Source organism: Lactuca virosa, chromosome 9 (assembly GCF_052849685.1).
Source record: "Lactuca virosa cultivar CGN04683 chromosome 9, Lactuca_virosa_CGN04683_v6, whole genome shotgun sequence".
In the NCBI taxonomy this organism is placed as follows: domain Eukaryota; kingdom Viridiplantae; phylum Streptophyta; class Magnoliopsida; order Asterales; family Asteraceae; genus Lactuca; species Lactuca virosa.
In genome coordinates, this window is record NC_136434.1 from 51,050,270 (window position 1) to 51,122,358 (window position 72,089).

Genomic DNA, 72,089 nt, shown 5'->3' on the forward strand with positions numbered 1-72,089 from the left:
AAAAGAAACATTATACACATATATGATTTTCTCTAATTTTGAATAAAATATGTAAATTTTAAACCGTGACTGTCGTGTAACTTAAACGTTGAAATATTAAATTGAGTTGTGAATTAGTGTCTGAAATGATGAATTATATTGTGAATTCGAATTTTTTTAACCAGATCTGATTTTTGAGGGAATGATGTTGGCGGTGTTGGCACAGATGGTTGGTGGTCGAGATGGTTGATTGCAGTGTATGATAGTTGGCGGCGTTAAGGCTAGTGGTGGTGGTAGAGTAAGGATATGTTATTCTTCTCACTCATCTTTGTCTTCTTCGCAGATTTCAGATAAGTTATCCACTTTTATGATTCATGCATATGTTTTTTTTACTATATTAAGCTGTGATTTTTTTTAACAATTTTGTGTTTGCTTCTTAAATATGTGAAGAAAGAAGCATTATACACAATATTAAGTTTTGAATTTACTGCATTTTGCTGTGATTTTTTTATTAATTTTGTGTTAAAATATGAATGATTTATGTATGAATTTTTGTATAAATATTCTTGTGAATATATATTTTTTTTGTGTTGTATACTTATGTAAGAATGTTTTAGTTTTTATAACTATTTTGTATTAAATTCAAAATAAGTAAATTAACAGGTTTATTAAACTATGATTGTAGTATTTAACATGTTATTGCATTACTTTATATGCAGATATGATTTGCAAGGAAGAATGGTTGCGATGCTGGCACAGGTGGTTCGTGGCGGCGTGTGTTGGTGGTGGTGGTGGTAGAGTTTGGGTTTGACAATTCTCTGAATTTGTGAATTAGTGTAAAGTTGATTGTATTAAGTTGTGAATTTTGTGTATTAAACTGTAAATGGATTGTATAAATTTGTATTTTATATAAATTTTGTGTTAAAATATGAATGAATGCCTGAATGAAAATATTAAACTTTAAAAATTTACGGTTTTACCCTTTTCTTACCAAAAAGACAAAAATTTGGATTTTAACATATTTAGTAGTATTCATAATACATATTTACTTATGAAATGAGGGTTCTTATGGTTCTTAATCTTTTATGGTTCTCATTTGAACCACTCCCTCTATCTATATATATATATATATATATATATATATATATATATATATATATATATATATATATATATATATTAACACCTTTGCATTACTATATGTATCTTCAATTTTATATTCTCCACTAAGTATTGAAACTTGTATGTTTAAAAGGCCATTTGGTTTCGTTAACCTCCACCAAAAACTCAATATTGTTTGTGTGTTTTTCAATTGGCACCATAAAATTTATTTTCTTGAGAGACTGTTTCACCATCTTGTTATTCCTATCATTTGGCATTGTTATCTTTGTTATTTATGTCGTGTTTAATATACTGTAAACAGTTTTTGTTAACTAATAATCGTACAATCCTTCTACAGCTCTTGTTTCAAGGCAATTTGTCGACATGTCTAAAATAAGAATTGAGGGACTTCTTACAGCTTTTCCTAAATTGATTGGAAGTGGGAAAAAACACACTTATGTTGAGACTGAAAATGTACGCTATGTGTATCACCCAATGGAGGGTATATATCTGTTGCTTGTTACAAACAAGCAAAGCAATATTCTTAAGGATCTTGATACACTGAGGCTTCTCTCTAAAGTTGTATCCTTTCAGTTATAGTTTTCTTTTTTGTTTTACATGTAAAAATCTTACTATCTTGTTTAAAAGGGTTACAAAATCTTCCTTAACTCTGCATAGGTCCTTGAGTTTTCTGCCTCTTTAGATGAAGAAGGGATTTGCAAGCATCTATTTGACTTTTTTACCCTTCCTTTTGTATCTCTTCTACAACAATTTTGCATTATTTTTTCAGATAGAGAGGGGAAAACTGGAAAAGGGTGGCTATTCATCTCTTCAATCCATGAGTTCAACAGGGTCAATGGGTTCAATTGGAAGAATGGATAATTCATTTAGCAATGATATGGGCATTTCAAGTGGTAATACATTTGGAGGTGGATCTGGATTTGGATTAACCTCTGATGTGGACTCCTTCTCAAGTAAATCTAAAGGTTGGCAACTGTTTATATCAACCAATCAGATATAAAATTTCTTTTTGGTTATTTACATTTTTACCCTTTCAGGTCGTCCAACTGCTTCAGTTGCTGCTCCAGCTAAAGGCATGGGAATGAAATTTGGGAAATCCCAAAGAACAAACCAGTTCTTGGAATCACTGAAAGCTGAAGGAGACACATGGAACGTTCCATTTGGCATTTAGTTACTCTTCTAATATGGTGGGCACATTCAAGTTCATTTACCAGTTCTTTGTACTTTCATTTTTCAGCTTATACAACTTGATAAAAACTGTTCAATGCAAGAAACAACAACATGTGATATTTTTTAGAGTGGTTATATTCAATAAGAAGATTTGTACAAAACTTTTTATATGTTAATAACATGGAGATTACTTTTTATATGTTAATAACATGTGATATTTTTTAGAGTGATTATATTCAATAAGAAGATTTGTACAAAACTTTTTACTATTTATATCTACAGGAAGACTAAAGTATTGTTCTGTGATCAGGTTTTGACTCATCGTGTGGGGTCAATGTGTATGCTTTCATTAATATATTCTGAGATCTTGAAGATGCTTCGTATGTGGGGTCTTGTGAATTTTGATGTTGAAATATCTTCACCAAATGATTCTTATGGTTCTCCTAGAGGCTATCTCAAACAGAGAAGTACAGAGTCTGATCATCAACATATCATGACAACTGAATCACTGTTACTGAAGGTGGCTTCTGTCTTTTTTGTTGAGATATTCACTTGTAGGTTCATCTACTAATTTTCAGTTCTTTCTAATGTTCGTAACCACGTATATTAATGGTATAATATAGTGTATGGAACTCTGAATTTTTCACTGCTTTTTTTTAACTTATTTAGCATATTGGTTAAGTAGAAGAAAATCTGTAAATATATTTTTGATTTTATGCATATTAGAGTATTAGTACAGTAGTTTTTTTTATAGATTTGGGAAGTCAGCCATACTATATCTATTATTCATATAAGTTATTAATCTTTTATGTAGATTTTGAGAGACTTGAAGCATGATTTTTGGCCTTTTCAAGTTAACCAAAGTAAAAGCCCATTTCTAAGAGCAGTAGAGGCTGCTAACTGCTCTAATAGATCCGCATATATTGAAAAAAGCTCCCTTTTAACTCCTGTTACTCTTTCTCTTAGATAATAGATGAACAAATATTTCATCATGAATCCTCAACCATGTTTTTATATTTATTTAATTATTTTTGGTGTATTTACATTTTACAGTGGATTGGAGGTGTCTAAAAAGCTAAAAAAATCTTACATGCTTCTTGTTTTAATATTTTATACAAGTGTGGGCTGTATTGAAGCCTGGATTCTAGGCAAAAGGTATTTTACTAAAAGCTGAAAAATCTTACATGCTTCTTGTTTTAATATTTTATACAAGTATGGGTTGTATTGAAGCCTGGATTCTAGGTAAAAAGTATTTTACTACATGTGTATTAAATTTTAATATTTTATAACATAGATTGATGATGCTTGAAGCCTTTCTGAATACTAATGTGTTGATGATGAAAACAGGTATCATGTGGAAACAGAAGCATAACAATAAGAAGTAGAAACAAGAAGGTGTTCCTTAATAGCAATATAGTATTAGGTTATATAGTTAGGGAAAACCTCTTAATAACAATGTACAACCAGATCCCCTTAATACCAATTTATTACAATTTTTTGACATGATGTTATTGGATGAAATTGATTGTTTTGGTATATATTTGTTTTCATGTTTTTGTATTATGTGTAAATGAGTATTGTAAAGACGCGTCGTAAATGTATATCGTAAATGGTTGCTGAAGTTTATGACATGTATATTCGTGTCATCTTCATTTATGACAGGGGCTTTAATGATACATAATGCGTGTCCTAAACGCGCGTCGTAATGTTACGACACGCAAATGCGTGTCATCTTCCTTTATGACAGGGCCTTCCTTGACACGCAATGCATGTCGTACATGCACATCATAAATGTGTGTCGTAATTGTGCTTCGTAAATGCGTGTCGTAAATAGACGACACGCAAAAGCGTGTCGTCGTTCGTTATGACATGGCCTTCCTTGACACACATTTGCGTGTCGTCTGAGCGTTTTACGACACGCATTGCGTGTCGTAAAAGGCTGTTTTTGTAGTAGTGGCAATATATATCTTTCCAATTTCTCTTGCAAATATCCATATTTCTCTTCAATAATAAAAAAGCATAAGAATCATTTGACTTAGAAAAATAAAGCCATATTTTATTTCTTTGAGAAGATTGTGACGACATCATTTTTCATGAAACGACTATGACATAAAAGCATAAGAAATGACATGAAACAATACTACAAATTATTCTTCCATCACCACCACTTATCCCTTCTAGGTAGACAAGAAAAACGACAACATTCAAATATATTATTTATGGTTGATCTTCGTGAAAATCAATTTGAATAAAATTTGTTTCAATATAGTTTTTTTTCTTTATATTTTATAGAAGCTTGATAAAGATCAACAAAATGATTTTGAGAGCAGCATGTACGAGACCAATGACCAGTCATTCCACATCAGTGATAAATATTTTCAACTTTCTTTTTGTCTTGACCACTTTTATCATTAGGATGTGTGTTTTTGGTATTTTCCAACGTCTAGTGGTTACTTGCAATCTTGTTATTGTTGTTACCATAATTATGATGACCTCCACGACCTTGGTTACACCTATAACTATTATGATTATATGATATTGCATTCATTTTAGGGAATGGACTAGAACGGGTCGGGCGTGATTGATGATTTTTCATCAATAGTTCATTGTTTTATTCAACCACAAGAAGACATAATATTAATTCATAATATTTTTTTTTCTGTAGCATGGTTTTCCATACTGAAAATACTGATCAAAATAAAGACTTCTATGTTAAGGAATTGTTAGTTAAGAAATTCCATAAAATATGTAACGACCCAAATTTTATAAAGAAATTTTCATTTTAAAATAATCAACACAATTCCAGCATTAAGAAAATCCAGTCATAATTGTTTCAAAACATAGTTAAATACAACTTTTATTCCAAACATCAGAGTGTCCCGTGAAAAATGCCCGAAAGAGTGCACGCCGTGCCATCAAGCTTTGCCCTTGCCCTTGGGCTCAGAGGTACCTGAAACAAATCCACAATCTGTAAGCTAACGCTTAGTGAGTTCCCCAAAGCATACCCCAACACACAAGTCACATAACACATATATAACAACTGTAAAAGCTTCCTCTACCACATATCACATATCATCTTAGCTGTAAAGCTATCTCTACCATTAGCCATAAAGGCTATCTCTACCGTTAGCTATAAAAGCTATCTCTATCATTAGCCATAAATGTTATCTCTACCGTTAGCTATAAAGCTATCTTTACCATAGCCATATAGGTTATCTCTACCGCATATAACCACATAATCATGCCATATATCTCTACACAACAAGTATACCAACTATCACAAAATGGGTCGGCCTTGGTGCCTTAGACCCAATGGTATGGTAAGAAGACTCACCTCTCGAAGACTGAACTGGTAAGTTGAAGTCAAATATATCTCACACGTTGTTCCTTCTTAACTGCCTATAATCATCAAATGATTAACTTAGCACCATCTTATAAATACTCTCAGGTCAACCCTGGTCAAAGTCAAGGTCCATAGTCAAGGTCAACAGTCCATGTTGACTTCGACTCGTCGAGTATAACCAGCCACTCGTCGAGTTCCTTGCTTAACTCGTCAACTCGCCGAGTCATTTGGGTGACTCGTCGAGTTCCTTAATGTTCACGGCTTCAAACTCTCAACCGCAAACCCCTGGCCGAAAATCCTTTGGCTGTAAACTCCTTGGCCGCAAACTCCTTGGCCGACTCGTCGAGTCAATTAAAGGACTCGGCGAGTTCCTTTAGTCCTTCTCGTTTTCGGCCTTTTCCAGTGGGATCTAGAGTCCCAAACTTTAGATCTAGCCTTCCCTAGTGTAGATATCACGTAAAGTTGCAAACTTTACGTGCATGCAAGGTCTCACATGGCCCTAACACCAAAACTAGTCTTCATACAAGGTTTTAATGCATGGAAAGGGGTTAAGCTACATGAAGGAAGCAACTTTATGACATTGGGAACCTAAGGAGGTCCAGATCTGGAACCATATCCTTGTGATACGTCCAGATCCCAATTTGGACTCCAATTGCCCCAAAATGGGCATGTACTTGAAAGAGGAGAGATCTAAGAATCTATAGCTCAAGGTAACGACTTTTTAACTTAAAATGGTGACCAATACAGTGTAGATGTCGGATCCACTGATTCCCTTCTTTTTCCTTCTTCTAAATCCCTTCTTCAACACACCAAGTTTGCTAAACCAAGCTCTTCCTCTCACTCAAGGGGGTTTACAGCCGAAAACAGTTCTCTCTGGGATGATAAGGTGCTAGGGGAGGCCACAAGGGCAGATTATGACCCTTATATATGTTGCAATCCCCGAAATTAGGGTTTTCTCTTTACAGCTCCAACTGTCAGAGTCGGGCCTTCCGACTCGCCGAGTTGGTCCTGATCCGTGTCCAAGATTAAATGCCCCTACTCAACGAGTTGAACTCCTAACTCGTCGAGCCCATGCACAAACCCCCCCCCCCCCCGACATTAACTAAATCAATTAATACCTGAAACATGTGTTACAAGTCTCCCCCACTTGAACTAGACTTCGTCCTCGAAGTCTGCTGACCCAAACAATTTCGGGTAGTGCTCTCGCATCCCCTCTTCCGGCTCCCAAGTCCATTCGGAGCCCCTTCGGTGCTGTCATTGCACCTTTACCAGTCTTACTTCCTTATTCCGAAGAACCTTGGTCTTCCTATCAAGGATCGCAACGAGCTTCTCGATATAGTTCAGACTCTCATCCACCTGAATATCGCCCAATGAAATGACTGCGGACTCATCAGTGACACACTTCTGAAGCTGTGACACGTGGAAGGTGTTGTGAATCTGGCTAAGCTCCTCTGGCAGATCCAGGCGATATGCCACCTTGCCCACCCGGGCCATGATCCTGAACGGGCCTATGAACTGAGGCCCCAACTTTCCCCTCTTCCGAAACCTGATAATTCCTTTCCAGGGAGACACCTTCAGCAACACAAAATCCCCCACCTGGAACTCAAGATCCGATCGCCATCAGTCAACATAACTTTTCTGACGGCTCTGCGCGACCCGCAGCCGGTCGCGCACCTGCTGAATCAGTCTGGTTGTCTTGAGCACTACATCAGTGCTCCCCATGACCCGATTCCCAACCTCGTCCTAACACACCGGGGTCCTACACCGTCGGCCATATAACATCTCAAATGGAGCTCGGTCGATACTGGCATGATAGCTGTTATTGTACGAAAACTCTCAAATGGAGCTCGGTCGATACTGGCATGATAGTTCGGCCACATAACATCTCAAATGGAGCTCGGTCGATACTGGCATGATAGTTGTTATTGTACGAAAACTTTGCCAGTGGGAGGTACGTGTCCCAACTCCCTCCAAAATCCAGCACACATGCTCGAAGCATGTCCTCCAGTGTCTGGATTGTCCTCTTGCTCTGGCCGTCGGTCTGGGGGTGATACGTCGTACTAAAATGTAGCTGAGTACCCAGTTCCTCGTGGAACTTCTTCCAGAACCTGGATATGAACCGGACATCCCTGTCCGAGACTTCCGACACTGGCACCCCACCACTTCTCATACGTAAATATCCGCCAACTTCTCCGCGGATATACCCTCGGAAATCGGAATGAAGTGGGCACTGTTTGTCAGTCTGTCTACGATCACCCAAATGGCGTCCACGCCCCTAGCCGTCCTCGGTAACTTCGTGATGAAGTCGATAGTGATCTCTTCCCACTTCCACATGGAAATGGGTAGTGGCTGTACCTTTCCATGAGGCCACTGATGCTCAGCCTTGACCTTCCTGCAAGTCAAGCACCGCTCCACGAACCAAGCGATCTCCCGCTTCATCCAGGGCCACCAATAACCCAGTCTCAAGTCCCTATACATTTTCGTAGCTCCTGGATGTATAGAGAACTTGGACTTATGTGCCTCCTCTAATATCTTCTGTCTCACTCCCCCAGTCACCGGTACCCACACCCGGCCACACTGCGTCAAGAGGCCACGACTATCCTTCACAAACAAAGGATATTGTCCTCAGATTTTCTCTATCTTCCAATTCTCTTTCTTCACTCCCTTAACCTGGGCCTCTTTGATCATATCCAATAATGGAGAAATCACCGTCATCCTCATACAATGGTTCCCAATCGGGGACCCTGCTGTCTTGCGGCTCAAAGCATCGGCCACCACGTTGGCCTTCCCTGGATGGTATAGGATCTCACAATCATAATCCTTCAGCACATCCAGCCACCTCCTCTAACGCATGTTGAGGCTCTGCTGATCCATCAAATACTTCAAACTCTTGTGATCGGTATAAATGGTGCACCGCACCCCTATACAAATAGTGCCTCCAAATCTTGAGGGAAAACACCAATGCCCCCAATTCCAGGTTGTGAGTGGGGTAATTCGCCTCGTGGGGCTTCAATTGCCTCGAGGCGTAAGCTATTACGTGCCCCCTCTGCATCAGTACCGCACCCAACCCTGAAATCGATGTGTCGCAGTCCACCACCAAATCGTTTAACCCCTCTGTTAGTACCAGGATCGGAGCCTCGCATAACCTCCGTATCAGGGTCTCAAAAGCCGTCTGCTGATCCGTGCCCCACCGAAAGGTCACATTATTCTTGGTTAAGCGGGTCAATGGCACAACAATCTTGGAGAAATCCTGGATAAATCTCCGATAATAGCTCGCTAAACCCAAGAAGCTACGAATTTTTGATGCCTTCTTTGGTACTTCCCACCGCATCCCAGCCTCGACCTTGGCTGGATCGACCGAAATGCCCTCCTGATTGATGATATGCCCCAAAAACTGTACCTCCCGCAGCCAGAAATCACACTTGGAGAACTTTTCATAAAGCTTCTCCACCCTCAGGGTCTCCAGTACCTCCCTCAAATGCTGCTCATGCTGTTCCCTGGTCTTGGAATAGACCAGGATATCATCAATAAAAATAATCACCGACCGATCCAACATCGGTCGACACACTCTATTCATGAGGTCCATGAACGTAGTTGGGGCATTGGTGAGCCCAAACGACATCACCACAAACTCGTAATGCCCATACCAAGTCCTGAATGTCGTCTTCGGTATATCCTCATCTGGTGGTATCCCGACCGTAGATCAATCTTGGAAAACCAAGACGCACCCAGCAGCTGATCAAACAAATCATCGATCCTTGGCAACGGATAACGGTTCTTCACCGTTAGCTTGTTCAACTCCCTATAATCGATGCACATCCTGTGTGATCCATCCTTCTGTTTCACGAAAAGGATCGGTGCTCCCCATGGGGAGCTGCTTGGACGTATGAACCCTCGGTCTCAGGTGGTGCCAACCGATATGGTGCCTTTGCTATCGGAGCGGTACCAGGTACCAAGTGGATGCGAAACTCCACCTGCCTCTCCGGAGGCACTCCTGGTAACTCTTCGGGGAAAACATCCCGAAAGTCCTATACAACTGGCACACTGCCCACATCCGTCGCGGTCTCAACCCTTGTATCTGAGATATAAGCCAAAAATCATGTACATCCCTGCTGCAGAAATCTCCTAGCCCTCGCAGCCTAACAGAGAGTGGCCCCTGCGAGGCCCTATCACCATGTATCACCAGTTCTCCCCCATTGGGGTTCGAACCCTCACCAACTGATGCTCACAATCGATCATGGCCCCGTTGGCCCCCAGCCAATCCATCCCGACAATCACCTTCACCCCTCGCAACGGTATCGGGACTAGGTCAATACGAAACCTCTCACCAAGCACATTCAGGACACAATCCTGATACACCCTCGCAGCACTAACGGTGCGGTCATCTGTAATCTCTACCTCGAGTAGGGAATCCAGAGTTCCAGGCGCGTCCCGGAACTTCTTGCTAAGCGTAAGAGACACGAACGATCGGGTAGCACCCGAATCAAACAAAACATGTGCCGACATACCATTGACCAAAAAGGTCCCTATACAAGCATAATGTACACATAAATCATACAAATCATAAAGAGTAGAGAATAGTAGATACGTACCAGCCACAACGTCTGGCGCTGTCCGAGCCTCCTCGGTGGTCAACTGAAATGCGCGGCTCTTCACCGCTGGAGCATCCGCCTTGGCGGGGCGGCCATCGGTAATCCTCAATGTGGCGGGCGCAGGCGCCGCCACCGCTCCTCCCCCTCCCTGCAACCTCGGACAATTGACCCGCTTATGGCCGGTCTGGTTGCAGTGAAAAGAAATCCGGCTCCTCGTGGGGCAGTCTCTGCTCAAGTGGCCCTGCTGATCACATGCATAGCATCCCGAGCCTATGACACGACAATCTCCATTGTGCACCCTACTGCACTTGGCATGCCGGCCCCGACCCTGCTGACCCCTGCTGGAAGTATCGGAGGTCTTAGGCTTAATAGCCTAACCTACTGCTGTCTGGGCCTGCTCATGCTTCCGCTTCGTGCAGAAGTCCAATTCCATTTCCCATTCTCGGGCCTTCTCTACCATCTCATTCAGGGTTTTACACCTTGTAAAGCTCACAAACTTCCGGATATCATCCCTTAGCATGGAATGATATCTCATTATCCGTATGTCCTCATCTGTAGCGTACTAAGGGATCAAATCCCACCTTTGCCGCATCCAGGCAAGAACTCGTGCGCTGGGCATTCTCGATATCCGCCACCTAGCGTTGGCTAACCTAGCGTTCTCGATCACGCGCGTTGCACTCTCATCTTTTCTTTTCTTTAGAAGCTTTTTCATTTTATTTTTGAAAACAATGTTACCATTTCCTTAGTTTGAGTCCTGACACACCCAAAAGTGTGCCCGAATCCCTCAAACCAAGGCTCTGATACCAACTTGTAACGACCCAAATTTTACAAAGAAAATTTTCATTTTAAAATAATCAAACACAACTCCAACATTAAGAAAATCCAGTCATAATTGTTTCAAAACATAGTCAAATACAACTTTTATTCCAAACATCAGAGTGTCCCGTGAAAAACGCCCGAGAGAGTGCACGCCGCGCCATCAAGCTTTGCCCTTGCCCTTGGGCTCCGATGTACCTGAAACAAATCCACAATCTGTAAGCTAATGCTTAGTGAGTTCCCCAGAGCATACCCCAACACACAAGTCACATAACACATATATAACAGCTGTAAAAGCTTCCTCTACCACATATCACATATCATCTTAGCTGTAAAGCTATCTCTACCATTAGCCATAAAGGCTATCTCTAACGTTAGTAATAAAAGCTATCTCTACCATTAGCCATAAAGGCTATCTCTACCATTAGCTATAAAGCTATCTCTACCATAGCCATATAGGTTATCTCTACCGCATATAACCACATAATCATGCCACATATATCTACACAACCAGTATACCAACTATCACAAAATAGCTGATCTTGGTGCCTTAGACCCAATGGTATGGTAAGAAGACTCACCTCTCGAAGACTGAACTGGTAAGCTGAAGTCAAATATATCTCACATGCTGCTCCTTCTTAACTGCCTATAATCATCAAATGATTAACTTAGCACCATCTTATAAATACTCTCAGGTCAACCTTGGTCAAAGTCAAGGTCAACAGTCCATGTTGACTTGGAATCGTCGAGTATAACCAGCCACTCATCGAGTTCCTTGCTTAACTCGTCAACTCGCCGAGTCACTTAGGTGACTCGTCGAGTTCCTTAATGTTCACGGCTTCAAACTCTCAACCGCAAACCCCTGGCCGAAAATCCTTTGGCCGTAAACTCCTTGGCCGCAAACTCCTTGGCCGACTCGTCGAGTCAATTAAAGGACTCAGCGAGTTCCTTTAGTCCTTCTCATTTTCGGCTTTTTCCAGTGGGATCTAGAGTCCCAAACTTCAGATCTAGCCTTCCCTAGTGTAGATATCACGTAAAGTTGCAAACTTTACGTGCATGCAAGGTCTCACATGGCCCTAACACCAAAACTAGTCTTCATACAAGGTCTTAATGCATGGAAAGAGGTTAAGCTACATAAAGGAAACAACTTTATGACATTGGGAACCTAAGGAGGTCCAGATCTGGAACCATATCCTTGTGATACGTCCAGATCCCAATTTGGACTCCAATTGCCCAAAATGGTCATGTACTTGAAAGAGGAGAGATCTAAGAATCTATAGCTCAAGGTAACGACTTTTTACCTTAAAATGGTGACCAATACAGTGTAGATGTCGGATCCACTGATTCCCTTCTTTTTCCTTCTTCTAAATCCCTTCTTCAACACACCAAGTTTGCTAAACCAAGTTCTTCCTCTCACTCAAGGGGGTTTACAGCCGAAAACAGTTCTCTCTGGGATGATAAGGTGCTAGGGGAGGCCACAAGGGCAGATTATGACCCTTATATATGCTGCAATCCTCGAAATTAGGGTTTTCTCTTTACAGCTCCAACTGTCCGAGTCGGGCCTTCCGACTCGCCGAGTTGGTCCCGATCCGTGTCCAAGATTAAATGCCACTACTCGACGTGTTGAACTCCCAACTCGTCGAGCCCATGCACCAAACCCCCCGACATTAGCTAAATCATCTAATATCTGAAACAGGTGTTACAAAATAAGTTGTAAGCAATATACATGTGAACTTATAAAAAATACATACCTGAAAAATGACAAGAGCGATAAGGAGTTAGAGCTTTATGGTAGAGATGTGCTAATAACGTGTTATAAAATATGAAGCTAGTTAAAGAACAAATTAGAAAATAAGATTCTAAAGAACTTTATTTCATCACTTGTAAAAATAACCAACATTTACAATACATATTACTCACTATTTATACTAAACAAAGAAGATGAAAGGTGAGCTATGTTATGAATGCTTTTTAAAGTGGTATATAACTACACTCATAAAACTCATAATAATATTTGTTATAATGCTTACTGACGATAGAGAATTATGAGAGAAATGAAGAATCCAATGGTCATTCACAAATTAACATTTCATAATAATAATAATAATAATAATAATAATAATAATAATAATAATAATAACAATTTTGTACTCTTGTTATATATATATATATATATATATATATATATATATATATATATATAGGAGTAGGATCAAATGAGAACACCAAAAAGGTTGAGAACGCGAGAACAAAGTATATTCATTTGTGATTCCGTGTATTCATTTGTAGAGAAATGATAAATTTTTATGCCTTTAATTTCAATTGAAGAGAAAAAGCATATTCATGTTGATTGTGCGTAAAAATTTATCATTTTTCCACAAATGAATACATGGAATCACAAATGAATATACATGTTCTCGCGTTCTCAACCTTTTTGGTGTTCTCATTTGATCATTTCCCTATATATATATATATATATATATATATATATATATATATATATATATATATATATATATATATATATATATATATATATATATAAATGTAGGTTCATGCGAAAATGTATATATATTGCGAAAATGCAAGAACCAATCAGAATTGAATACATGGATATGATAATTAATATTATTCTCTAATAATTAAAGGGTGTAAACGTAAAAATAAAAATAAGTTCAAGTTTGTAATTATATATTTTTGATTTTATGCATCAGTTAATTAAGGATAATAGATTTTGAATTTTGAATTCAATTGGTAACTTCCTTATCCAATATAGTGGATCAAATTAGTTTTTCATGTATAAACCTGTATTGGACAGAACCGAGATAGACATCAGTTTTTTTTCTTCAAAGTCGATGATTGCGTTTAAAGCGATTTTGGATGCTCGTTCAAGTAGAAAAAAGATTAATTCGAAAATGAAAAAAAAGAAGATATTGTGTACGGAAGTAGAAGGAAACATGAATAGGAATTGGAACTGTGCTGATAATCCGATTGAAATTGAAGATGATGAAGATTGTGCAGTTGAAGATTTTATACAGGAAAAAAAATCGATGAAGGTTCATATGTTTATCCATATTGATTAAGATGTTTTATTTATGTTGTTTTATATTTTAATTTTGTTCCAGATATGAAGAATCAAATTGAGATACATTCCAGTAAATCATGGAAGATTAAAAAAGATCCAGAAGAATTGGCAGATGACGTTATTTCAAGTGATGATGTACTTAGCGAGGGGAAAAAATCAATGAAGGTATGTGTTTTTTTCATTCTCGTTTTTTCAGTAAATAATTCAATTGTTGTTGTTGTTGGTGTTTTTTTTTTGTATCAGATGTGAAGAAGGCAATTGAGATTCATTCTAGTAATTCTTTGAAGCTTAAGAAAGATAGAATTGATGATGTACTTAGCAAGGGGAAAAAATCAATGAAGGTATGTGTTTTTTTCATTGTCGTTTTTCCTGTAAATAATTCAATTGTTGTTGTTTTCTTATTTTTTGTTTTTTTTTGTATCAGATGTGAAGAATCCAATTAAGATTCATTCCAGTAATTCTTTGAAGCTTAAGAAAAAAAGACTATACGGTAATATACATTCAATAACATAATCAGGATTTTGTTATCTATTTATTACAATGGAGGAATGGTTGACTATGTTGATTTCTGCAACATAAATGCTTTCTCTTTTGAGGTTTTTCAGAAAATAATAACTTCTTTCGGTTATGATTTTAAAAAAACGTTCTACTACTCAATGGTATCTTATGCTACATTGGATGTTGCCTTAATCAAACTTCAAAATGATCTGGATGTTTCTGAGTTTCTTGAAAAAGTGAAAAATGATGGTCCCTTTTGTGTTCAAGAGATATATGTGGAACATTATGTAAAAACTGTTTCGATCTTTTTCCCATATACACTAAACATGGCCACAAACAGTTATTTGTGCACACTTTTGTACAAATTGGTTGTTTTCAATCCAAATGTTAATGTATGGGAAGCAAGACTCAACATGTTTGACAGATTCAAGTTATGGATTGATGTTCACAAAATCCAAGAAGCTTTGGAGTACACAAAGAATCAAGTGAAGCTCTTCAGGAACTAGAGAAAACAACAAGGTGGATGAAACAACAAGGGGGAAATCTGGGTTTTTGAATCAATATTATCATATGTCTGTTTTATGATGCTTGACGGTAGTTTTTTTAAGAATATTAGTGTGTTATATTTTGTTAATGTTTGAACTTTATGTCATTTGCTTATGTATGCTACTTTTGGAGATTAATATAATAGAAGATGGTTGGTAATGTTTATAAAGAAGCCTTGTTTAATATGTTTATTTTATATATGTTTATAGAAAAAGTAGTAGTATTTTGTTTGATATATTAAGTGTTTGAATATATGAATTTTAACCAAGTGTAATGCACCATTTTTGTCGTTGGAGTTAGAAAAAGAATGAAAATAATTCAACTTTGTATAACATAAAAGTATGATAAATATAAGGAAAAAAAAAATTATGTTGTAAGAGTTTTTACAACATAAAAGTATGATAAATTCTGAAAAAAATCAAGAGTTTTACCTTAACATAAAGAAATTCTGAAAAAAAAAAGTTGAAAAAAGTACATTGCCCTTTTTTTCCCTTGAAGTTAGAATAAAATGAAAAAAATACAACTCTGTATAATATAAAAGTATGATAAAAAAGGACGATTATGCCCTTTTACAAAAGTACATTGTTTTTTAGGACGATTACGCCCTTTTACCTTAATATAAACAATATCTGAAAATAACCACAAAAAAAGTGAAAAAAAACAAAAACAAAATAACGAAATTACATTGTCCTTCGTATAACATAAAAGTATGATGCAGGGTCAAAATGGACCAAATTGCCCATTATGTCATGTATTCTATTAAATTGATAGCAAATTGATGATGACGCCCTTTTAGAAAAGTATATTGCTTTTTAGGACGATTACACCCTTTTATCTTAAGATAAATAATTTCTGAAAAATGGAAAAAAAATGAAAAATGGAAAAAAAAAAGCATTGTACTTTTGTAAAAGGGCGTAATCGTCCTTTATTTATCATACATTTATGTTATACGAAGTTTTATTATTTTCATATTTTTCAATTTTTTTATTCATTTTTGTTTCTTGTTTTTATAACTCCAACGACAAAAAGAGCAATGAACTTTCGTTATTTAATTTTTGTTTTTTGTCAATTTTTTTTGGTTTTTTTTTTCAGAAATTGTTTTTGTTAAGGTAAATTTATAAAAATTCATTTAAATGCCAAAAAAGCAATGTACTTTTGTAAAAGGGTGTAATCGTCATTTATTTATCATACTTTTATGTTATACAACAATTTTTTTTTTCATTTTTTTCACTTTTTTTATTCAGTTTTTTATTATTTTTTTTTGTCAATTTGCTATAAAATTATTACAATACATGGAAAAAAGGACAATTTTATACATTTTTCCCCTTCATTATACCTTTATTTATCATACTTTTATGTTATTCAAAGTTGTATAATTTTCATTTCTTTCTAACTTCAAGGAAAAAAGCCAAATGTACTTTAGTTAGTCACTATTTTTTTATATTCATTTTTTTTGTCCATTTTGCATCTGATCATATTTTTATGTTGTAAAACTATTACAACATAAAGTTGAATTATTTTCATTCTTTTAAAACCCCAACGACAAAAAGGGCAATGTATTTTCGTTATTTAGTTTTTGTTTTTTTCATTTATGTATAAATCCCTTAAAATGCAAAATAGGCAATGTACTTTTGTAAACGGGCGAAATCATCAATTTTCTATATATTTAATAGAATACATGACAAAAGGGCAATTTGGTCTATTTTGCCCATGCATCATACTTTTATGTTGTAAAACTTTTACAAAGTTGAATTTTTTTCGTTCTTTTATAACTCTAATGAAGAAAAGGGCAATGTACTTTCAGATATTATTTATATTAAGGTAAAAGGGCGTAATCGTCCTAAAAAGCAATGTACTTTTGTAAAAGGGCGTAATCGTCCTTTATTTATCATACTTTTATATTATACAGAGTTGTATTTTTTTTCATTTTTTTCTAACTTCACGGAAAAAAAAGGGCAATATACTTTTTTTCAACTTTTTTTTTTGATTTTTTTAAGAATTTCTTTATGTTAAGGTAAATTTACAAATCTTCCTATCATTTTCTTTCATTTATGTATAAATCCCTTTAAATGAAAATAAAGCAATGTTACACAAAGCTGTATAATTTTCATTTCTTTCAAACTTCAAGGAAAAAAAGGCCAATGTACTTTCATTAATCTCTATTTTTTTATTCATTTTTGTTTTTTTGGTTATTTTGCACCTCATAAATTGATAGTAAATTGCCCTTTTTGTCGTTGGAGTTATAAAAACAAGAAAACAAAAATGAATAAAAAAAAGTGAAAAAATGAAAAATATAAAACTTTGTAAAACATAAATGTATGATAAATATAGGACGATTACGCCCTTTTACAAAAGTGCATTGCTTTTTTTTGTTTTTTTTCACTTTTTTTTGTTTTTTTTTTAAGAATCGTACTTTTGTCAATTTGCTATAAATTTAATAGAATACATGAAAAAAATTCCAATTTGGTCATTTTCCCTCTGCATCATACATTTATGTTCAAAAACGAATACAACTTCATCTCCATAACAAATTTCTAGGAAAAAAATGTATCCAAACTTATTATCAATAATATTTAATCATATAATAATACAATCATTAAATACTTGCATTTATCATAATCGATTCATGTAGTTCCTGTTATTCCAATTTCAGAATTATTGTAATCAGACTTATTTGAAACTGTATTTTTGGAACGTATTATTTTTTTTACGCTCTGTTATTCCAATTTCAAAGTATTGATTCATCAATATGTTCTTTAATTGAACATTCAATTCATATAAGTATGCAGTTTTTTTGCATTAAAACACCCTATTAATGTTTGATTTTGATTCACGGAAGATGAATTAAATTTAAATAAACTATCGGTTATCAAATATAATACACTCGGATTGAAAAGTTTTTTAATTGACATCGATACCCTTTATAAATATGTGAAATTTAATCATATAATACATTGAATACTTGCCTGCATCATCATCGTTTAATGTACATCCTGATTTTCCAATTCCATAATTTTGATAATCAGTTGTTGTCGATGTAAGATTATGTTCTTGCATATTCATCTTTTTACTTTAACTAATATTTTTGTAAGAGAAAACTATCGATTCATCAAGATTTTGATTAATTGAATAGTCTAATCATGAAGATGTTGGTTATTAGCCATCGTAACTGTTAATATGTTTGCAGCATCTTAATATGTAGTTATTAGTATGCAGATATTGAAAACGTGGATTGCAAAGTTATTTAATTGACATCTATAGCCTTTATAATTTAGTTAAATGATTTATTAAAAATAATAAAGATTAATGATGTGTCATCTTCTGATTGGTTCTCGAGTTTTCGCATCTTTTTTGCATTTTTGCAATAACCTTCCCCTATATATATATATATATATATATATATATATATATATATATATATATATATATATATATATATATATATATATATATATATATATATAGGGTGAGGTTCAATAGAGAACCATAATTAACCAAGGAACCAATCTTTTTTTCAACTTTTAGAACTTATTTTTTATCAAAAAAAACTAACAATACAGAAATTCATAACTTTTTATCCTTTTTCCAATGATATCAAATTCGATTTTTTTTTACGTCAAATTCACAATGTGAATCTTTGAAAATTCACAATGTGAATCCGGATTCACACGGTGAATCCGAAAAATATTTTTAACATTCACAATGTTAATATATGAATTTAGATATTTTTAGAATTTTTTTTCGATAAAGAATAAGTTCTAGAAATTGAAAAAAAGATTTTGTTCCTTAAAGAACCAATAATTATGATTCTTTATTGAACTTTTCCATATATATATATATATATATATATATATATATATATATATATATATATATATATATATGAACGACAAAAGCTTTTATTTAAAACCCTAGCGAGAAGCTAGAGGCAAAAACAGAACAAACAAGACATAGTTAATACAATACAAAAGGAAAGTTACACCAAACATGTCAATTCAAAGAATTCTCTTTCCTTCTATTCTTAATCCATAAGAAGGAATTCACATTAATCTCTTCTACCACTTGGGAGGGGGACAATGAAGCGTTATTGAAAACCTTGTTATTCTTAGTTTTCCATGTGAGCCAAAGAGAAGCCAAGAAAAGAGCATGGGCCATTTTGCTTTGCACCGGAGACAATGGCGAGGTTACATAGGTTGAAGGTAGGTCACTTGACCTACTTTTTTTTTTCTTTTATAATAGCTTATATATAATTAAAAAATGTGAACTATCTTAAAAAAATTAAGTGAACTATCTAATATTATTGGAAAAAGATATTCAGAATCAAAATTTTAAAGCCTATATTCTATACTTTGAAAGCCCAAAAAGTTTACATATAATATATAGCCCAATATAAAATTAAATTAAAAACAAAACGGGAAAATAAAACAAATCGTAGGGGGCAGTGGCTCAATACGAACTATTAGGGCAAGGGCAAGACTCCAATTCCATCGATTCATTAGTCGTCAAAGATCTAGAATTCATAATTCACAAATCACGATTCCATTGAATGTAAGTTTCTTTTTTCTTTATTTCTTTATTTATTATTTTTTAACTTATTGCTTCACTGGATCATTGTTCCTATATTCTAATATAATTGATATAAAATATTTATTAATAATAAATTATGAATATCAGAATATCGATTCTAGAGTAGGGTTTTCTTTTTTCTCGCTAATAGTGATATTGAAGGGTGATTTTTGACTTGTTCAATGATTCAACAACATAAATTTTGATTGTTCCATGATTGTTTATTATGTGTTTTTTATTTGTTTCAATACGAATTGATTATTTAATCGTAGTTCATTTGTCTGATTATTTGATATTTTGAGTGTGGTTTGTAAATTAAAAATTGTGAAATAAGAAATCTCATAACTAACGAAGTAAGAAATATCACATCAAAAACAAAATCATCGTTTCATCGATAATACCTTATTTTTTTGTTTTGATTGTTGATTTTTGACTTGCTGCTTGTTTCAGAAATTAGGAAAAAAAATGTCTTTATTCAAGTTTTTTAAAAGAATGATTAAAAAATAATAGAAAAAAATAATGAGGAACATAACCATATAAGAGTTGATTTAAGTTCACCATGTGAAATTATGAAAATCTATATCAATATATAAAACCACATGCCGGTACAATTATAATACATTCAAATCTTTTTTTGCTTATACGATTTGACCCGATCCGGACGCACAAGTATTTTTTTTTAATGGTTTCATTTAAAAAGTGAACCATGTGATTTTACGTTCTAGACTCGACTGGAGATTGACAACTGCAAGTCTTCAATGTGTAGTCAAAAGAAGATATTCCAAATTAGTGATAAGGGACAAATCTATATCACACCAAGTACCAATAAGATTCCAAACCTCCCGAACTCAGACACAATTTATTAAATTCTCATCTACAAGATTGCAAAAATTGCAAAAGACTAAAATCCACAACTACCCCTCTTTTAAAGATTCCCATCTTGAATGGTTAACGGTTTAGAACTGCCTTCCACCCGAAAAATTGATTTTGATAGGGATCCACTTATTCCAAAAATGTCTAGACCATAGGCCTTTTCCATAACGAAGATGATTTTACATGAGGCCCAATTTACAAAACTTGGCTTGTCAATGATTACAAGTTACAAGTCCAAGGGCACAACTTTGAGTCCATTCATGTACTTTCAAATTTCAAACCGTTATCATTCCACGCTCACGCAAACATATTGATTTGCTTTAGTTCGCTCGAGAGTCGAGGGTTTTCAAGCGTTTAATCAATGGCGGATGTTCAGGAAGTCGATTCAGCCTTCTTTACGCCAAAAACGAAAAAGAGAACAGTCGTTGAGGCTTTGGATGATGACGATGACACGCCTTTGAGACCTATCTTCTGTTTAAAGAGGAAATCCGCCATTAAAGAGTTCGACGATAAAGAAGACTGTTTCATTCTTGATTTCAATCCAGAAGAAGATTCCGTCGATCTCTCAAAGAAGGATGTCGAAAATGGTCACCAAAACAACCCCCATGATTCTCCCGATGTTTCCCTAATCCATGAAAAGGGACAGGTCTTTTCTTAAACCCTTAATTCGATACATGAAATTGATGCTCGTGGTCTGTTCTATTGCATAAGTGGCTTCGATTTTAATGAGCATTTGAGTCTTCTGATGTAGGTGGCGTGTAGAGATTATCCCCATTCCAGACATTTATGTGTAAAGCATCCATTTACGAAGACACCTCATGAAAGCTGCTGTAAACTGGTAATTTCAATCCCCATTTGTGATATTACAATCTGTAAGTTTGGACCGAAATTAGACTCTTAATTTGGACCCTTTTTAAGTAACTATTTTTTCTATTTGCTCTATCTGTTTGCAGTGCTACTGTTTTGTGTGCGATGTCCCTGCACCTTGCATGTATTGGACTGGTTCAAATGGCCATTGTCATGCTATTGACAATGAAGGTTGGAAGTCTATGAAGGATGTCTTTAGGAGAAAATCCATGAAGACTCACTTATTCTAAATGCTTTTTTTATCTCAAGGTTTTGTGTTTATATGCTTATTGGCCAACCAAATCCCAATTGGCCCTTTTCTAAATAGTGTAAAAAGGTTTTGAATTTGGATAATGAGCAAGTTATGGTATTTGAAATGGATCATGGGGCAGTTTGTGCTAACCATTTTTTGTGGTGTTTCTTATCTTTGTAATTGAGATTATGGAAGTAGGTTACATTCATATAGTATGTGCAGATTGTGTTTGGGGTTTTTGACAAAGTTATACTTAGTTGAAGGTGATCATTATTGAAACTTCATTCATCTATGCCATTAGGTCGTTTTCTTTTGTTTGCTTTGATTGGGGATGGAGGGTATCTCTTTGGTTGATGTTTTGAATCATTTTGTTATATAGAAGTTTTTGTCCAGAGATTGATTTGTTCTTGATTGGTTACTTGTTACCAATAGTGGTAATCAAAGGTGGAATGCAGGATTAGACTTGCAATTTGGTCTATGTAGGAGCATGTTTTTCCTTTAAGAATTTTGAAATTTAAGCATATGAAGATGATCTCTTTGAAGGTTTTTGCTTCTAAATATCAGGATTTCTGAAATGTTGATAGTGCACTAACAAAGATTTTTCCTTAGAACAATGTTCAATAGTACGAAAACAAACATTTAGAAATTTTTTTTTACAAAAAAATTATTCTTCCAACAACCTTAAAGTTCGGCCCCGATGTTAACATGATAGTCGGGGCCTACAAAGACCTTCATCTCCATTAAAATTAAAAAATTCTCATAATAACTGTTTAAGACTTGAATTCTTGATATTTTATGCAAATATAACAATAAAAAATGGACTGTGCCATAGGGTGGTTTCTTTGATTATAAAGTATCAATCCTAGTAAACATGGAATGTGGCATAGGGTGGATTCTTACTTTTTTAAGGGCTATTTGATAACCTTTTAATAGAAACATACAAAGTACACCTCTGAATCAGTGGGTATTTAACGTGTTTGATACTAAATCAATAGCCTCCAAATGGTTAAGAAACCTATTTTCAATAAACCATTAAAATGTTAAAATGATTCTAACTTCAGTTGAATCAACTAGTGAATCAGAAATGTAATGAAACAAACAAGCATGTATTTTCAGTTTTTAGTATCTATCTTTTAGGCCCAATAATAACAAGCCCAATACAAAAGGAACCCTAGTCTTCTAAAGAGTAAAAATCGCATCTCTCTATAACCATATCTATCAGAGATTTATCCACAACGGTGTTCTTGCTCTACTTCAACATCAACCAACAGCCAACCAACGTTATCGATTAAACATGCCGGGCCCCGTCGTCGAAGAAATTGAATCTGAGAAGAAGGTCGAGGTGCTTTCACGTTCTTAATTCTCTCTATCTATTTATATATAATCAAGATTCAATTTTTCAACCTTGTTACTGACTTGTAGCTGGATTCTTACAGCAGGAGGTGAGTCCCGTGGTTGAGGGTGTAGTTGAGGATGTTAAGGAGGAAGACGACCACAACGATGAAGACGCCGACGATTCCGACGACGACGATGATGACAAGGAAGACGGTGCTCAATGTACTTATCTATCTAACCTTTTCAAGAGTTTTCATAATTCTTATACGTGATTCTTTGCTTCAAAGATTTATGCTTTTGTGGTTTTCATCATAAAATTTTCTTGCTTCTTGATGTGGTTAATACATAATAGTCGTGAATGGATAACTGCCTGTTCCGTTTGTTTCTGAACCATGCTGTCTAATAGGGTTTTTGTCTTTGGTTAAATTTGCTGAAGTCTTAGCATCTTAGGGTTCGTTTTCGAGGTTCAATTTGATATTCTGGTATTTCTATTATAGATACACTCGCTTAAATTGGTCTCAGTTCCAAGAATTTGCACACTCGGATTAGAATTAAGTGCAATCAATTGATATTTTAGTGAATATAAAATCGATGATTAGGGTCTGCTTGCAATGAACAAGAACAATGAATTAGAATAGATCATTCCTTTCCATTGTTATGTTTGGTTGGTTTGGAATGGATGAAATGACATGTTTGTTGTGTTACTTAGAAAACTAAATAAAGTTAATTTGATAAATGAAGAAAAAAAATAAACTTTATTAAAAAAAAGGATATATCTTTAGATAAATAGCATATGAACACATTTTCTCTGTCATTTAAAATGTATACTATGTTTATTTCAAGTAGTTCAAAAACATTATTTACAATTAATAAAACATGTTTACAAACACAAACAATTAAATAGCATCAAATCTTACACCTTTTGCTTAGTAACATGAGAATCAATGTTACATAATTTGTTGCATTATGTTTCAATGCCCATATTATTCATTTCATATGCATATCATAAATTAAAAAAATAAAAATTTCAGGTGGTAGTGAGAGTTCAAAGCAAAGCAGGAGTGAGAAAAAGAGTCGAAAGGCAATGTTGAAGCTGGGAATGAAACCCGTTCTTGGTGTCAGCAGAGTTACCATTAAAAGAGCAAAAAACGTAAATTCCTTTTTAAATATATATATATTTTAAATTTTTTGTTAATTTTCAAACAAACATTCTAACATTCTTTTTGTAATAATAATTATATATATAAACAGATCATGTTCTTCATTTCAAAACCAGATGTATTCAAGAGCCCAAACTCAGAAACCTATGTGATATTTGGTGAAGCAAAGATTGAGGACTTAAGCTCACAGCTTCAAACCCAAGCTGCCCAACAATTCAGGATGCCCGACATGGGTTCCGTCATGGGCAAATCGGACATTTCAGGTGCAGCAGCTGCAGCAGCAGCAGCAGATGAAGAGGAAGAGGAAGTGGATGAAACAGGTGTTGAGGTACGTGACATTGATTTGGTGATGACGCAAGCAGGTGTTTCAAGGCCTAAAGCTGTGAAAGCTCTCAAAACTCACAATGGGGACATAGTCAGTGCTATCATGGAGCTCACCACTTAGGTTCTGTTTTTGAAATATCAGAGTTTAATTTCAATTTATCAACTATGGAAGAATATATTATTATTAAACTTGTAGCTGCTTGAGTTGAATTAGATTTCATAAGAATTATCATTATTGTTATCTTTTTTTTTTTTTAATTGCAGTTGTTGATCAAATCCTTTTACTTTAGTTTTTTAACACCTGCTATGAATGGACCTGGTTAGTTTAATTAATTATCATCACCATATCATGTGTAATTGAGTTCCTTATTTATTTATTTATTTATTTTTTGCAGTCGGTGAGTTGCGAAGTGTGAAAAGTGCTTTGTTAAGTTTCCCATCACAAAGGACCTTTATACGAATGAAATGTGTTTTTCTCACAAAAAAAAAAAAAAAAAACATTTTGAAAACCTGAACTTCAAATTAAATGTTTTTTCCCTGAAGATATATCATAATTTGAAATTTGATTGCAAAATTGTTGAAAACTAAGTGGATATGTGGCGAGTTTAATTTTTCGATGGTATTTCTATAAATTTTCTTTTATATAATGACCATTTTTATAATTTACCTATTACACTATATAAAGGGGCTGATCTTTCCAAGAAGTTTTTTGATTAGTCTGCTTAATAATAAATGTTTTGACTATTATACCCTTCAACCAGTGTTAACTTAATCAATCATAATAAATGAAAATGATTTGTGCCACATGTCATGTTTTAAATGATATTAATGTGCTGATCAATTCCAATTAATATGATTTCTCTCATTCCTTATTTTAAGTCCTAAAAAAACGATATCCACTACTATCTTCATCAAATCTCATTTGAGTATCTGACAACCACCATCTTTAATCACAAGGAAGTTCATGACAAACATTTAAACAAGTTCCATTGTGCTAATTATGATCGTTCAATCAACCGAACCAGAACTAACATCTTATGAGTCTATGATGCTAAAGTTGAACCAACATAGGCCGATAAAACTTAAGGATAACTCCTATGGCCTGGTTTCTTTTCTTGATTTTTTACGTTCACTGTGACCGGTTATGGCAGTTTCAGATCGTCAGATTTAGTCTTTACCAATTACATATGATGCTTGGCACAAAATGATGATTACGATACAAAAACAAAAAGCATCGCAGCTCACTTAAGAATTTTGAAAAAACACATGAAGAAATCGCACACCCATGAAAAAACATATTGGAATCGCACAACTAAAAAAGTAAAGGAAGAAATCACACACCACAAAAAACTAATCTTACAGTTGATTTGAGTTCTGATTAAAAAATAGACTTGATTTCACACCTTCGATGCAAATTAAACGATTCAATCCCTAGTTTAATCGATTGAAAGCAGATGAGAGTATATACATTTGAGTGCATCCATGGTTAGAAATCGATTTGGAGATGATTGCGTTTTCCCATTTGGACGGAAATCGCGCTTGATTCAAAATCTACAGAAGTGAGAGGGTGTTTGTGATTTCATCTCAAATTGACTTCTTAACTTATTGACTTCTTGAAAAGTTAATAAATTAAACAAAAAAAAAGTGTTTAGGTATATAAAAAACCTTTTAAAACAACTTTTTGTTAACTCTTTGAAAAGAAGATTTTAAGAAGTCACGATTTCTAACTTCTTGAAACAACTTATGAATTATTAGGTTTACAAAATAGATAAAAGACAAAATTAAGCCAAACACTTTTAACTTATTGATTTATTGACTTTTGCAACTATAAAAAGCTAATCCAAGCACTTTTTTAAATACTCATTTTCCTACCTTTATAAGTCAATAAATCATTTTGGATAAAAGTCATTTTTAACTTCAAAAAAGAATCCCGAACACCATCCGAAAAAAGTGAAGAAGGAGAAGGAATGAGTGTATCTTTTCAAAACAAATCCAAATGATGTTTTTCTCTCTCTAAATTAAAGTGAGGGATATTCATATTATTGTCAACTAGATCATGACCCGCGTAAAACGCGGGGGACATATAAAAAAATACATATAAATATATAATTAATCCTAATAACTAATCAATGTTTTCAAACAAATTTTCAAAGATAGATTTTTATCTGTAAGTTTATAATGATTAGTTAAAATTAATATATACATTGAGAATATATGTGAATATTTGATATAACATAAGTGTACAACTATTAATTTAAACTAATCATGCAAAATGTTTTCAAGATACAAACGTTGTTTAAAAATTGTAATCATTAATTATATATATATATATATATATATGCGCTAATATTGATTCTTGTAATTGTGATTTACACGATATAGACAACATCAAAACCAATTTTTTTGTTTTAATTTTGCTAAGTTTTTTTTTCTCATATAAGAATACTTATTATATGTGATAATATGCCTCTGAAGCCTGAAAGAAAATTTTAAGTAAAATAATGACTATAAACAATAATTACTTAAAATTTACATTAAGAGACATTCAAACGATAACCACTTCCAACACTCGAAAAGGCTTCAACATCATCAAATAAGTTGTCGGGTAGAAACTATAGAAAAATAGTCAAAATGTTGAAAAAAAAAGCTAAAAAAGCAACACTTTTATAATTCTTTAGAAGATAAGATAGTATATAATAGATAGCAATAGTATAGAGTGAGTACTCTCCATAACGAAATGTATTTTAAAAGAAAATTGTCTTAATGAGCTCTAATGTACAAAAAAAATAAAATTTTTCCATGTCATCAAAAATGAATCCGCAAAGTAATTGTTTGAAAGTATGATGAGCTTAATGAACTTTTTTGCAAAGTTTAATGTTATTAATGAAATTTGTTTCCAGAAAACAGTCCTACAAATGAGCTTCAATATACAGAAAAAAAAAACTTTCTATATCATCTAAAAATAATCTGAAAATGTAATTATTTTAAAAAGTACAACGCTATATCTGAACTTTTTTTTTACAAAGCTCAATACTAAAAACATTTTTTTTCAAAAGATTATCATATCAATGGCGTACTAATGAACATTTAAAGTACATTGCTGTAAATGAAAATATATGAATAAGATAAGAAATCTATAATATTAAATAAATGTTTCATATTTGAAAAAAATTACATAAATGGTCCATATGTGAAAGAAAATGACAATGTATTTTCAATTAATGAACTTTTTTTCTCAGAAAATATCCTATTGATGTGCTCTACTGTACGAAAAAAAAATTGAAACTTTTCCAGATTATCTAAAAAGAAACCGAAAAAAGTAATTTTTTTCAAAGGGTCGTGCTATTAATGACCTTTTTTTGCAAACTTCAATGTTATTAATGAAATTTGTTTCTAGAACACTGTCCTACAACTGAGCTTTAATGTACAAAAAAAACGATTTTGATTTTGGACTCAAACAGGGGGTACGATTTTTATCCAAAGCATATCAATTCTTAAAACATGAAAACCAAAAAAAAAAACATGAAGCGAGGTGCTAACCACTTGTATACGTTTGGGTATAACAACTTCCAATTGCACCGGAAAAACCATTCAAAACCATTCAAAACCTCCAACTTTATATAAAACATATAAACACATAGACATTGTACATTGAGCTTAGTCATTCAATTGAAATGAATAGGAAAAATCAAAACTAACCTCTTGAAAGAACTAGTTGGTGCCAAAGGCTTTAGAAAAGTTAGGCAAGATACCTTTGAAGATGTCACTACATTTGGTGTAGGATTCTCTAGAGTAAAATATATATCATCACATTGGTGCCAAAGGCTTTAACCAATGAATTTGCCACACAGAATACAGAAAGAAACAATTAAGCATTATTCAGTTCATGAATGATGGTTTCCATACTGAATGGTAGAGATAATGTTATTAATTTTAATATATATATATATATATATATATATATATAATTTTAATATAATAATGAATAATCTAAAAAACAGCCCCCGTTAACTACTCTTTATCAAATATAATCAAAAGCTTCGACATCTAAAGCACTTACATCCCAAAATATATTGAAATAATCGATGACATTAACGAATTGAAATCAGTCTCTATCTCTTACAATTCCATACACCTGAAAATCATAAATTTAGATCAAATAAAATATTATGACATATTTAATAAGCATAATCAAAAGGTTGTAATTATGTTTTAGACATAGAAGGTAATAAACAATAAAATAAACAATTTATATTAAAAGGATCGTTATACCCTTGCCTCTTTCATAAGGAACCAAAAGTCACAAATATTCGTTTGTACTCTTTAATAAAGTGTAATATTTAAAAAGTTACCAAATTACCCTTGATCCTAGACAAGGGTGACCACACCTTGTACCAATCACCTGTGCAACATTTAAAAAATAAATACAAGAAACGGTATAAAAAAATAAACTATTGTTCTGATATCTCTTCTACGGTACATATGATTATTGAAATTAATGCCAACAAAAATCTTCAATATTCAAGTGGCTCTAAATACAACTACCCTCCAATTTTAGGGACATTGACTTCACCCCACTACTAAGCAGAAACGATCCCTCAAATACTCTAAAAATCCTGAAAGATTAAAATATACACACAAAAAGATGAAAATCGGAAAATAAACTTTCAGATATAACAATAATATTTTATAGACAATACTACAAACAAGCTAGAAATATGCAAATAGAGATGAAAGAAAATCATAATTAGATTAACACCATACACTCATTTAGTCTTATCTTTGTTCTACACTTATAAGAGTTTATAAAACATTTTCTTTTTTGTGATGGATTTCCGAATTACTTTTTTGAGATATGTGAGGTTGCAAAGAATGGAACAACAAAGAAATGGAATGGATAGGTAATCGCAAAAGCAAGATAAAAGAATGAGTAATTTCATTCTAGAAACATGTTTGTGAGGCATGGAATGGAATATAATAAAATTTTCATACGATTTTTATGTTATATATTACAATTTAAATTGTAAAGATAATCTTTCACATATCTTTGTTTAGTTATTATTATGTAATTACAAATGGTCTATATTGCAACTTTTATACTAATTTCTTCTCTTATTGCTGAGAAAACATTGATACTCACAATGTTCCCAACCCTATTTTCAAGAGTGTAGGGTGTATCCATTTATCCTTGAGAAAGTAAACTCAATAAGAAGATTCAAACCAGTTAAACGAAATAATATGGTTGTGCAAGGTTCTTACTATACTTCTCGGCATGCTCAGACAATGGAAGTACTTGCATAGCATCAAATTCACAACTAAAATGTATTATATAAAAAAAATAACAATCTGATTTCTATGTATGCTTCCTTGAAGAAACAGAATAATATGTAACAGATAAATTCGAAGATGGTTTTGCAAAAAAAAAATGCAAATTAACAAAAAGTAATCAATCCCAAACATTTTTCAATAAGTTTTATCAATGTAATCTATTTACATGGTATACTAAAACTTTGTCTTTTCTTTGCTATTGAGTCTAAAAGATGATTTTTTTTATAATATTAAAAAGGGAGTGGTGAATAACTTCTTTTTGAGAACCCAATTTGTGTTTTTATAAAAAGATGTTTTTTACAATAAATTAAAACACATATCACCACTGAGTTTTGCTGAGTTGTAGGATATGTTGATCACTCACTGATATAAGGGTTTGAATTCCATCTCCAAATCCAAGAAGGGATCGAATGGGTAAAGCATTATAGACATTGACTCAAATATATCTTCCCATTCACGACTTGGTAAGCCACAAAAAAAAATCATTGACTAAACGCATATACAAAAATGTAAAAAATAAAAAATAAAATTGACATATACAAATTCACTACCTAGTGGATATATCTTACAAATCGAAACAATGGATGAGAGGTAGTAGTGCTGATGTGTCCATCTTTTTGCTCTCAAGATACCTATAACTTAAAAAATCAAAATCAACAATACAGATCATAAGAACAAAAGTTGAAGCAGATTCAGAAAAACATAACCATTATCGATTTAAACTTAAATTGAAAGGTTTTATAGATTGGAACTTCATAGTTGAAACAGAATAAAAGAAGCATAATCTAAAACGTAGCCAAAATCGATTTAAACCACGATCAAATTAAAGTAGAATCCAAAGAAAAATTATATCTATATCATTCCTCCTTCTTCTATAATGATCAAACACAAGATTGATCCACACAGATCGAAGCCCACAAGTATTTTATTTCTTCTTTCCCCCCATTTTCTTCTCCATTACAAAACTTAGGTTAGATAGATTATGTAAAGAAAGAGGGAGAGAGCGTAAGGGTACTGGTAATGAGGGGTGGGGCGGGGTATTTTTTCATTTTATTTTTGGGTGAGATTTAATTGTGATTAATAGAATTCCTAATTTAATTCATTTTATTTTTGGTAAGATTTAATTGTCATTAATAGAATTTCTACTTTAAAACATAATATACGTTTTATAAATTTGGTGGACAAAAATAAAAGGGCTGACAAAGATGATGTCAGCAAATAATCCAAATGTGAAAAATATATGACTGAAATGCAATCAATGACCTTGATTTCTTCAGATACCTATAACTTGAAAAATCAAAATCAACAATACAGATCATAAGAACAAAAATCGAAACAGATTCAGAAAACAGAATCATTATCGATTTAAACTTAAATCGAAAGGTTTTATAGACTGGAACTTCATAGTTGAAACAAAATAAAAGAAGCATAATCTAAAACGTAGCTAAAATCGATCTAAACTACGATCAAATTAAAATAGAATCCAAAAAAAATTTATATCTATATCATTTCACCTTCTTCTATGATGACCGAACACAAGACTTATCCATAAAGATCGAAGCCCACAAATATTCTATTTCTTCTTTCCCCCATTTTCTTCTCCTGTACAAAACTTAGGTTAGATAGATTATCTAAAGAAAAAAAGGGAGAGAGCGTAGTGGTACTGATAATGAGGGGTGGAGTGCGATATTTTTTCATTTATTTTTGGGTGACATTTAATTGTGATTAATAAAATTCCTAATTTAATTCAATTTATTTTTGGTGAAATTTAATTATCATTAATAGAATTCCCAATTTAAAACGTAATATACGTTTTATAAATTTGGTTAACAAAAATAAAAGTTTTGACAAAGATGATGTCAGCAAATAATCCAAATGTGGAAAATATATGATTGAAATGCAACCAATGATCTTGATTTCTTCAATTTAGAATTAAAGGTTCTCTTTTAATAATATTTAGAGATACCCTTAATTTTTCTGTGGATAGATAAAAGACCTTAGTGGCATAATCAGCTCCTTTTATGTAATTTTATCATCTTTAAGGATCACTGTATAATTGCTTTAACATAACTATTTCTATAAAATAATTATACTTAAAGACCATTACATAATTAGAATGAGAATAATAAAGTGAGACCATTTCTGTGTATTATTATATAACTAGAATGAGAAAATTTATGTAATTGTGTCGTATATAAAGGTTATTGTATAACTTTTTCATACAAGAAAATTTATGTAATTGTGTCATATATAAAGGTTATTATATAACTTTTTCATACAAGGAATATTATGCAACTTTACAATATTAAACTGTAATTTGTAGGGATATATATAATTTGGAAAAGAGCAACAATTTTACAATTTTCTCGAATTTCAGTGATACTTTTTTGCTAGATGTAATACTGTTTTGAATTTAGGCAACTTTTTAAAAAACTTTTGTAGCTTTTGCCAAATTTTTAGCTAAAAAGTGAATTCATATTCGTTTGGAATGTTGCATTTTTAAACTTTTCTTTTTGCAGCTTTTTTGTTTGTTAAAAATGATTTCATATATATATATATATATATATATATATATATATATTATTTTATTCTAACTAATTATTATGCGAATGTATGGACAATGCTATTCTTTGAGAATGATAAAGAAAAGATGTTGTTTGATAATATAAATACGTTCAATCTTACATAATTATTGTCATTAACATACATTTTCACTAATTAAATCGTCTATAAGGTTATTATACACTTATTATTATTATTCTCATTTCTGACAGAATGTTGTCAGAATGTTTATTGGATCGTATTTTCTCAGAATGAAAATGAGTGAAAAACGATGTGTGAGAATAAAATAAATAATAATTAGCGAGAATGCATGAAAATGACGATATTTTTGTAAGGTTGAACGTATTCGAATTGGTAACAACTTATTCTTTTAGTAATTCTCATAGAATAACATTGTCCACACATCCGCACAATAATTAGTTAGAATACTTGAACCTAGTTCTCTCTCTCTCTCTCTATATATATATATATATATATATATATATATATATATATATATATATATATATATATATATATATATATATTGAAATTTTGCAAGACATCAATTGTGAAATTGGTCGTCAATTTGTGCTATTGGTGAAATTATTATCCCTTAAATTAAGGAGTAACATATAAATACAATCCAAGATTCTCTTTGATTATTCTGCAAACTAATTTACATATCAGCACACTGAAATTGAGCCTAATTGGCATTATCGGCCTCATCTCTATATATATTAAACCAGAAACCTAATGACATCACTTGCAAAAATCATGGCCATTTATTGGGTTTCATTCATTCATCTCAACCCTAGGATCATTTTGATGATGTCATCTCATCCTCACAAAAAAAAAAAATTAACACGCCTACGCCATTTTCTAACGCCTTATATCAACCATCGTCAAACCCCTGCGTATTAGTCTCCTCCTACTTCGGTAGCAATTTGTTACCACCATCTTCCCTCACCTTCACCTTTATTCAATCTTCTTCTTCACGAGCTATTCAGACAGACATATTTATTATATCTTCTTCTTGAGGACCCAATCAGAAGACACAGAAAGGGTTTTGTGTTTGGGGGAAAGAGTTTCCACTTTAGATGTCATTTGGGTTCGAACAGTCGCTTCGATTTTGTAATTTAGTATGTATAAACTTTTAGTTCGACAAGTTTTCTTGATTCACCTACGTTACTAACCTTGGATTATTTCATTGTTTTCGTTCAATTTATTAGGTTACATTGAATAGCAATATAGCAGGCCCAATGGGCATCGGCTATGGGTAAATCAGAGATGCTAATCCGGTTTTCATTTGATTTGAGGAAATAAGAAAGTGATTGTGGTGGTTCTTGGTCCAGTGGTGGCAATTTCGTCAGAGGGATCATCGTCGGTGGTCGACAAGGCCGGACAAATGGGAGGGAGAAGCAGTGATTGTTCGTCGGTCGGCTTCGCAAACCGATGTGGTCTCCTAGGTTCGACGGTTTGAAGGGAAGAACGCGATGGGGTAGGGCATCAGCGAGGGTCGATTGGGTCCGAAGAGATGGAGAGCGTGAAGAAGCAGCGAAGACATTAATTGTGAGTGGTTCATTAGGCGTGATAAGAGAGAATATGGTTTCAGTTTTTGATCAATTCAATTTCGAGATGAGTTCTGTTAGCTTCACATCCGATATTTAAGGGATAAGAATCACATTCGATATTTAAGGGATAAGAATAAACAAACTTGAATTTCGAAATTAGATACACATAATCAATCTTATCTTAAATTTAAAAATTCAAAATCTGATCTTTGACTTTTTAGTCAAATGCTGAATTTTAAGTCGTACAAACCCTTAGGCACTGTTTACAATCATTTTAAGCATTGAGTAATCTTGGATATTAGTTTGGTCAATATTAGAAAAAGTCAAAATAATAATCACGGTTTATTGACTAAGTCCCATGTATACTTACCTTTCCTATATTTTTAGTGATCTAATCCACTATAAATTACCAAAGCTTCCTGTCCTAAAATTCTTGAAACCTTAAATCTGTGATCATCCAAACCCCTAATATCTAAAATTCATTCTTTTGCTCGATTACTACAGAAGAAAAATAATCATCGTTCTTTGTGAATTTGATTGGTTGTATGTGTGTGTCTTTTGCATACATAAGCCGCAACAGGTATGTGTTATTTGTGAATTCACATAATTTGTATGCGTGTTTGTGTTTTTTTGGCCAATACATAAACTCACTCTCAATCTCTCTCAAATCCTACAGAAAAAAAAACATAGCAGGTATGTTCAATGGTGTTTGTGACTGTGTGTGCCTGTGTTTACATACATAATATAACTCTCTCTCTCTCTCTCTCTAATACAACAGAATATAAATACATAAATATACAAACTCCTCTCTCTTTATCTCTCTCTTTTCTTTAATGTTGTCTATGTGTTTTTTGTGTTAACAGGACCGAAATATTCAACATTTTAGCCTTCTTTTTTTCCCTGCACTCTCTCCTTCTTGGTTCCTGCATAAAACATAAATCTTATTAGGTAATTTCTTTGTGAAATGTAATTAATATACATTCTAACTCTCTTTAATTGAATGATTGTGTTTTTTGTTTACATATCCAGAAACATATACATAAACAGGTAGCAGACATATTGCCTCTCTTTCTCGGTTCATGCATAACAAATATATTGGGTAACTTTATTTACAATTTTTTCAATATTCATAATTTTCTTTCTAAAAATAGGGTGTTAGGTGAAACACTAGTTTTTTTTCCAGGTTTAGGGTTTTTTGAAGTTATATGTTCAGTGTAATGGATGTTGAGGTTGTTGATGACCAGTTATGTGATATCATTGTGTGTGATATATATAGAGATGTAGGCTATGAGCACTTGCTATATGTAGTAGGTGTATGGATGGCGCCGAACACACATATTGTATGCAGAGCATTAAAGATGAAGTACCTAAAAATGATTGGTTATGTGAAGATTGCAAATTTGGTGATGTTTACGATATTACAAGGGTTCAAGTGGAACCATTCAACAATCAAACCACCAAATCTGAAAATGAAAAGAAGTTTTTGAATACACAAACAGAAGATGACAAGCAAATAATTCCAAAATTACCCCTACAAGATGAAGTCATTATACTTTCAAATAAGAAAGTTACGAATGAAGAAGATTGCATGCAAAACGAAATTCCACAACTACCCTTGGAACAACAATACATTATCTATGGAAATGAGAATGCACAAATGAATTGGTGGATGAACTATGGCCAACGGATGATTGTCGACACCAATGGCTCTCTCTTGGGTGAATACAAAAAAATAGATGAAGACCTTTACATCAGTATAATCTAATATAAATTACAAATATAGGTTAGGTTAATTAATGTGACATACTACTTTATGAAGGTTTAAATTCAAATAATAGTAATGTACTTTGTATTGGTTGATTATTATAGCACCCTACTTTTGTTTTTATCAAAGTACTTTCATTTTTATTTACGGGGTTGTTTGGTATTATATTTATATTCATTGGTTTTTTATGGTAATAAAACATATTATTGAAAGTACATTACTATAAAACGACTTTTCACAAGGCAACATGTGTTTTATAAGAAAATGAAAGTACAATGTTATAAATTGAATACTTTTCAAAGTAATTACTTACATAACAAACAATTGTATTAAAGGGCTATTTGGTATTTTAATTGTAAACTCATGGGCTGTTTTGGTAAATAATTATATATTCATTGGCTATTTGGTAATATATTTTACCCTAAAAAACAACATATATATATATATATATATATTATATATATATATATATATATATATATTAATCTTATCCTTTTATTTATCCCAAACTTATACTATTTATCCTTTATTTACTACAATATTACTATAACCAAAACATTTTAAATGTTCAGATTTTTTTCATCATTACAAACTTTATTATTTTTAAACATTCGACCAATGCATCAAATAACATCCTAATATCATAAATTTAATTAAGTTTCTATTTGTTATGGGTAAATTAAAGTAGGTTGTTATTTCTTGGGATAATTCATATATTTTTAATTCGATTTTCTGGACAGCACATGTTATATAAATACTTTCATTATAAGATTGTACTTTAAACTTTTTCAATGTACAATGTGATTACAAGGAAAATGAAATTTTAATGCTATAATTTAAAATTATATATTTTAGATTTAAAATATCCATCTTTTAATTTTATAAATTTTGAAATTCAGATATTTAAAAATGGATATTACATAAACAAGAAATAAAATTAGTATATTTGATATTATCCTAAGTTTAATTTTGAAAAACATATCCTAAAACTTTCAACAATATCGAACCTATCCTAACTACATAAATGTTGGTTGTTACATTGATATTATCCTACTTTTAAATTTATAAATCTTATCCTACTTATCTATCTAAACAAGTTGAAAATTCAAATATAAAACTTATATATTCGAATATTAATCTTATCATATTTATTTATCCAAACTAATTATAATATTTAAAATTCAACATTTAAATAATACATATTAGTAAAATATATCTAACAAGGAAGTACTAGCTTTACATGTATTATTCAATGATTATAAAATGGTTTTGACCAAAGGTATCAAATATATTAAGGGATGTTTATTAGCCGTATAAGAAAATATATTCCAAACAAGTCACTTATGTCGTATGACAAGAAGTGGCAAATAGTAAACAAATAAATGGCTTTTGTAGGGAATATAAGTATACAACCATTTTTTCTCATTAAAGTTGTTGAGTAGAATATTATAAAGAAGGTTTTGAGATGAAGTACAAACTTTTGATTGTTACTATTTCACGGTTTGGTTTACCTCTAATCATGGGACAACAACATATGATTTACTTTTTTTTTTCTCTAAGTTTTGTAACATTTATAAATTTAGTTTCTTTGTTTGATTATTTTTTTTATATTATTTTATTTTGTTCTTTCTGTTTATAGGATATTTACGTTGTGGTATATTTATTAAAACAAATGTTCTACCAAAGAAAAATTACAAATATGATTTAAATATAAACTAATCAATATGCATTTATCCAATTATTTAAGAAAAAAAAACTATTGAAACCCTTAAAGAAATATATACCGAAAAAAAACTAATGAAACTTGAAACAAATATATATTGCTTAAGGCAAACAAGCCTTGAAAAGGTAACATAAAAAACAAAAATAGTTAAAACATTACTTCAAATATTGAAAAGAAAAAAGGTATATAAGTTAATGCAACGATCAATTTCATATAGAAATAATTAGTTCAACTCAATCAATGTTCAAGTAATACGGTTATAAGTATTGTATATAATAATCGTTTTTCATTAATATGTGTTATGAAAAAAATAAATTTATAAATTATTATTTTTACGTTTTTACGGTTGGCATGGTGATTGTAGACAAGGAAAATAGGTCTAATGATGTCATTCGACTAGACGTAAATGCACATAAAGGTATGTCTGATATGTGCAACATGATTATTACTTTAACTTTACGTATAATTCATCCAAAACAAAATATTGCAGAAAAAAGAAAAGCATATAATAAGACGTCTTATGAACGACGAAAGGAGAATAACAAGATTAGACGAATAGCCGATGGTGAAGTAAGTAGACAAAACGTGTCACATATGACAAATGTGTGTACATCAGAGAGGACCCTAAATGATATTACAAATAAAACTCCTACAAGTGTATTGGATTCTGCTCAAAGGAGGTCGATTCAGAACAGAAAGGCCTATCAACGACGAAAAGAGCAAAACTCAGCGACAACGCGTAATGAAATTCTTCAGGAGGATCCATATGACTTTATTTATAATGGTATCCCTAAAGAACATTGTGTGTTGAAGGGGAAAAAAGCATGTGTTCATTGTGGAGCAAAACGATTCCAATTTGAATTCCCTACCTTTTGTTGCATGGATGGTAAAACAAAGTTGGCGTATTCCTCTATTCCCGAAGAATTACTCGAACTCTTCACATCTCGAAACGAATTAGGCAAGACCTTTAGACACATGATACGAGCATACAACAACAACTTTTCATTCGCATCAATAGGCGTGGATGTGGATAAAACAATGACAAATATGACATCTGGAGTATACACTTTTTGTTTGAATGGAGGAATATATCATAGAATCGAACAGTTAATCCCAAGGGATGGAAAACCTCGGTACTTACAGTTGTATTTTTACGATGCTGATTATGAGATGTCACATAGACTCAAATGGAAGAATATTGATAAACAAATTGCTCAAAAGTTGATCCGTGTTCTTGCCACAAACCCATACGTGCAAATATTTCGAAGACTTGCCGATCTGGGGCCGCTTGACAATTACAGAGTCACTTTGAATTCATCAGTAGAACTTGACCAAAGGGTATACAATAGACCGACCACATCCGAGGTACCATAATAATTATTGTCTACTAATTATAAAAAAAATATATCATGTATGACATACAACTGTATATATTACACACCATATATAATCATATCATTTCCATAATAAAAATCCAGGTCGCTGGTATTTGGATTGAAGGTAACGACAACATAGCCACATATAAACGAAGTATTATCGTGTATGGTAGATCCAAAAAACCACGAACAATTCAATCTTATTGGGGATGTTATGATCCATTGTGTTATCCTTTATTTTTTCCTAATGGTGAGTCTGGATTGCATTCTAATATCCCAAGACATGGATTTCCCATCAATAATATTATTAACGACGACGAAGACATCCAGGATGATTTAGAAGGTACACATATCATAAATTTTTATATTTTAGTTAAATTAACAAAGATTACATGTTTGTACAAATCATTAATTTTTTTTTGTTCACGACATCAACATTGTGTGGACTCTAATACAAAAGGAGGGCGGAATACTGTAAGTATGCGGGAGTACTATTGCTATAAGTTTCAAATCCGGTCAAATTATAATGTAATTTTGTTGGGAGGGAGATTACTACAACAGTTTGTATAGATATCTACATCAAGATTGAGACTTCGCATTTGGAGTTTTGTAGAAAAAACCAATCCAAAATAAGATTTTTCAACGAGACTACTTATATACCTCACATGAAGTTGACCCCATCCGATAAAAAAATTTCATTCCATTTTCAACGTAGGCAATTCCCAATAGTAGTTGGTTTCGCTACGACCATTAACAAAAGTCAATGACAGTCATTATCAAATGTTGGGTTATACTTGCGTAGACCTGTCTTCACCCATGGTCAGATATATGTAGTTGTTTCTCGTGTAACAAACAAAAAAGGTTTGAAGGTACTCATATGTGACGAGGAAGGTCGTTCAACTAATAAAACAAACGACGTTGTCAACAAAGAGGTCCTGCAACGTTTATAGATATTTATCGATTTCAGTGTTTCTTCTTCACATTTCAATAATAACAATAGCCATAAACTTTCTTTTATAGATATTATGCAATATAAATAAATGTTTTTATATTTTTTTAATACGTTCCCTCGCGTTTAACGCGGGTTATAATCTAGTTATTTATTGATAACTCGACAATTTGATCGAATTTCTCCTTGATGACCCGTCATAACACCAATCCCACCCATCTTCACCATTGCTTTTGCAAACTCACTCTTCCAAAGAACCGGGTTCATGGCATTCTGATGTACTTGTTTTGTTGTATTTGTGCTTGTGAGTAGAGATTGATCTGATGTAAACAAACCCCTTTTATTCAAAACATCAACATAATATCCTGTGTCACTTATGGTTGGTGAATTAGGGTTCATTGGTACTACTAAATTCGCATTGCTATTTCCCTTTGGACATTCTTGCTTTAGTTTGCTAGCATACAATGTGTTCAAACCCGGGTCCTGGTTGACCGATTGACTGAAGTTGTACAACCTACTAGCGAATGAAGTACAATGTGATCGACCGATAGTGTGTGCACCTGTAGTAAAATATATACCCAAATCTCATAAGGTCGTGGGATCATAGGAGGTAAGATGCAAACAATCTTACTTTCATCCAATGATAGAGAAACGGTATTGGAAATTGAAAAAAAATTGAATGTTGCTTACCGGATAACGTAACCATTTCTTCTTGGGTCAACCCATGGGTCGAGAACATCTGAGTGAGTTGGTTGAGATTAGCGGTTGCAGGTGGTAATGCCTTTGTGTCTGCTATTAGTGAAACCCTGCCATCTCTTCTCCCAGCCGGGACGTCATATCCTTGTCCTCCTGTCTGCAATTATAACAATATCCAAATTGTTGAATGAGTAATGATGTTTGCATAGAGCCATGTATAGTGTTGTATAGTGTGTTTAGTAAAATTAGTTGATGGTGTAAAGTGTTCGATAAAAGTAATTTTTAGCTTTTAAATATATAAAATCATATAAAACTAAAAACTAAAAGCTCCCAAAGTTACTTGAAGTACTTTTTGATTAAGAGCTTTTGTACAAAAATAACCAACAATAGCTTTTTTAAAATGTAAAATTAGATAAAAATGAAAAGCTAAAAGCTCAAAAAGCTACTTGAAGTAGTTTTTGGATTATAAGTTTTTCTGTTTAAAATAAAAGCTAAAAGCTTTTGCTGCCGAGCAAACTTTATAATAAAAACCAAAAGATAAAAGCTTCAAAAAGCTACTTGAAATATTTTTTGGATTAAAAGTTTTTTGTTTAAAATAAAAGCTAAAAGCTTCTTCTGCCGATCAAAGTTTTTTTTTCTTAAAAACAAAAAACTCTCAAAAGCTCGCAAAAGTTGTGTGTCAACGCACCCTAAATAATCATTTTACCTTTATATTCCAACAAACTTTTTAACATACTCATCAATTTTCATCAATTTTATTGTGACATGAGTTTGGATGAAAAAAGGGCAAATAGGTAAATGATTGATTGTGTTAATACATCAAGCCATGTTCGGCTTAACCCATTAAGTCATTATGTCCATATTAAGTAAAAAGGAAACAACCATGTAGAGTTGTCTAGATTGTGTTCAACTCATTAAGCTCGTTAAGTTAAAAACGATTGATGTCTTAATAGATTAAGCTATGTTTTTTTGCTTAACCCATTAAGTCATTCCCTTAAATAAGAATTTTTATTTTTCTTACTATCTCAAAACTGTCTCGAGCTGCAAACGCGATTATATCAGCACAAGAAACGACCCGTGGACATAGTGATTCAAGTCTAGCTTTTGCATTATCAATGACATCGAATCCACGGAGACTTGGGTTGTTTGCTGGTGAATCTTTTTCTGCCTTGTTTGAAGGAGTCGGATCTATGAGGACCGATGCATCACAACCCTGTGAGGCACCAAAAATGATCCCATGTTAACAAATTAAAAAAAATGGTAAACTTTATCACTGATAGTTCCAAGATCATCACGTGAGAGGTAAATCACAGATAACAGATAATATAAGCAACAAGGTTTGGTCTTTACCCTGACAAAACAATCATGAAAATGGAGTCTGACTAGACCAGCAGCAAGACCTCTGTCTTGGGAGTAGGCTTTAGCGACCTCCTCTTTAACAATGAACTCGGCTGCTGAACATGTCCCCGAATAGAATCCAACATAAAGCTGGGCTTCTGAGTGAAGGATAGATTGCAATAAAACCAAAATTAGAAGTGTAAATTGTATGCAACTCATTTTTGTTTTGTTTTGGAAGATGATGAAACTTCAACTTATTTATAAAGCAAGATGTGTGTTATATAAATATTTGTTTAGTGGCATGCAAGAAGGCATCAGCAAGGTTAGACATGGTCTTTGATTTAAGAATCTAAAACATAAGCGTTTAGGGGTCCATGTATTTTTGAAAATGGCAGAGGTTGAGAGTTAGTAGTAGTAGATGTTCATGGAGGTTGACTTGTTGCACTAAATCCAAGAAAGCAGTTTACTGTTCATACCATTTTAACCATAGCAGATTGAACGCACTAGAATGAATCTAAAGGATAATACTAATATAGCAATGATTTTGTTGCTTAATGTGAACAAGATTATGTATATAATCGTGTAGATTTGTTCTACACACAAAGAATTATTCAGAAGGTGGATCTTTTAATAATTTGATCATCTTTTGAGAAAATTGCAAAAATGCTCCCCAGGGTTTGCTGTTTTCTTTGGCTTTCGTACAGACAGTTTCAAACTTGCAGGTTTCATCCTTTTCAACTAGTTTGGTTGTGAATTTGATGTTTGTCAAACTTGAAATGACTGTATTATCCTTTATATGTTTTTGCCAGTTTTTATTCCTTTTTTCAATGTTTTATTATGAATATAATTGAAAGGGACACCCACCCGTCTTCCTTGTTCCCTTGTGACACACTCCTCCCTCTTCCCTCCTCCTCCCTCCTTTTGTCTTCTCTGGCAAGTGGCAACCACCACCGGTACCACTGTCAAACCACCACACTCCTCTGTTTCAAGAATCACCGCATGTAGAATTGCATAAAAAACTGAAAACGGATAACCCAAGCGAACTGAATAAAAATAACATTATTTGGTTTGGGTTTGGTGAATATCTCTCAAATTCAGACAACCAAATAAGTGAATAACCCAATAAGACATTAAATTATTTTTTTTAGATTTTATTTAATAGATAATTATTTTAACATCCAAACTTGTATTTTATTTCGGTTTGATTCATCTTTTTTTGGGTTAAACAAATTTGAAATAACGTTTATAACTTTGTCAAGATGAATTGGTCTAGAATGAATGGACAAATGTATTTGTTCAAAATGTCAAGTATTATTACTTGCTGAAATATCATTTGAGATAAAGACCAAATAAATAATTCCTATAACACAAAAAGAACTTAGGATGAACATTATCTTCCTCGTTTGTTAATGAAAAGCCTTTGGCCTTTACAACTTTATTCAAAACCAAACCTTATAAGATTGGTTGCAATAAATTTAAAATTGTTAAGAACAAAAAAAAACGTTTCTTCAACCGACCAAACACTGAAACACCACCCTTAATCGATGATTTAGTTTTGTGTGAGAATGATTACATGAAACCTATTAGAGATATTTAAAAGAATCGACTAGTATTCTAGATACTAGTAATTCATTCATTATGATCATCAAAAACTTGAACCATCAAATACATCAGCCAAATCCAGGAAAAAATATCATACAACTGGCTAATACAGAGTAACTGATACGTCTAAAACTTTACCATACTAGGGTAAAAAAAAAAAAAAAAAAAAAAAAGATATAGATAGGTCATATGAACATAATATATAAGTCATCAGTTTCTACTACTCATCCACAATAAAACCACTCACCTATCTATCCCCCCTCAATAAGTCAAACATTTCCATAAACTAGCAATCCCTACACACAACCCTACAACCACAAGCACCTTATGCATATACACCCAACTTAGCATGCCATGAGAAAAATCAGCTTTTGGCTTCACATTTGAAGTTGATATTAAAGATTCATCAAATTCACCATCACTACCACCTGGGCTATGCTTCTTTTCCTGGATTTCAAATCAACAAATGTAAGATAAAGCTTTCCTTTTTCAGGGGCAAAAAAGGGAAATCAATAACAAAAGGTGAAAAACCCACCTCAGTCACAATAGGCTGCTGATCACCACCATGGGTAACTGACCCTACTTGTAGTTTCATCTGCAATCGGATTCTTCTTGGTGCAGTTCCTTGGTTACTAAAGTTTATGCCATTAGCAACCTTTGGCTGGCGATTCCTTATTATAATTCCTGTTCCCGAATTGCCCTCGCCATTGGATGCCAATGCAATGTTGCTACTGCTACTACTGCAAGATTCTTCCTTTGGTGCTTGATGTTCATGAGGAAGATGAAAGATAACATTTTCACCAATCGCCTTTTCAAGTTTCATAGACTACACAATACAAGATGAATGAGATAAAGTAAATGTTTTAAATTATATGTTTTGATCATGTGAAAGTATTCTATATGTACCTGAACTTGGATGACTTCACCATCTGATTCGCTGCTGTATTGGTGAAATTCGGGTATGGAGGCTTGAGGAAATGAATCAACGAATGATAAGTGATCTGATTCATTTAGGAAACAGTTTGAGAATTCCATTCCGTTTGTCCCGTATTGATTCTGCATTCCGAAGTGTTCGTTTCCGGTTCCGGAGTTGACCATTCCGCAGTTATAAGCGGATCCAAACTCTAACTGCATCTGGGAATGCAAAGGGGAGAAGATTTTTGATTCGAAATGGTCAGGTGATGCATCCCAGAAACCTTGTAGAGCTTCATCAAGGTCAAGATCGTTCTGTTAAATAGAAATTTAGAATATTATAAAAACCAACAAAAGGGTATGTAGAAAAATAAAAGAAAGACCCAAAAAAGAAAATGGAAATGTACCATTAACTGTGAATGATCGAGAAAGTCCAAAGGGTCATTTGTTCTATTGAGTTCTTCAAGTTTGAGATTTTCTTTGAGTAAAGGTTGAATGTTTGGTTGACCAGTCAAATTTGGGGTTACGGGCTCTGATTGAGGATCTTCAGTAGATGATTTTACAACAGAAGGAGGAGAAGCATCGCTTTGATCAACATCAACACAGTCTAAACTTTCAGCATTTTCCTCCTTGCCATCGTGTTTCTTGAATAAACGACAAAGCACATATGGACTCTGGATGAACATAAATCATTATAAACTCCCAATCGATTGTTACAACTGTTATAGATACAAATATGTTTAAGAATCAAGAATTCAGATTTCTAGAGCGATTACCTGTCCAGGATGTGTTCCATCGAGTTCCTTTTCGGTAGCACAATACTCGTGTATCACCCAATGAGTCCTCTCGCCTTTTGGAGCCCTACCAGTATAGAAAACAAGCGTCTTCTTCTTTCCAATCACGCTACTTCCTCTGTTAGTCTTGATCGTTCGATCTTTTCCGGTAGCTTTCCAGTAACCAGACACCGTAGCACGATTTGATCGCTGGCCGTTTTGATACTTTCGATCTTTAGGGCAAAAGAAGAACCATTCGTTATCGATGGACTCAATCACCGACAAATCTAGTAAAAAAAACACACGGTTAGATTATCCCTAAAATATTTAGATTCCGCATCTTCGAATTTTGAAAAAGGGATAAAGAATCGAGAGAAGATGATACCAGGTAAGTCCCAGGGCTCTTTCTTGCAGACATCGACTTCTCGAATACAACTCACTTCTTTATCAAAACCGTTGATCTTCAACCTTAAGTAATGATTCACCAGCTCTTCGTCGGTCGGACGAAATCGGTAGCCAACCGGAAGAGATTTTGCAGGTAAGACGTCCATATTAAGAGGGCAAAACTAGAAATTGAAATCAAGAACGAGATGCACGCCTAACAAAAAGATTTACAATAGATTGTGAACAAAAAAAATTTGAGTTCTTGATAATCGATTGTGAAATTCGGTGGGTTTTGCAAAAAGGGTGGTTTTTATCTCCTTGAAAACGTCAGCCAGCCGAGTGGTGTATGTGAAAGAGGAAAGTGCCAGTGAGGTTCCTAGAAAAGTACCTTCGTTTTAATGCTGTGTATATACAGCGTATATCAATTGGACAAAAATGGAGTCTTAATTTCATTTATGCCATCCATTTATATGTAAAGGCTTAAGGTGGAAGATAAGAAAGGAAGAATCATACAACCAATTAAACGTTGACACGTCCACACCTCCAAAACCAGTCTCCGGTTGACACGAAATTCAAATAGTCAAAATACAAAAAAATCATGGATACCCTTTACGAATCTTTGAAAAAAAACACATAAATTTAACGATTGTATCTTCAAAATTGATCCTTTAGTGTTGATATAAATTTCTGTACAAGTACTGCTACAAATACATATACAGATACTGATACAATACACATACGCATACGCTGACACAACACTCAAAAGCAGTGAGAAAGTATATACTAGATTCCATTTTTCAACAAGTTTCTCTAGTTTTCCCACTCTCAAAGACATGTGCTTCAAATCCTCATGCGGTGTCGTTTTGATCCATTGTTTGTTTCTCCACAAATCAAGAAATCAGCCTAATCGGTGAAAATACAACAGTGAGTCTTGCATGATCCGATAGCGAATAATCTTCTGGCCACAATCCGTTTTCTGTTTCCGATGGGAATAATGCTGCATCTGTTACACCCAATCCCAAACTTAATTGGGTTCCATTCAAAATCTCATCTTGATCCTTAATCGTGTTTTCAACATGGTAACTCCACATAGGATTCCATATTCTTTCTTGAAATTCTTTATGATCAAGAACACCATTTCCATCTATGTCTGCTTGAACCCATAAATCTTTTGTTTCCTCCTCGCTTAGCCCGTACATATGACCAATAAGATTAAGCTGCAATGAAAACAAACAATGGAATTCACGATTCCAATTCCAATTCCGATTCCGGAATGTATTTATATAACGTAACCATTCTTGTATGTTACCTGTCGCAATGCTTCACAAAACCCAGAGTAGGTAATAGAATCACCATTGCTCACTGCCTTCAAAAATTCAAATGCATCTTCACGTGTAAGTGAGGCTCGACTCACTTGATACTGATAAAAATATATATTATTAGAAAAAAAAAAAAAAAGTGTTTTGGAGTTTTCCATGTATATTCATTCATGTGTTTAGTTTTCTCTGTTATTTTTTATTTTGTGGGTTATATGGTACCTTGAACAAACCGAAAACTGCATCACTCCAACTTGTTTTGAGTATTTTTCGATATTTATTTGGATTAAGAAGCCATATGAAATCCACACCACATATGTTTCCACGATGATTTCTATGGCTAACCCACTGCATTACAACAAACAAAATTCAAAATTGATCAGAAAACTCATGGCATGTGTCGTAAATGATCAAAAAAAGTTACAAATATTGACAATATTGACCTTATGTGCATCGGCGTCGGTATAATGATGAGCAATATCATATGATGATACAAATCCTTGTGATCGTAAAAACTTGTAAACATGGCCTCGTTTGCTTCCATTCCAATCACTAAAATGGATTTAAATAAATAAATAATGGTGTGGCTTAATAGTTAATAACTAAATATTAACATGATATAGCTAAAAACATAAAGTAACAATCATAATTACCCGCAAAGAATGATGGGCAAAGGGTTAAGATTGTTCTCTTTCAAATAAGCATCTACATATTGCAAGATTTTGTACACCTATCAAAACATAATAAAAAAGGTCAATTTCAAGAAATGAAGATAACATGAACATATATATGATGTATAAGTATATTAAGATAGTTTATAAATTATAACCTGTCGCAATCTTTCCAAACACATGCTTGAATCATGTGGAAATAACAAGTGAGTGTTGACTATAAGAATTTCACGACCAACATTCTTTACTTCAACATGCAAAAGTTGAGCAACACGATCACCAAAATCATTGAACAGGAACTCTTTATGGTTGATAACATGAAAGTAATCATTATGAACAGCAGTGAATAAACCTGTTTAATTTGAAGAAACAGAAAGAAAAATAAGAATTTTAAAAACTGTTTATGTGATGAAATGGTATTTGGGGGAATAGCAAATAGCTATTAGCATATACCATCGCCACGATTATTGGTGCGTGGAAGCTTGAAAATGGTGTAACCTGCATCCCCAAGCCTTGTGTCGTACATGTTTACAAGTTCTTCATTATTAACCCAGAATTCCTAAGAATCAACGATGGATTTGATAATGCGATTATTCGGTGTTCACGAAGAAATTTGAATATTTGGGAATGATAAGAAACCTGGAGACAGATGATCGATGATCGTTCACGCAACAGCAAATCTAAGATTCTTTCATTCCTATCCAACCAATACGCTTTGATTTCACTTTCTCTGCAATTCCGATCCTGTTGTTCCCCGAAAAGTTAACCATATTTTCAAAATCAGAATTAAACCCCAAAAACATCAAATCAGGGATATGGGTTTTACCTCATGAATAAGTCGTTTGTAAATAGGAGCGAGGATATTAAAAGTAGTGCATGAAAAGCAAGATGGGTATGCAATGGAGGAAGAGATGCAGGGATAACTATCGATTCTGGATGACCTTCTTTTGCTCATTCCTCTGTTCTTCCTTCCCATGATTCCTAATTTTTACGATAATCTATAAATCAAGCAAAAAAACAAATTGGAAAATATGAAGAATGAATTTGAGAAGGTGGGTTATGGAGGAGAAATAATGGGGTACCTTGTATGTATAAATACATGATGGAAATGGCTAATGAATGGAGAAACAGAATCAAATTGTGTGGGGGCGCCATGGGTTTTTACCATTGAGCCAGAGAAAGGGATGAACATCTGGGAATGTATTGTTATTGTATACGAAGGGAAGGAATATGTTTCTTTTCGCAGGATGAGCGGTGCTTATGCCGCATAATTCGCTTTCACTTCATTATAAATGAGTGGTTATCGTACATGAATGAAAAGATGTTATTCTTTTTGAAGTTTAATACTTGCATTTTTATTATATGATTGTGGACATGAGAAACAGAAAAATACAATTAAACTGATACCACATACACACCACACTTGTATATCAATTATGCTACTATGAAAAAGATACATTACTATATGACCTACAAGATAGAGTAAAAAAATATAGTCGTAAATTATGTAAGGGAATAAACCAAAAGTGTACCTTTTTCTTTCTTTCTTGGTGTAATGATGCTTGACTCTTTAAAAGATTACCTTTTTGGTCATTGGTTTCAAGAGATAGGAGTAAGATTTCAAATAGGATAAATTCCATACAACTATTTGATGGATATAACACATTTTAGTTTGGTTGAGTTGGGTTTTCAGGATTTGGGTAGGAAAAGATATAGATAGGATCTAATTTATTCAATACCAAAATAACATTCCAACCCAACTATAAAAATATAATATTTTTTTTTTGGTATAAAAAATATAGTTAAACGTATCTTATCTAGCTCTATTTTTTAAACAAAAAATAATGTTATGAATCGTATTACTCCAAATTTAGAATAACATCATTCATTTACATCAAAAATAAAGTTAAAGTTTCTCACTTGTCATTGTCATGTTTGACTCTTCAAATTTAAGTTTATATATATTTGATTTATTTAATTTGTTTCAGTTTTGCTATGTACGATGTACACTATGGACTTTGTTAACATTTTGAACTAGGAAAGAAAGCAAATCATGTTCTTGATATAATTATATGATCTACAAGAGAAAGCATGTAAAAGTAATAATACATTATGTAAAGATGTATCTTTACTTTTACTTTATTTGTGTCATGATACTCGAATCTTTAAAGGAATGTGTTTTTTGTCAATGGCTTCAAGAGATACAAGTCCCTATGTTAACTAATGTATATTGTTTTGTATCATTTAAAGCTTTACTTGGGATTATTTATTAAAAGCGTTTATTTTAGAAAAAAGAATTTCTAATCTAGAAGTTATTTCAACAAAAATTTAATTTTATACTATAAGTTTACACATTTCAAAAGCTCAGATAGACCTAGTTTCACCAAACATTTATACAGAGTGAAAATCCACCACCTTTAGTTCAATTAAATGCTATATTTTCCAAATATTTATACACAAACCACATTTAGTTCAATTAAATGCTATATTTTCCAAACATTTATACACAAACCACCTTTAGTTCAATTAAATGTCATATTTTTCAACTCCTAACTACTACTTATATTTGTCAAATATACCCTAAATAGAAAAAGAGTCGTTGTGATCGATTTAAACTAAGGTGCTGTTTGTTTTTTGGAAGCGAAAATTCATGAAGTCTGTGGACCACCTCTGCAATCCTCTGTAGCAGAAGATGTGGAACAAACGGCTGCAGCCTATAATAAGAAGCATGTTTGTTTTTTAACATCTGCAGACTGCTGCAGTAAACTGAAATTTAAATAAACTAATTTTATAAACTGAAAATAGTTCTCAACACCGAAATTTAATAATTCTAGTCTTAAAACATTGAAATAATAATAAAAAGAACATATAAAAAAACAAAAATATAAAACTTTTTTTTAAAAAAAAAACTTAAAAAAATGTAAAAGAAACTAATAGTTTTATTCTAGAAAAAAAAACTAATTATAAAAAACATTAAAAAAAGAAAATAATAAAAAAATTAAAAAAGTATTGCAAACGATGTCTACAAAGTTCGTAAAAAATTACACACATTAAAAAAGATGCAACTGAAATTGAAAATATTATTAATAGAAACGGTAAAAAAAAATTTAAAAATCAAGTTAAAAAAATCATGGAAACTATAAAAATAAATTGTATCACATCCGTAAATAAAAATTTAAGAAAATCAAAGTTTAAAAAAAATAAGTTATAAAAAATAAGTTATAAAAAAATTCTTAAAAAACACTTGGAAAAAATGAAAGCTGAAGAGGTTAGAAGAGGCAAGTCAAGTGCTGCGCCACGCAGCACATGCGCAGAGGTTTTGTAGTCTGAAGTCTTCCAAAAAACAAACAGCAATAAATGGTTTGAAGAAGTTTTTATAAAAAAACAAACAACACCTAAAAGACTAAAAGAACTAGTATTTGATATATGGCTTCTACTAAGTATAATGTAAAAACGCAATTATTTTTTTAGCTGAAAAAATCAAGAATAAAAATCAAGAGTGAATAAAATAAATTTCTTAGATATACTTTTAATTTTAAAAAGTAGCTATATAATTCAAGTTAATGTGATATTTTTCGAAAAAGAAATTATATGTTCAGAAAATAATATCGGTTGTGTGCATTTATGATGTAATGCACTGGAAGTAAGATATTGCAATGAACAAACATATTCCACATCTTATAATGAAATATTTCCTAATGATTTTATAGGATAATATCTACTTTAAGTTTACTTTTCGTTCACGCTTTTGTTAGATACATTTTTGTGCTTCTTTTATCACGTTTTCTTGGTTATTTTCATCGCACATTATACATGTATTTCACATCATTTAGGGAACTATATACTTTTTGTGGATTGGTCTAGACACGAGTCTTTTGTGTGTTTTCCAAAACTGAAAGCTTGCCGATGACATTTAAGGACTCACAGACAACAAAAGGTGATAATTAGATAACGATGAGTGATTTCGAGAAAAAAACTAAGACAAAATAATAAAGGCAAACAACAGTAGGCCCAAAAGTACGTCCTTATCCAATATTAAAGATATTTCATATAGTTGTATCAAAGCACTATTTATAAAAGTTTGTAAGGCTATATGAGCATATCTAGTTTAAGAATAAGGGTTATACAGTCACATGGTCATTTGCGATTGTTTTTCGGAAGGGTGTGATTCTCCACTTAAAAAACTGATTCGTCTCTATAAAATATATGTTTCACTAATTTGTAGGTTAGTTGCGAGTGGTATACCTCATCATATAGATGAATCAATTTCGTAAGTGGAAGAATCATCTCTATTTTAGGAACTGTTTGTGAGATTGGAGTTTAGCATCACTTTTCAGAATTATGACTTCTTTTGAATGAATTTGAAAAGCACTTTAGGGAGGAAAAACCGAGATTTTGTAACACTTAGCTAATCCTCATTTTTTTAAATATTTAATTTTGCTTTAACTTATTAAATATAATATAACTAATAGTCAAAGAGATTAACTAACAAAAAGATGATAGTTATATAATAAAATAATTAGGATTGGAAATTTGGAGGTTAATGTAACACCCGGTTTCGAATAGTTTCATTGTGTGGGGCCGTGGCCCAGTTATCAGTCATCATAAGGCTTTGGGCCTTAGGGAAGGAAGGATTTAGCCCTTCTTGGATGTGAGTGTTACGGTTTAAGTGATGCAAGTGTTTGATGGCGTTTTCGGAGTCCAATGGTATAATCGTAATTTGATAACTCGATCTTTTATGAATATTGGGTTTTTGTTCGGGGAGTTTTAATGCTATGGTGTGTTTTTAGAAGCGTAAGGCTCCTTGCCACCTTTTCGTGGATATAAAGTTCATTGGAAACGGGCTTATAACGAAGAAGTTATGGTAGTTTGAAGTTTTGGCAAGTTTGGCCCTTGGTGGAATAAGTTGGCAGATTAGTCCCATGTGTTGATCTAAGGGACGCGTGGGTAGACCAGGTACGCCCAGCGTACCTAATGGTATGACTCGCGTAATGGTCGGAGTGCTAAACCTTATTTTTTAGGGTTTGGGCACTATATAAACATCATTATAACCTCAAGACTCCCTCATTTATCAGCCTCCATTGTTCTAAAACCCTAATTTCGAACCCTAGCCTCCTCAAAGAGTGTTGTGAGCTCTTTGTGTGCATCTTTAGTGGGTTTTGGTGTTTATTCAAGAATTGGAACTTAATGCAAGGTTGTGGATCAAAGGAAGGCTTGTGGATCTGGACTCTCTTCTTCATTTCTAGCTCATTATAGGTATAAAGCTCCAACCTTGTTCATTTGAAGCCTAGATCTAGTATTATATGAGTTTTGGTCCCATTTTGGTCTCATGGGTGAGATCTAGTGGTTTGCCACCACTCCAGGAGCTTTGAGTTGCTACTCTTAGTATCTTTGAGGTTATTAGTTCATAAAGATGATTACTTGATGTTTTAGGATGGACCATGCATGTGTTAAGGTGGTTTTTATGGGTCTTAAAGGAAAAATTTTAATTCTTGGGCCTCATTAAGACATGAAAACTGATAAATTTGCCAACTTTATCAGTTAAGGGCTTATTTCGAAGGTTTCATGAGGTTTTGGGGCCAAGTGCTTAAGGGATTAAGTCATGAATCAAGTTTGGATAAATCGCATCTACGCCCAGCGTAAATGTTAGTACGACCTGTGTACTGAGGGATTTGGTAGTATGCCCAGCGTACCTGTTGGGTACGCCCAACGTAAATGGCCCAGTGCCATTTTGGGCTCGTTTGACATTTTTGGACTTTGGGCTTTGGTTTTGAGTCTTGGGCTTTGAGTGTTGGATTTCTTGGTCTGGGGAATTACTTGTGGATTTGGACTCCTCTTTGGTTTAGATTTTGGGCTTTCCTTGTTGGGCCTTAGTGGGCCCAATGGATTTGGGCCTTTTAGTGGGCCCAATGGATTTGGACCAATAGTGGGCCTGGTTAGTTGGGCTATCTTTAGGCCTAGTGTTGGGGTCTAGCCTTGTTTAGTTATTGATTATGGTGGTGCATTGTTTGGCTCAATTCGGGGGTCGGTTCGCAGCAGCAGCGGCAGTGTAGGATTATTCGTGTAGCGTTTGAGGTGAGTCTTTTCACTGTATCCATAGGTCGAAGGCACCAATGCCGGCCCATTACGTGTTATGTGGTATGCTAGTTGTCTCTGTGATACTTGCATGGAAGACCCCATGGGGACCCCGTGGCAATTGGATATCAGACCATGAGGGGAAGCTCATGGCATTCCAGGTAGGGTAAATGTCATATTAACCCATCAAACTTATCGTGTTTGTTTTAAAAGGTCACTAAACTATTTTTTTTGCACATTAAAGGAATAAACTTACATTTCTCTATTTTAAAATACCCTAATGTTACCTGAAACCGGGTTCAAAGGTAATATACATGTTAAGAAGGGTTTGAATGCCATGTCAACATCCACCAGGTTTATTATTATTATTTTGTTCTTGAACCTTTCTTTGGTCATGTTCATTATGAAACCCAGTATTATTCATATTGTTTGTAGAACATTCAAACACCATCACCTTAAACCACCGTCTGCCACCTTATATCACCATCTACAACCACCATCATGATTTCACTTTCATCTTCTACAGATAAAAATTTACACAGAAAATATCCTTTACCAGCCAAAGTATCTTCCAAACAACATGCTCCTGAAAAAGTCACCTTTAATACCCTTTCTTCATCTCCAACCCTTCAAACGTACAACAAGATTTTCAACACAACCAATAACAACAAACAAAAAATTCGAAAAGGGTATCCCCTCCATTTATATCGACAGACAAAATCATCCCCAATTCTCAATTGTCAAATCCAAATTCAGGTGAGAGTCAAACCCAAAAGATTACGTTTACTGTTGAGAAGAAATCTAAGATAATTAGGGGATAGATGATGTACCTGTGCAAACAATAGTGGATAGGAAGAAATTTCGTCAGGGTAATCAATAGACGGAGTAAGGCGGCGGATTCCGGTGATGACGTGAACTCACCAAAGGTATCCAACATGGAATCCAACTCCGCCTCTATAAATAGAACTCCCTCTATGTTACAGTTAATCACGATTTGGTCGATCTCATCTCTATCCAATCTCCCTGCAATGGGTTCTGAAAGAGGAATAGTGGATGATTTCTTTATATTGATCTTCATCTTCATCTTTGGATCACTTCCCATGGTGAAATTGAAGGGAAATGGAGGTGGGGTTTGAGAAATTACACACACAAATGTGTGTGATTAGAGGAAAGAACGAAGAATGCAATTAGATGTGTATAGAGGAAAGGAAAGAAGGAGATAATGGTTTTGAATAGACGTAGATCGGAGTAAAATGGCAAGTAAAACTTGGCAACCTATAAAATCAGGTAAACTGGCGTAATTAACAGGTTACCAACAAGTTTAGTGATCTATTGCGCAGAAAATAACTTTGGTGACTAAATCGGACAACCGTGAAAAGTTCGTTGGGTTAATATGACATTTACCCTTCCAGGTAAAGACCATGGGGGAGCCCATAGCATACCAGATAAAGACCATGGGGGGATCCCATGGCAACTATATGTGTGGTGCATGATAATCTGTGGTTGTATGTTGTATGGTATTTTGGGGAACTCACTAAGCTTTATGCTTACAGTTTTTAGTTTATGTTTCAGGTACTCCAGTTTTTAGATGGAAGGGCTCGGGATAATTGCAGAGCACACACCACATGTTTCCGTATTTTGTGAATTACTCTGATTTAATGATGTTTAGCTAAAACTTGTTTTCCTTGGTCTTATGGGAAAGATATGTATTAATGATTTATTAAACTAAAAACAAAAAAAAATTATGTCTGGATTTTTGGGATGTTACAAGTTGGTATCAGAGCCTTGGTTTGAGGGATTCGGACATACTCTCAGGTGTGTCTAAACTCAAACTGAGGATTTGGTAGAGTTTTCAAAAGAAAAATGTTTTTGAGAAAAGGAATTCTCTAAGATAAGAAAATGGGTGTGGTGCATGCAATCAGCCGAGCTCAAGTAAGTTTTCCCAAAATACTCATACGTGTTATCTAATATGATTTAATTTATGAATTGGTGAATCACATGCTAGTTATGGCTAAGGATCTGCTTAGTTTCTGCATGATAGAATGCTAGGAGAGATGCCTTTGTATGCTTATTGTATGAGTTGGTAGACTTGCATGCTAGAGTTGATTAGTCAGTGATAGATTGGCTTGATATGTGTGATGTTTTGTAGTCTTGGGAGTATTGGATGCTATGTTGTAATGGAAATATCTATTGGTATCAGTAACTGCTAAGTGTATGCTTTAAAAATTGTATACGGTTAGGATCTTATAGCCCTAGAATAATTGATTTGGCCTTACTTCCTGTTCCTTGTCTGGTTGTGGTCCTAGGGTAGAGTCTATTATTCGACAGTCTATCCGATCCTGTTCTGTGTATAATTTGCATGCATAAGGCAGCCGTCGGTAAGGGTGGAATTTCTAGCATGAGTTGTGGTGTGTGGGCTGAATGTCATATGATCATTCTATGGATCGGAGTGTTACTGCCCGAATGCTGCTTGCTTTGTGCTTTGTGGAAATCTTGGATGATGGGAGTCAGCTACTAAGTAAATATGATGGTATTCATGAGGTGGGTGACTGGAATTATGGGGAGCTCTTCAGCAGCTGATGGCAGGGTAAGGTTGGGAATCTAGGTGAGCCTAGGGAGTGTTGTAGCGGTTGTAGTCGCGTTGTTTAGTGAGCTTTGGTGCATCAGTTTGAGTAGGTGACTTAGAGGATTCAGGATGATTCTTGAGGAAAGTATGGATAGGTGTGGAAGGTAGTATTGGGCCCGTACTACTAAAAGCACAGGATCCATACTCGAATTGGGGAGAGTCTTAGAGAATCTAAAAAGCTTGTGAGAGGAGGATCTTTAGGTGTATTCTGATCATTGGCATGTTGTAGTTTGGTGATGGGCGCTCAGGGAGGAGGTCTGGTTCCGGTTCAGGTGCAGGTACTGAGACGACGAGCAAGCAGATGCGGGCATTCATCTCGTCGGTGATTACCCGTGGTATTATGGAGCAGACTCATGCGATCTTTTGGTTCAGTTAAGGAGGAGATTTTGGAGATCGTGGGTGAGCGCTTGGGCACGATCCTGGTGGGTTTTTGAGCACTACATCATTCCTATGGTGTACATGCAAACCCTAAAGCTTTAGATCTAGTTTGTCTAGTGAACATGCAATAATCATCCAAAGCCATAAACCCTAGATCTAGCATGTGATAATCGATATTAGCATAAGAATAGGGTTTAGATCTTACCTTTGATTGTTATGTAGCAATAACAATCTATTCCTTTCTTGTAATTGGCTTTAGAAAACTTAGTGTCACAAATGTCACACCTCTAATGGCTCACAAACACCAAAAGCAAGAGGATGAAGAAGGAGAAGAGCAGAGGCACCCAAAAAACGTCTAGAAACCCTAAGGAAACTCTTCACCACGTTTTTGGTGCCCTAGGGGTCCTTAAATAGTGAGGCTATTAGGGTTATCTAACAAGGAAACCCTAATATGACTGCTTAGGCCCTAAGCAACCCATGGACTCCCTCCTTAGAGGCCTTGGACGATTTCTAATGGGTTTCCCCCATAGAATTCGTCCACTCCTCTAATATGGAGTCCATTAGCCCAATATTCAACTATCACACAATTGATAGTTCTAGTCCCCTAAGTTTAATTAATCTCTATTAGCCACAAAATTAATTCTTAATTAATTATTGACTAATATTAATTAAACAATATGATTTCTCCTTTAATATATTATTCTCAAAATACATTAATAAATCATAATTAATCCTCTCTCTCCATAATTCATTCTATCAAGTTGCTTTGGTGAAGGCAACCCAAAAGGACCATGCACCATCGGGTCAAGTACATACCAAAATGGTTATGGACTTAGACACTAATCCAAAAGTCTCCGACTTGGATAAGTCTAATAACTATTCTGCGTATGACTTCAGATCCTAATCCGCAATCGTAGCTTTCAAAAGCCGCTGTCAACTCTGATCTTATCAGAAGCGTGTCCTTTAGATAAGGGATCATATATTCCTCCATTCTTGATATCGTATAGACTGAGACATGGATTTAAATCATTCTCTCTGTCTATATATTGTTTCCCGACTTCCAATTTATGACGACTGACAACAGACTACAGTTGAACACATCAACTTAGTCCCGGCTTGGCCAAGCGCTTAGGGTGTCATCACTAAATCATCGAGGGGCCCACAGATATCGCTTTTATCCCACTTTGGGTAAAAGGAACGGATAAACTTCGACTCAATGCTCGCTTGCACTCACTCACCGAATCACACATAACAATACGTTTTATAACACCAAGTTACTGGTGCGTTTACATATTATCAATGTGTAACCGACTCGCAAGATACAACTTACACAGCTCGGTTTCAAGAATATAAGATATTACCGTCTCACCAATCACTCGTGATAAAATCCATGAAGCGATCCAAGTGAGCGTGGGTTTAATCTAATACTCTAATCTTATAGCTGCACTCATGAACTCTGTAGCAAACTTGTGCTATGACTAAATGTTTCAGTCAATCTACAGACGAATTCATGATAGTCTTCATTCATTCCTACTTCCAAAGAATAAGCGACTGTGGAGGGTTTGAATAATCTTATTATTCGGGAAGTCAAAACATGCAAAGTGAAACACAAGAATAATACTAATCCTATATGGCCTCAAACCTTTGAGTATAAATAAAACATTTTATTTAATCACCATATTGATTACTCATCATTTGTTGTTTCGTTTAATCAACTTCTAACTTGAATTATAACTACAATTGTCCCATGCTCTCAGCATGCACACTATGTTTACCTATGGTCCTTACTTTTGTGAAATAGTATAATTGAATAACATTTTCAATCACACTCATTTCACAATTCCTAATTCATTAGTGTAAGAATACAAAATTCTCGCCACTACTAGAATATGTTAGATTCTAACATTTTATGCAACAGTCCCTTCGTAATGTCACGGAACAAAAGTCACCAAGACTCGGCCAATGAAATTACAAAATACTCTATTGGATATTGTTACAAGACAATTCCATAGTCATGAAGTCTCATATTCAAAGTACATTCCTTTGAACATTCTTCTTGCATAAAAGTTTCTAATCTAGACATGATTCTCGATATCCAACTCCCAATATGGAAACATTTCTATATTATACATATGACAACTCATTCTAAATAGAATCTTATCTATTCATAATAATGTCAATATGGTCCATCCATGACTATACTTTCAATTGTCCACAAGCGACCAATCCTTGTCGAACCTTAGATTGTCCTTGGCAGTTGTTTAATTGTTTTATTCAAAACCGGTTCTATTTCCTTTTTCCCTCTAAATGCCCTAGGCATTTGGAAATTTTAGAACGGTCGAATATTACTGCATATGCAATTGATCATATACCCAAAGCGTTATGGGATACAATTCATAATGAAAAACGTGATACTTTACCAGTTTCTTACTATAATATTGTCATAATATTTCTATTTGCCGTGTTCTCGAAATTCGAACTATGAAGAGGGATGCCGTAATCATAATCGAACTTTGAGAATGCAAATAATAAATATACCCTTTACTAAATTCAATTAAAATTTCTCGATCTAAGCTTTTAGATTGGAAACGAAGTATAACATTTTCTCCCTTAATTATAGCAAAAACAACTTTTCAACCCCTGCAACTTTGCAAAGTGAAACTTTTGTTTTTCTATAATTAATATTGCCAACTTGCAATACTTAAAATAATAATCATGCTCCCACTAACATGATGATTATATCCATTCAGCATAACATTTATGCTCCCACTAGCTTCGACACGTATTCAGAAAATAGTTGGACTTCTAGAAGACAATACTTATTGACTTCCAAAGTTCATATTTCCAATACGATGTGCTTCGATAAGCCTTTATCTAAGCTTCTCAAACTCATACACATTTCCTCAGACAGCTCACATGTGTGTCTAAACTAATTCAAAACTTATATTAATAAGTCCCAAATGTTCAGACCGATTGCCAAATCTCACAATTCTAATTATGAAAAGGGATGTCGTAATCATAATCGAATTTTGAGAATGCAATTTACATAATCGCTATCTCCTTAAAATCTCTCTTAGTGAAAGCGTTTCCTCACAATCATTTTCATGAAGGAGAGAAACCTTATGACACTTAGATTTTATGGTGTATGTGTTCCTATCCATGTGAATTTGCCATAAGCATAATCGAAAGATAATGTGTGTGACAAATTCAAACTCTTATGGACAGAACTTGTTCATTCTCAATTTCTTGCCATCAAGGGTCCCACCATTGCTTCCAAATTGTCTAGCAGCTCACCTATTCCAGTCAATATACTTTCATTGAATAAGGTGCTTGCCTTATGCATTCTATTGAGAACTCGTAGAACTCATATGCATAATTACTCAACAGGATTGGCACAGAAAAAGAATTTTGTCAACACGATAGGTTACAAACCTCAAGTCGTGTGCTAGTGATCATTGATTAGGTTTATTCTTGATTTATTCTTGAAGCTTTTCAAGATCATTTATACTCCCACTGACCTCTTGACATATATGATTCTCTTGTCAAGAAACATTCCTTGACAAAACAAATATTCAAGAGTTAGTGCGAAATTCTATCAAGACTAACACTTAATTTAATTTGTTCTTGTTGGTCTTTGTCTTCTTCAAGACATCACAACTTACAAATTCCAAATGTGTATGAATAAGAAAACTTTCTCTATTCCACAATTGATAAGTGTTACAAACCTACTTAAGATGTGTCACTCAATGTCACAATCTTAATTTTAATATTCGATATTGGAACGAAGTATGATTTATCTTAACGACTTAACCACTATAGCAATTCCTGATTCCTTTTCTTAGCCAAACTAGTGCACTAAGGTATCCTTAGAGGATGGATTGTAATATGGTTCTTTACAATTAAGACGATCATAAAACCTGATACAGAAGTACTCTCCCTTCTTCTTAGATTGGAGAAACTTCTTATCTTTCTGCCTAATTGATTCTTCTCATTCGTTCTGCCATTCATTGAAACTTTTCAATGGTTCAGAATCATGCTTAATCCTATAAGCATAACCACATTCACTAATCTTTTAGTAAATATGACGAATAATCTAATTGTTATTTATGACGGACTTAACCGGTGCACATCATCGTGAACCCGTTCTCCTAGTCCTTCACTTGACTCTTTGTCAAGGAATTAGTCTTAAAATTTCTAAGTATCAAGATTTCCATACATCACATGATTCAAATCATATGATTCCAAGATTCTGTGCAATTGAAACTTGGGCGATGGGAATCTTTCCTTACTAAGAAAATTTCCATAAATAATATAACTAAGAATCACATCCATTTATTATAGAAATACGCAAACATCAATTTCCCACAATGATTTCATTGCAAGGATACAAATAAATAAGTCAAACCAAAAATTTATTTTATTCATAAAGCAGCGGAAAAACACGTCCTTACAATGCAAAATCAACTGAAAAACTATGTAATCAAATATTTCTAACAAATCTATCATAACTTTCTAAGCTCAAAATCTGATCTTCGAATCCATGCGATCGTAATCCATTTCTTCGTGATCAGACTCATTTTGCTCTTCCATCAAGCTTCCTCTCTTTTCTCTGATCCTGCAAAACATCCAAATGTAATCTTATCACATTATGTATTAAGAATCAATGAATAGGAACTTAATGGAGTTAGATAGTGGATTTTACCTGAAGTAGAGCCATACTTCTTGACTCTCCCATCTCTTAGATTCTTCATGTCCTCTGGGCAGCTTCGTATCCAACGCCCCTTCTCTTGGCAGCAGAAACAGGTGGCTTCTCCTGGAGCGATCACGGAAGCATGGTTGGTTAAGTTACCAGACAAATATGCTCCATTACTTTGCCAAATCATTCCTGATTCAGCAGCAATGAGCATGTAAGTTAGGTCAATGAGGGTCGCGTTAAGATCCATCATATAATACTCTCTTTTGAACTTATTATATGATTCAGGGAGTGACTTAAGAACCCAGTATACAGCCAACTCCTTTGGAAAAGTCGCACCCAAAATTATCAACCTATCAATGTGTGATTTCATCCCTAGGACGTGAGCACACACGGATTTTCCATCTTCATGTTTCATCGCCAATAGGGCTTTAGTGATATTGAACCTTTCAATTCTTCGGTCTTGTGCGTTTGGTAGAACAACAGGAGGAGGTGGAGGAAGTGAAACCAAGCTACTCCACAATGCAAGGATCAATCTTTCACCTTCATTGTACAACAGACTTTCACTTTGAGCAGGAAAAACTTTTCCATGGGATTCGGGAAGACCACGGTTAGATTCAGACATCTACAAAATGGGAGAAAAATCAAGTTAGTTGATTGATTGAGTCCTTAATAAATCACCCAAATGAGATATTAAGGCTAGGACCCAACACAATACTCTACAACTTGGGAGAGGGATGTCGTAACCCAAATTGCAGAACATTTGAAGGTAAGTGAATGACGATTCACTAATTTTCCACCATGAAAAACGAAAAAGAGATTAGGTTTTAAATGTATTGAAAAACTCCTAGATCCTTTGAGATTCATTGAACTCTTCAATGGTATGTTTAAATCTCGATATGCCCCTCGATTTGTGACTGGGATGCCGAGGATCACAAAACAGGGTGTGAATAACCATGCAAATATACATGGTGCCCCCAATGTTACAGTCACCTATTCGATGTGTCGGTTAGCCACACACGCTACACCGAACTATGACAAACATTGAGTCACCCTTCGCTACCTTTGCTCAGAACCATTTAGTGTGCCGGTTAATGATAGTTTATTTTATTTACTTCTTTTTATAGTTTATTTTAACATATTTCATTCATAATTTAGATAATTTCCATGCATATTTTCCTTTTTGTTATTTTATGGCCAATTTCGGGTACTTTCTAGTTTTGTGAGCTTTATTGCAGATTTCATGGAGACTAGTGGAGCGGGAATGTTCGGGACGTATGGAAAGCAATTGGAATAAGAGGACGTCGAGGATTTTGGGCTTGATGGGTAGTGGAGATGATGCATGGAGTGAGCTTGATGATTATTTGAAGGCTTTGAGAGAAATAAACTTTAAATTTACAAGATGCGGGGGAATATTCAAGCGTGCGTAGATTATTAATCGGGTGAGTTCACGAGCTTTGGAGGATTTGGAGAAGTCAAATTGGGCTTAAAATGAAGAAAACTTGAATAAAAATGGGCTAGGAGCTGATTGGACTCGAACTGGGCCAAGTGGGCTAAGCTATGGAGTCACAAACCTCAAAGATGCTACATCCAGGGACCACCCGCGCAACCCACCCGCGCAACAGCACGCGGGTCGCGCAACCCCCTGCAGGGGCAATTCCGGAAATTCTTGTTTTGATCTATATGAGGAAGTTTGGTGTGCCACTTTTCTCAACTCTTAGACATCCGATTTTTGAGCATTCTCTCTGGAGTTTTGAAGATTTTTGAAGGCCAAGAACACCTCAAGAACATCATCTTTTCACCTCTTGATTCTTGTTTAATGTTTGGTACAATCTTCTCTAACTTTGTTTCTTTGAGTTTAGTCATGCTTGGCTAAACTAATCTTGGTTGAATTTTGTTGAATCCTTTGAACTTTTGTTGAATGTTAAAGAATCCATGAACAGGTTCTTAAATCTTTATGGGAATGTTTTTTGTTTTAACATCTTATCACTACTTGTATGTTTTTATTCATGAGTTTAAATGTGTTTGTGGTGATTAGTTGGCTAATTTCTTGATTAAGTAAAGGATCCTCAAATTAGCAAGCAACAAATAATTTTTGTGTTGTTTTTGCTTCACACAATCATAAAAACATTTTCTCCAACATGGTAGTGAAAGCATTTGACTCCTCTTGGATTTGGTGACTTTTTGGTCTTTAATGCTAGTTGACTTTCACTAATCACATGCTTAATGGAGATTGTGACTTTGACTAAGGAAATTGTTATGAGCTTCTCTAACCATTTTAATAACTAAGAAAAGTCTAGGTAATCTCAAGCTTCTTCGATTACTATAGCCAAATTGAGGATTTAAAACAAGTATTGCACCATTGGATTCTAATGATATGTTCATCAAAAGTCAAAGTGAGGAAACCTTAAGTCAACCATCCTTCTCTTATTGATTTTACATCAAACTCTTATTTTTGTTGAAATTGTTTAATTAAATCTTAGTTTAATTCTAGTTTATTTCAAGTATTTAAAAAGACCAAACCCCCCATTTTTAATTTATTGTCATTTTACAAGTATCTTTACAAAGAGATTTTTCATAGAGTTATAAAATTGAACCAATCTTCGTGGATACGATCCCTTTACCACTATACAGTATTTTAGTGTGTAATATTTAGGGTATTTATTTTGTTGGCCTCGACAACCACCAAATTTTGGCGCCGTTGCCGGGGATTGGTTTATTTTTAATCAATTTGTTTCTCTATGCCTAGATCTCATTGTGCAGGTACTCAAATTTAAAATCCCGAAATTAAAAAAAAAGTATGGTTCGGAAATGAACACTCCTTGCACCGAAGACCAACTTTCTGAGCTAGCTCAGTTAGTTATGATGATTGAAAGTGACCAAAGTGTGCAGCCCACACCTCTTCTTTGCGATTTTTGTGCCTAAAATGGACATCATTCCGACATGTGTCCATATTTACAAGGAGAATGGGGAGACGTGCAAGAGAAGGGAAGCTACTACTGGTCAAACCAATCGAGTTATGATCAACCTCAACATGATCAATGGTGGGACAACAACCAAGTTTGGGGAAATAACCAATACAAAAACCCATACCAAACTTGGGGAAATAACCAATACCCACCAACTCCGCAGTTCCAAGAACTCTATCCTTACCCTCCTTAACAAACTGAAACGCCAAGCATGTCATTAGAGGAAATTGTTAAAAGCATTGCCACTTCTACCCAAATTTTCCAGGAAACAACCCAAGCTAGCCTCAAAATCTTAGAGAAACAAATAACACAAATTGCTCAATCAATTAGTATAATGGAAGCTCAAGACAAACTACCATCCGAAGAGAGCCCATCGCATAGCGCATGTTCCATTCTTTTGAAAGATGAGAAAATTTTTGATGGCCCAAGAGTGTTATATGAAGAAGAGGAAGAAGAAGTAGAAGTGGAAGAGGCTGTCAAAGAAGAAGAAGAAATTGAAAAAGCTGACAATGAAACTATAGAGGAAGTGATAGGGGTTAATGAAAGAGAGGTTGAGCCACCCACTACCATTAAGAAACTAACTCCATTGGTAAACCAACCACAAGAGTTGGAAGCGATAAATTTGTCGGACTCTTCAAAGGATACGTATCCCAAGAAAGAAGACGCCCAACCGGTCACCTACTCAAAAACCATGTCAAAGAGGGAAGAGTTGGTCACCTTAATGAACAAGTACAAGAAAGAATATGGTTGGATGATTGCTTTTATCAAAGGTCTAAGTCCGGTGTGGTTCTCCCGTAAAAATAAAGTCAAATACAAGAAAAGAGTCTCAATGGAGGTGTGGAAACTAAAAAATGTAGACACTAGGGATGCAAACGGGGGCGGATACTAGCGGGGACTGCAATCCCCGTCCCCGTCCCCGACCTTCGATTCCCACATCCATCCCCGCCCCCGCCCTGCTAAATCCCCGACGGATTCAGGTAAAAAAATCCCCGCCGGGTTCGGGTACCCGATGGATATCCGTTTAGTAAATAAAATCTATTTTTTAAATATGAAAACTCAAAAAACATAAACAATAATCAGAATAACTAAAAAGTTCAATGATTCATATTTCATTCTCAAAGACGACAAAATACAAAAAAGATAATCACGAAATTCTTAAGTTTGATAAGAAACTAAAATAAAAACAACTTCATTCTAATCTTGTTCAAAAATAGTCTTTGGTCTCCATCACCAACAAATCTTCATAAATTAAGCGTCAAAATCCACATAGCTTGGACCCTAAACCATCAATTAAAACTTGAAGTCAAATAGCAGATTACTATAAACTAAAAACAAAAAGATAAACACAACAAACTTACCAACTCATCATCTTTCACAACTTCAAACTTTGCAAGATGTTTCTCTTTATTGGAATGTGCACCTAGAAATAATCAAATAGTTAAATGTTAGTATGTTTATACATTTAAGAAAAAGTATGAAAATAAAAACACTTACCTAACTTCTCATCCCATAGCTAATCTTGAGCACAAATTAATGTTTCCAATAAATCAGGATGAAGCCTATTCCGATGAGGAGTAACGTGTCTTCCACCGGTACTAAACGCTGATTCAGAAGCAACAGTAGACACAGGTATAGCCAAAACATCTCTAACAACTTGTTGCAAAGTTGGATACTTAATACCATTACTTTTCCACCATGCTAAAATGTCAAAATCTCCGGTCCTTGGCAAAACATTTTCCTCTAAATAATAATCTAACGAGGTCAATCTTCTACTTGTACCAACAACTTGTGCATCAGTTGTAACAACATCCTCAACATTAGTTGCTCCAGTAGCATTTGTATCTGTTGCACCAACAGATGCAACATTAGTTGTTCCAGCAGCCTCAAAATTGGGTTGCTCAGGTTGTTGAACTTGATCTTGGGTCTCACTACAATAACACAAAATAAAAAATTAAAATCACATGTAATGAAAACCTTATATCAGGAAACTAAAAAACTCATACCAGGTAACTAAAAAGTCATATGAAACAAATAATTAGCAAGCTCATGGATTTCTGAAAAATTCATATCAGGTAACTAAAAACACATATGCAAAGCAGATAATTACCAAGCTTTAAAAAAAAACTTCATAGCAGGTAAATAAAAACACATTTGCAAATGAGTAATTGTGTAGATTTAAACAGAAAGAAACCACACATAAAAGATCAAAACAACACAATTTAAATACTTAATCACATTAATAGGATTGAGTAGATGTTGTTTAATCAAGTTTCTATGATACAATCAAGCTTCAGATTAATTTTCGAGTTTGTGAAATCAAACACATAATAGTTTGCAATGAAATATACTAGAGAATTTTGTAATGAAATTAAGCAGGAAAATCATCGAACACTTAGCGGGCAGTGAAATTAAGTAGAAAACTTTGTATATAACTATGTGATTTCGTTTGGCTCTTAACATAAGGTAAAAAGTCATCTACTTATCATACAATTAGAAGCAAGTTTACAAAGCAAAGATAGGTGGTCTAATAACAGATACAATAAAATCGATTTTCGGGAAATTTAATTTTGGAAAAATCAGGACATTCAGTCGATTACAACTGTGTACAAAAACGAGTGTAGGAAATCCATTTAATCAACTACAACTAATATATTGATTAATCAGTTACAACTCGAGTGGAGTTAAGAAATCGTTTGAAGAAATTGATTATACTAGGCACATATAAATCGTTTGTAGAAAACCAAATCGAAAACAAACCCGTGTTTATGATTTTTGGATGAAGCTCTAACTTCTTGTAGGTTGTTCTCCTCCAATCCCATGACGGTCGTCCGCCGATGAGAGTAGGGTGGATGAAGTTGAACGATTGTTGATTTGTTGTCTTGAACCACTGAACCAGAAATAATGAAGCTTGAACACTGAAGAGTGAAAAATCGAAACCAAACTGAACAAGGATTCTTGTCGTACTGGGATGCATCATTTATAGTGGATATTGAATTCTTGATTCTAGGAGAAAAGCCTACAGAGAACGAAATCAATCGCTGGCTTAGAGAAACGAAGAATCGATTCCTTGATTATTGAAGCGTCGTCTTGATATTGTGAAAGTGTGAATAACATTTTCGATAAACATTAATAATATATATATATATATATATATATATATATATATATATATATATATATATATAATCGGGTTTTAAATGGGGCGGATAGTGCCATATCCGTCTCCAACCCGTCCCCGCTTCGGGTAGAAAAGTATGTCTCCGTCCCCGCCCCGTTACCCGTTAAAATGGGTAATATCCGCCCCGTTAGGGTCGGGTATCCACGGGTCACGGGTAATCCCCGATCCGTTTGCATCCCAAGTAGACACGAGGCAAATTTGCAAGGTTAATGGACATCGATTGAAGCCATTTAACGAGGGTTTTGATTCAAATGTCCAAGATGTTGTCCATTTGGACGCCCCAAAGTGTTAAAGTGAAGTTTGGAGGCGTCTCGCCAAAGACATTAAAGAAGGGCATTTTTGAAAAGCATTGTGCTTTCGTGTTTTTAATTTGAATAAATGAGTTTTGAAGATGTTTTTGGGATTCAAAAGAGTTGTTTTTGAAGAAATCAAGAGTTTCTAGGTGTTTGGGGCCTTCCAAAGCAAGAACGGGTGAAAAACGAAGAAAAATGAAGCAAAAATGAAGATCAGGATCAGCGGGTTGCGCGACCCGCGTGCTGTTGCGCGGGTGGGTTGCGCGGCCAGGTGTGATGAAGCGACATTGACCCAAGAGTTAACTGCAAGGTCTGCGCGGCCCGCGTGCTACTCTGCGCGACCCGCGCACTGTGCTGGGCAATTTGGGCTATTTTTGGCTATTATTTGACCAGGTGTTGACCAAAGGTTTTAATGAGTTGACCTTTTGACTTTTCTTGACCAACATTGACCGAAATTGACCATTGTTGACCCATAGATGAAAATGTTCAGCTTCCCTTCTTCTTCATTTAACCACCTTGACCTCCCACTCCATTCCTCTCAAGAACATAACCTTCCAATACCCACCTCGTCGAAAAAATCAAGATTCTCGGAGTTCTACCGGTCGGAATTTCACGAAACCACCACCATGGACACTTTCCGCCGCCCGATCCTCCAATTTAGGTCATTTCTAACCTTACCTTAAGCATTGAGGACAATGCTTGTTCTTAAGCTTGGGGTGAGGCATTTCCTTTTCCTTTTATTTTTTCATGCGTTTTTAGTTAGGTTGCATATCATTTTAGTTTTAGGCTAATTCACATTCATTTTTTTTATTTTATAAAATTCCAAAAAGATTTTATTTTCTTCTTTTCTACTTTTATATTTTTGCATAACATTTAGCTTAGGGCATTAGCATTTATGCATTTTTGTTGTCTGTTTATTCTCACCCCATTGGATGCCATGGAACAGGTTCATAGTTATTGTATCATTATTGGTCCAGGATGTTGTTGTAATCTCACCCATCGAACCGGGACCACTAGTTGCAGTTTAAGACTTCATACTCGGGATCATATGCTGGAAGCTTAAAGGGGTAAGTGATCATGGCCAGGTAGCTTCCATGAAAAATTATGCATGCGATACTAACAACTGTAGGATATACTATAGCAATGGATGTTTTTAGCCTTGCGGTCAATACCGCCGAGAGGATCACACTTGATCATGTTTGAACCGTTAGGATGAAGCACTGGTGCTTGTCCCCGAGTAGAATCCATATCCGGTCTCTTTACATCACTATATCTTTTTCGCGATTTTTTTAGGATTTTAGAAAGTCTTTTAGCCCACATTAGGGCATTTTCTTTATTTATGGAAAATCAAAAGTTTGAAAAGGAGCTTGCATATTTACGCTCCACACATGGTCATTTTCACACTTAGACCATTCAGATTATTATTTTTACCCCCCTCGGTTCCACTTACATAATTTTGGGAACCAAATTTTGAGTCAAAAGTTTTCTTGATAAAAGCAAAAATTTAATATGTTAGTTAAAAAAAATCTCAAAAAAAAAATCTTAGATAGGTGATCGGTTCAATTATTGAACTAATTTCCCTACATTTTGGTCACCCGGGGTTTGATATTCATTTATTTAGGATTGTCTTATTGTATATAGATCGAGTTGTTGTTTTTTGCAAATTGGTGATGTTAGAGAGACTGTTGAGTCGGATACTACGGGAGGTTTGGGCCAACACTAAGTGAACCGATTCCTACAACGGTGCCCGAGCGATTAAACCCAATTACACATGAGAGTAACCGGCAGACGTGAGATCACGCAACTTTCGTGATAAGAGTGTACACTTAAAGAAGAGCTCCACACGAGCCCATCCAATTGCTTTCTCCCTACTACAGATGTTCTTCATTGTATGCATGTTTCATTGAGGCTGCGACTGACCATCCCTCCTTACTCACCTAGAGGAGTTTTCCTAGCTGTGGTTTATGGTCCCATTGTCATCGGATGAAAAAGTAATGAGATAATAGCAAGATCAATTCTGACCATGTTGACTAACGGTGATCAGGTTCTATGGTTCTATCCATTCTTTTTATTTCCCTTAGGATACTTCATCCCAAGTTCATTTTAGTCTTGTCTTACTTGAGGACAAGTAAGGTTTAAGCTTGAGTTAACCACACACGCTCCACTAACGTCTTCGCAAGGGTACAAAGTGTAATTTCATGGAATTGCATCAATTCACTTTTACCTAAAGTAACTAGGATTGGGAATTTTGTAAAAACATTTAGTTACTTTATAATTCATTATACTTTTAATGAGGAGAAGGTTTGCCCTATCCTACGCGTTCGGCTAACGACCCTCCACTAGTCAAGAGTGCGGTGGGTAAGAGTGGATACCCATTCAATCGTCATTTTATAGGCAATTTCCTTAAACACCCCTTATAGACTAGCTTCGTGAATGAGGCCTACTAACGGTAAGACTAGCAGTTTTAAGTTATACATATTATATATATATATATATATATATATATATATATATATATATAGTATAAGGGTGTATTTTACACTTTTAAAATACTTGGTGGTTTAATTTTATAAATTACACCTTTAATTTAATTAAATATAAACCATATCATTTTGGATTTAATAACTCTCTTTTAATTATACCTTTAATTAAATTAATAAAACCATAAGGGTGTAATTTGAACTTTTCAAAACTAGGGTTTTAGAATTTAAAATTTCAAAAATTAAACTTTTAATCAAAAATTTAAATTCCAAAACTTGAGGACAAATTTTGAAACCTTTCAAAATATTAGGGTTTAACTATTTAAATTTCAAAACTAAAACTTTTAATCAAAAAATTTTAACTATAAAACCTAAGGGGTGTAAATTGAAGCTTTTCAAATCCACTAGATCAAATATTTGACTAATAATAATCCTATATTATCCATATTTAACCAAATCCGTCAATTTTGATGAGGATAATCATTCCAAACTTAAAAATTTGGATTTTGGTAAGAAAAACGAGTTTTGGCAATTATCCACAACAAAATCTGGCAGAAAATTCGAAAATCCCGGCACCAGAGCCCTGGACTCGTCGAGTCCACAATGGAACTCGTCAAGTAGGACCTACTCGGCGAGTCCATTCATGGACTCGGCGAGTCTGCCAGTCAGAAGCAAATAAACTTCGATCTTCAAGCAAGCAATGAATAATTAAGCATCAAATACATCAAACAAACACCCTAGGCTCTGATACCACTGATGGTTTTTGAGCACTACATCATTCCTATGGTGTACATGCAAACCCTAAAGCTTTGGATCTAGTTTGTCTAATGAACATGCAATAATCATCCAAAGCCATAAACCCTAGATCTAGCATGTGATAATCGATATTAGCATAAGAATAAGGTTTAGATCTTACCTTTGATTGTTATGTAGTAATAACAATCTATTCCTTTCTTGTAATTGGCTTTAGAAAGCTTAGTGTCACAAATGTCACACCTCTAATGGCTCACAAACACCAAGAGCAAGAGGATGAAGAAGGAGAAGAGCATAGGCACCCAAAAAACATCTAGAAACCCTAAGGAAACTCTTCACCACGTTTTTGGTACCCTAGGGGTCCTTAAATAGTGAGGCTATTAGGGTTATCTAACAAGGAAACCCTAATATGACTGCTTAGGCCCTAAGCAGCCCATGGACTCCCTCCTTAGAGGCCTTGGACGATTTCTAATGGGTTTCCCCCATAGAATTCGTCCACTCCTCTAATATGGAGTCCATTAGCCCAATATTCAACTATCACACAATTGATAGTTCTAGTCCCCTAAGTTTAATTAATCTCTATTAGCCACAAAATTAATTCTTAATTAATTATTGACTAATATTAATTAAACAATATGATTTCTCCTTTAATATATTATTCTCAAAATACATTAATAAATCATAATTAATCCTCTCTCTCCATAATTCATTCTATCAAGTTGCTTTGGTGAAGGCAACCCAAAAGGACCATGCACCATCGGGTCAAGTACATACCAAAATGATTATGGACTTAGACATTAATCCAACAGATCCGTGCTGAGGATTTGGCTAACGTTGGAGCTCACACTCTTTCATGCTCTGAGTGAGGGATCGATTTGGAGCACCTAGGAAAGAGGAGGGATAGATCAGGTGCAAGCAAGGGAGGGTCCCAGGGAGAGACCCAAGGTTTCGGATCAGCGATTAAGAGGCCAGCGGGGCCGGGGTCAGTGCGACACGTGCGGGAAACAGCACGATGGAGGTTGTCATTCCAGGGGTATGGGTTGTTACAAGTGTAACAAGATTGATCATGTCAGCAGGGATTGTCCTCGGGGGGGAGGGGGGAAGCCCGTTATGGTTTCTCTGCGACCAGGTGAGCCACAAGAGGGTCGTCTGTTGGATGAGAAGGAGATGAGCAGTAAGTGCACCTGC

The 72,089-nt window shown here is 34.1% G+C and overlaps 5 protein-coding genes across 9 annotated transcripts; 2 read left to right on the forward strand and 3 right to left on the reverse strand.

Annotated features, from left to right (window-relative positions):
• Positions 1–20,788: 20,788 nt before the first annotated feature.
• Positions 20,789–21,855, forward strand: LOC145138780 (RPM1 interacting protein 13-like). Its single transcript, XM_079072805.1, has 3 exons — positions 20,789–21,236; positions 21,342–21,428; positions 21,544–21,855. Exons 1-3 carry the CDS (start codon positions 20,952–20,954, stop codon positions 21,685–21,687), a joined length of 516 nt encoding a protein of 171 aa, XP_078928931.1. The 5' UTR covers positions 20,789–20,951; the 3' UTR covers positions 21,688–21,855.
• Positions 21,856–22,873: 1,018 nt separating this feature from the next.
• On the forward strand, positions 22,874–24,766 carry LOC145138013 (nascent polypeptide-associated complex subunit alpha-like protein 2). Of its 4 annotated transcripts, none has more exons than XM_079072153.1 (4): positions 22,874–23,031; positions 23,126–23,246; positions 24,056–24,174; positions 24,276–24,766. In XM_079072153.1, exons 1-4 carry the CDS (start codon positions 22,984–22,986, stop codon positions 24,627–24,629), a joined length of 642 nt encoding a protein of 213 aa, XP_078928279.1. In that variant the 5' UTR covers positions 22,874–22,983; the 3' UTR covers positions 24,630–24,766. The 4 variants fall into 4 exon arrangements, with proteins under 4 accessions (XP_078928279.1, XP_078928280.1, XP_078928281.1 ...); XM_079072154.1 differs by having other exon boundaries at positions 22,878–23,031; positions 23,129–23,246; XM_079072155.1 differs by having other exon boundaries at positions 22,890–23,025.
• Positions 24,767–39,803: 15,037 nt separating this feature from the next.
• On the reverse strand, positions 39,804–42,051 carry LOC145136074 (peroxidase 5-like). The gene is made up of 4 exons (XM_079070268.1): positions 41,811–42,051; positions 41,482–41,673; positions 40,455–40,617; positions 39,804–40,324 (listed from the first exon to the last, which is right to left on the reverse strand). The coding sequence occupies exons 1-4, from the start codon at positions 42,015–42,017 to the stop codon at positions 39,912–39,914; spliced, it is 975 nt and encodes a 324-aa protein (XP_078926394.1). The 5' UTR covers positions 42,018–42,051; the 3' UTR covers positions 39,804–39,911.
• A 1,337-nt stretch (positions 42,052–43,388) lies between these two features.
• Positions 43,389–45,850, reverse strand: LOC145136073 (NAC domain-containing protein 62-like). The gene is made up of 6 exons (XM_079070267.1): positions 45,471–45,850; positions 45,089–45,372; positions 44,720–44,986; positions 44,307–44,627; positions 43,936–44,226; positions 43,389–43,847 (listed from the first exon to the last, which is right to left on the reverse strand). Exons 1-6 carry the CDS (start codon positions 45,634–45,636, stop codon positions 43,662–43,664), a joined length of 1,515 nt encoding a protein of 504 aa, XP_078926393.1. The 5' UTR covers positions 45,637–45,850; the 3' UTR covers positions 43,389–43,661.
• Positions 45,851–46,087: 237 nt separating this feature from the next.
• LOC145141054 (putative calcium-binding protein At1g02270) lies at positions 46,088–48,764 on the reverse strand. Of its 2 annotated transcripts, none has more exons than XM_079074400.1 (10): positions 48,539–48,764; positions 48,283–48,437; positions 48,096–48,200; positions 47,910–48,015; positions 47,615–47,808; positions 47,439–47,515; positions 47,229–47,337; positions 47,008–47,133; positions 46,779–46,889; positions 46,088–46,686 (listed from the first exon to the last, which is right to left on the reverse strand). In XM_079074400.1, the coding sequence occupies exons 1-10, from the start codon at positions 48,609–48,611 to the stop codon at positions 46,360–46,362; spliced, it is 1,383 nt and encodes a 460-aa protein (XP_078930526.1). In that variant the 5' UTR covers positions 48,612–48,764; the 3' UTR covers positions 46,088–46,359. The 2 variants fall into 2 exon arrangements, with proteins under 2 accessions (XP_078930526.1, XP_078930527.1); XM_079074401.1 differs by having other exon boundaries at positions 48,283–48,454; positions 48,539–48,761.
• Between the last annotated feature and the right edge of the window lie 23,325 nt (positions 48,765–72,089).

Excerpts from the sequence above, each read along its gene's own strand:
- LOC145138780 (XM_079072805.1), top strand. The coding sequence starts at position 20,952 with ATGGCGGATGTTCAGGAAGTCGATTCAGCCTTCTTTACGCCAAAAACG. Across the intron at positions 21,237-21,341 it reads TAATCCATGAAAAGGGACAG|GTGGCGTGTAGAGATTATCC; the intron begins GTCTTTTCTTAA and ends CTTCTGATGTAG. Across the intron at positions 21,429-21,543 it reads ATGAAAGCTGCTGTAAACTG|TGCTACTGTTTTGTGTGCGA; the intron begins GTAATTTCAATC and ends ATCTGTTTGCAG.
- LOC145138013 (XM_079072153.1), top strand. The coding sequence starts at position 22,984 with ATGCCGGGCCCCGTCGTCGAAGAAATTGAATCTGAGAAGAAGGTCGAG. Across the intron at positions 23,032-23,125 it reads AATCTGAGAAGAAGGTCGAG|CAGGAGGTGAGTCCCGTGGT; the intron begins GTGCTTTCACGT and ends GGATTCTTACAG. Across the intron at positions 24,175-24,275 it reads CCATTAAAAGAGCAAAAAAC|ATCATGTTCTTCATTTCAAA; the intron begins GTAAATTCCTTT and ends ATATATAAACAG.
- LOC145136074 (XM_079070268.1), bottom strand. The coding sequence starts at position 42,017 with ATGAGTTGCATACAATTTACACTTCTAATTTTGGTTTTATTGCAATCT. Across the intron at positions 40,618-41,481 it reads CTCGAGACAGTTTTGAGATA|ACAGGAGGACAAGGATATGA; the intron begins GTAAGAAAAATA and ends TTATAATTGCAG. Across the intron at positions 40,325-40,454 it reads AGAAATGGTTACGTTATCCG|GTGCACACACTATCGGTCGA; the intron begins GTAAGCAACATT and ends ATTTTACTACAG.
- LOC145136073 (XM_079070267.1), bottom strand. The coding sequence starts at position 45,636 with ATGGACGTCTTACCTGCAAAATCTCTTCCGGTTGGCTACCGATTTCGT. Across the intron at positions 45,373-45,470 it reads AGAGCCCTGGGACTTACCTG|ATTTGTCGGTGATTGAGTCC; the intron begins GTATCATCTTCT and ends TTTTTTTACTAG. Across the intron at positions 44,227-44,306 it reads GTGAAGTCATCCAAGTTCAG|TCTATGAAACTTGAAAAGGC; the intron begins GTACATATAGAA and ends TGTATTGTGTAG.
- LOC145141054 (XM_079074400.1), bottom strand. The coding sequence starts at position 48,611 with ATGGCGCCCCCACACAATTTGATTCTGTTTCTCCATTCATTAGCCATT. Across the intron at positions 47,809-47,909 it reads CACCAATAATCGTGGCGATG|GTTTATTCACTGCTGTTCAT; the intron begins GTATATGCTAAT and ends CAAATTAAACAG. Across the intron at positions 46,890-47,007 it reads CAGTTTTCGGTTTGTTCAAG|TATCAAGTGAGTCGAGCCTC; the intron begins GTACCATATAAC and ends TATTTTTATCAG.